The 72,089-nt window shown below is 32.3% G+C and overlaps 1 protein-coding gene and 2 long non-coding RNA genes across 4 annotated transcripts in view; 1 reads left to right on the top strand and 2 right to left on the bottom strand.

Moving 5' to 3' along the window:
* LOC146996928 (uncharacterized) overlaps nt 1-13,448 on the bottom strand; it is a 22,869-nt gene extending 9,421 nt beyond the window's left edge. Inside the window, exons 1-3 of one of the 2 annotated variants that reach the window (XR_015041795.1) lie at nt 13,303-13,448; nt 4,936-5,021; nt 2,296-2,635 (exon numbers count right to left, since the gene is read on the bottom strand). This is a non-coding gene — a long non-coding RNA (uncharacterized LOC146996928). Of the gene's footprint in view, nt 1-2,295; nt 2,636-4,935; nt 5,022-13,302 lie in introns of those variants that run through there. The other variant, XR_015041794.1, reaches the window with a different exon arrangement.
* Nucleotides 13,449-17,655: 4,207 nt separating this feature from the next.
* Nucleotides 17,656-30,695, bottom strand: LOC146996927 (uncharacterized). Its single transcript, XM_085819317.1, has 3 exons — nt 30,550-30,695; nt 29,918-30,003; nt 17,656-17,944 (listed from the first exon to the last, which is right to left on the bottom strand). The coding sequence occupies exons 1-3, from the start codon at nt 30,633-30,635 to the stop codon at nt 17,754-17,756; spliced, it is 363 nt and encodes a 120-aa protein (XP_085675443.1). The 5' UTR covers nt 30,636-30,695; the 3' UTR covers nt 17,656-17,753.
* LOC146996926 (uncharacterized) lies at nt 29,508-48,441 on the top strand. The gene is made up of 2 exons (XR_015041793.1): nt 29,508-29,668; nt 46,854-48,441. It is a non-coding gene; the product is annotated as an uncharacterized LOC146996926 (long non-coding RNA).
* Nucleotides 48,442-72,089: the final 23,648 nt, after the last annotated feature.

Below are 72,089 nucleotides of genomic sequence, written 5' to 3'. Positions count from 1 at the left end.
TTTGGGATGAAACTTGGAATGGTTGATTAAAAGAAAAGAAACGAAGTCCGAAACGGGTGTTTTCACGCTTCTGCAGAAATAGAAAACATGCTCAATCATTTGCAAGAATGATCTGATTTCAATTTTTTTATATGGATGAGCAGAGAGAGATGTGAGGGCAATGATAGAAGAGAAGTTTGCGAGAATTATTCGTATGAGTTCGGCTTTCGGATTTCATTAGCAGTGACGCCGAGCTCAACTATAAAAATTGGATGTTTCCGTCTAAAATGAGGAAAGAAATTGGAGGAAGTTATCTGTAGGCTTTTTACATTTATTATTTAACCACGTTTCAAAACACAAATTACTGAATTTACTGGAAAATAGGTCTCCCTTTTATTCGTAGATTTTTGTTCTAAAATTTTGTACGATGCTAAGTTCGGATATTTTAATGAATGCAATTTGAGAATGTGAGGAAGGAGTTCAACTTTCATCTTATCAAATATTTACACTAATTAAAAACTAAATAAGCTTAACAGGTAAGTTACCGTACACATAAAATGATTAACTGGGGCTATAAATAATAATCAGGTCAAGCTGAATGATTTCAGTTTAGCATTTCATCCATTCTTCTGGTTACTAGTGTGCCTGAAAATAAATAAATATAACGTAGCTCCAAATTTTTTTTTTTTGTAATTTTTCTTGTTGTTATGTTGTTTTTTTATTTTACCAATGTTATTTGTTTAACAAAGTCCAGCACAAACACAGAACATTTAACGTGTCAAGCAGACATTCGACGTGGCATTCATCTGCCGTTAGCAAGAGCGTTGACCACCATACAGGCGACAGCTCGATTTAATCTCAGTTCCGCTTCCAATTTTGAGAGAAAGCACCTCAAGGAGACCAGTCCGAGAATGTCCCACCTCTTTTCTAGTACCACAACTTCACGACAGGACTTTCGGCTCACTGCATATTTAGAGTGTCTCCATTCCGCACACACACAATACGTTTACAAGCATCCATCGGGAATCCCGTATTTGAACCCGGGCCCTTCGAGAGGAAAGCCACATTCACTAACCAATATCCCGTTTGGAAGATAATTTTCCTTTCTTTACCTCATAGTACTTTATAAATTAGATTTCCTTTTATCCCAATCAGAAAAAAATTCTTATCCTCCAAATTATGCTTGTTTAAAACTACCGAATCCTTTTTTTTTCTGAAATTAATCCTAAAGTATCTTACATGCAATAAATTCTCAGTTTTGAATAAATGTGATAACTTCTTTTTTTAATGCATTTACTACATTAATTTTTTTTTAAGTCCAAAGGGGCTTTGCTCGGAAGGACTATTGTTTTCGTTTTGCTATTTTGCGTTGAATCACTATAAATGTCCGTTTCAGTTTTCAAACTGTTGCCACCAAATGTTAGAGTCTTCCATCATATTTGAAGAAATTAAATAATGAAAAATCTGCATAAATTTGCATGTCTATTTCTCGCATTGTCATTAAAACAACGGTACATAGAGCCATCGAATTTTGAATAACGTCATTCTCCTACGAGTATGGACATGTGGAAGACCAAGTCTGAAATTTGGAATTTGTTTTATGATCTATTTCATAATTTGTAAAACTTTAACGAATTTTTGATTAACAAACTCAAGGATTTCAAAGCGAGCAATAGCAACACTCTACGGGGAAAGGGGGGGGGAAACCTTTTTATCTCCAGCGAGCGGAACTGTGTATCGGAAATTCTAGAGATAGGCTCATTTTAAAATTGTTTTGCGACATTGCTATTGAACTTAATTTTATTGTTTAAGTGTAAAGAACATGACATTTAATAAATAAATGTAACAAACAAAATGTTAAAAAAAAGCCCCTTTAGGCATAATTTAAAATCTAAAACCTTTCAGTTTTTTTTTTTTTTTTTTTTAATAGAAATATTGACGTTCATCCTTAAACTACGATTTTTTTCAATCCTTGCATATGTTTATTTCATTCGTATCTAAATGAACAGATGCTACCATCTGAGAATTATAGTATTTCTGTTTAACGAGATTTAGATACAAAAATATTAACATAAACACTAAATTTTAGAACAAAGAGTTAAGATTACTGAAAAAAGATTCTCCTTTCTGTAATCAATTATTTAAAATTTTCCTTTCAGTAATGTTCTCGAAGTTTAAAATTGACACCCTCAGTTTTCAATGGAATATTTTTTCGAATTTATTTTCGAAATCTTATATCATTTATGTGAAGAATACCTAAAATCAACATTCTGTGTAACACGGCTGATATATAAAAATTTTTAAGAATACAAGATGTATCACAAATTGGCAATTTATTACTTTATATAAACAGATGAATAATGCGCTGATGTAGTTTTTATTCATCAAATCGTTACTCCAGTTTTATTTTCTCTATAAGAAAAATTGCGATTCATAATTGTCTTGATTCTAATCATGTGTTTCTCTTTCTAGTCCACTTTTTTTAGAGGTGTTGCTTCAAAATCTTTTAGCTCATTCGATTTGTTTGGAGAATAACGGACACAAAGCTTAGTTCCAAGACATCTACTTCCCCAGGGACAACATGTTAGTCCACCTGCGCAACACATGCCATTGAAATAAGGGCAACATCTCCATTCACTCCCTGAAGAGCAATACCCTAGAAAAGGGAAATAGTGTCTATTATGCCTGGAAAACAAAAACATCACATAAGTCTGCTTTGTTTTTATATAAAATCTGCCTACTTTTAAATTAGAATGAAAGCAAATGATGAGTTTTATCAATTAAAAGTTTTATCTAGCGCTAGAAGAAACACGATACCTCGAAGAGGCACAATGAATCAAAACGTGGCTGTCATTTTTGGTAATGCTACCCAGAATTTCAAAAAATCGGTTTCGATTATGCTATGTCCAAATCGGTTCTCGGCGACAGCATTAAAAATAATAACTGTGGTTTCTAATTATAAGCTTACGCTATGACAAAGTCGTTTATATACCGATGTCGATTCTATGTCTGTGTCGATTCTACGTAGAGTCGTTCATATGCCTGTGACTACTCTACGGTTATTTTTTCAAATATGCTTTAACTTTTTTACTTATTATTGATTCTTCATAGTATCAGTCCTATGTTTGTGTCGATTCTGCAAAATGTTGGTCATACGCCTGTGAATTTTCTGAAGGGATTTTTGAAATGTGTTGTAATTCTTCTCCTCATTATTGAAATCTTATTGAGTTGATCAATGTCGATCCTACGCTTGAGTTGATTCTACACAGTGTCCATGATTATTCTGCCTAGGTAATTTTCCACATTTACTTTAACTCTTTAACTCATTATTGAATTTTTATAGAGTTGGTCATCTGCCAATGTAAGTCATATGCTTCTGTCGATTGTACGCAGTGTCGATAATATGACTCTAACGACACTTTGCTAGGGAGTTTTCAAATGTGCTTTAATTCTTCAAAATAAGTAGAGATTTCTTTTATAGTGAGGACCTACTGGTGTCGATATTAAGCTGCGTTTTGAATCGATGTCGATTCTACGCCCTGACAACACTATATCGATTTATTGTGTTGTGACTAAATATTTGAAAGCTTTGGTTCTTCTTTGTTACTGCGGCCATATTTGGCCAACCATATTTTGCGATTTGCGTCAAGATAGTGATGCGCAAATGTAAAAATAAACAACACAATATATAATAATAACAACAGTACTCACATATCGTTGCCTAAGAATATTTTTAAGAACACTTATTATTGTTTTATCACATGCATTGTTCCAGTCAACTGCAGAACTTTCACACGTAATAAACTTTTTGTAAAACTATTTCCTGACGCCAATTCCTCTATTTAAATGTAATAGCAGTGACCAATGATATTCTGGAACCGCTGAAACAATTTCAAACACGGGGCCCTTCTTTTTGCAATATTTAATATTGCACCTCCAAATGATTTCGTCATTTGTGGCCATTTTCGCATACTCGTTTGTCAGTCAGAAGACCTTCCTTGAAAATATGATATGGCATCCACTTCATTACTTGGTAAATAAAAGATTGTTAAGGTCATAATCACAAAAAAATTAATATATTTTTAAATAAGCAATACGAATTCAAAACCGTCATCAAAGCTGAATAATATAAGAAAACGCGGAGAGAGCACGGTGCTAATATACGATTACGTAGCGAGAAAAAAATGCAGCCATATTTTGGTAGACTAGCGATTCAGTCTCTGGAGCTGCTATAATAAGTACTAAAGCTTTTTACTTCATTTCATGAAGTACATACTTTTGTTTCCTTTACAATACTTAAAAAATTCATGTTTTAAAACTCATTGAATCATTGGTAATAAGGTTATTACCCGAGGGCAACTTATTTCGAATAGGTAAGATAAGTTGCATTTCAATTTATTGTCTGTATATTTATATTTTAATATGTTTGGTTTTATATTTGCCTATATATATATATGTATGTAATATACTCGTACTTTTCATTTTCTTTAAATTTGGATCAGTAATTGTAAGATTTTAAAATACCTTTTACTTGTTTGGTTTAGTTAATTGTGGCAAAGCTGGAGAGAGTTATTTGTCTATGAAGAGAGATGCCTTCGATCACGATGTTATGAAAACTGGCTTGAATCCACATTACGCATGGAAAAAAACTACCAAAACTCCTATGCAGACAGTCCGTTTGCTGAATTTGAACCCAAGTCGAACTCGACAGTTTTTAGTGACTTTATCACTGCGATCCTGCCAAATCGTGTATTATTGAGCAATTAATTTTTAAATAATCATTCTAACTGAACTGGTATCGGTTAAATTATTAGACGAATATATTGATGAAATCCAACTTAACTTATGAGAACAAACTTCAGTGAACTTAAAGGGATTCTTAATAACATTTAACATGAAAAGTATAAATTACCATGAAAATATTTCACATGACTAGGGTAAGTAGAAATGTCTTACTTCCAAAGCATATTTCACTGCCAGGCTCGGTTTGAGCTGATACCAGGGTAGCGCATAGAAGAAATGAGATGATAATCACAAGTTTCCTAAGTAGTAAATCACGAGAAGTTAAGATAATTCATTTAGTTTCAAGTACAGTAATGAAATCATATTAAAGACAAAAGATTAAATAATTATGCTATAATTTAAAACTATCCGTGTTATTTTCAATCTTATTATATTTAAAATAAGATTAATCAAACACTGGGAATTTTGAAATGAAATGTTTCGCCAGAATTTAACCTTATTATTAGAAAGTAAGAAATGATGTTCATAAACAAAAAATTACAATTTTTGGAAGGAAAAATTAAAATTACATTTTTGTAAAATCCTCCTTTAAATTAGTATAAAGCAAAAACATTTAGAACAAGAGAAAACATACGAAAAACATACTTTAAAAACATACGGAAATTCTGAATTTAACTTACAGGATAATAATATAATATATGACGGTCCTTACACATGGTTATCCAAAAAATCTTAAAATACGAAAAAGCAAAAGGTATAAATCGTCCTGACACTGAAATATTTATATATTATATTAGAAATGATTTAGCAGTTCACAAGGAACATATTTTATATTTACTCGACATGTAAAATACTTTCTGTGCCTGCAAAAAATATATGCTCGAAACTTCAGTCATTCTAGTATCTACCTGTAAGCATTTTGGCATATGTTTGACACATGATCAACGTGTCCATAAAAGCCCTTATGCAGCCTAATATTTTCTCAACCGTTAGCCGTTAAAATAAGATTAATTAAATACTTGCAATTTTGAAATGACACTTTTAGCAAGAATTAAACCTTATTATTAGAAAGTAAGAAATGAAGTTCATAAATAAGAAATTAGAAGATATAACTTTTGTAAGGAAACCTGAAGATCAGATTTTGCTTAAGAATTGCGAAAAATCATCTGTTAAGTAATAAAAAGCAAAAATCCATTTAAAACAAGAAGGTATGAAAAAAATACAAAAATTTTGAATTCAGTTTATACGATACTAATGACATTCGTTACATATGGTTATCGAAAAATCCTAAAATACGAAATCGAAAAAAGTATAAATTGGTCTGATACTTCAAATTTTAAATGATGGCCATTTTATTGGGGAGGCACATAAGAGTCAGACACTGTTACCTCCTATGAAAGGACAGACAGTTATAACCATGCTGCCTGCAAAAAGTGTATGCTCCAAACTTCAGTCATTCTTACCTACCTCGAAACATTTTGGAATATTTTTGACACATGATCAACGTTTCCATAAAAGTCCTTATGCAGCCTATACTTTCTCAACCGTTAGCCATATACTTATACTTCCAGTTATAAAAATGTTTTAAATAAGGAAAACACTAATGTTATCGCATTTAATAAAAATCGGATGTGGACACCACTTTACTTCCTTGTACGGAATATTAAATTATAAGCATTTTTCCCTGCATTTCATTTAAACTTATTTCCTCGAATTTCATTAGAGACATATTTCTCAAATTAATTCAGTTCTCACTTCGCAGCAAGGCAAAAATACATAAAAACGCAAACTATTTTCATTAAAAATTGAAAGATATAAAAAACATAAAACACTAAATACAGTTAAAACAATTAAAGAGACAATTTTTGCAATCAAAATTCCAGTTTCTATGCAAATACATGCAATTCGGCCAGCAGCCAAGAAGGCATATTTTTGGTGCACAAAACTAAACGTTTCCTTTGGATCCCAATCGACAAAAAGTCGCTAAAGTTGCAGAAAGACTTAATTCTTTATTGGGCTAAGTTTCAAATGTAAACAAATATGGCTGCTGTGGTAAAAAGATTATGTTTATTGTCCTTAAACAACATTTAATTGCTTTTAATTCTACAATTACTGCATGCAGATTAACTAAAAGCATAAAAACCTTAACGGGAATATAAGAATAACATAATTAATTTTAAACAATTTAAACAATTTTTAACGCAAAAAGATGTTAGGTTTACTGAAGTTTATAACCGTTATTTTAAGATTTTTACACTTTACTATCTCTTCTAATTTCAGCCTGCAATTCCTTACCAGAATGCGTTTTTAGAGTAGCGTTAAATACAAATGAGTAGTAGGTAGTATTTAAGTCGAAGTTCCACTGACTTCAAGAGAGATCCTCAGAGTTTCTGACTACCGCGGGTTTGCCTTTTGGCTACGTCTATGTAATCTGTTACTACGCTCGGCCGCATTACCTGCTCTTGATAGCTTCGACAGTTATTAGAGTCCAACTAGTTAGAAACTGTGTTAGCTTCGGCTAAATCTCTTTAGCTTAAGTTCTCATTTCTCACATTGAGTTTAATCCCAAGTGGAGGCTTTGTTGTACAAGTGGCAAGGGGAGGCCTGAGAAAGAGACCGTTTGCACACCTTTATTATGAGTAATAATAGTTCACTAAGTTCCTCCATGCTTAGATATTAGATAAAAGGGAGTAACCCTGCAAAATGCATAATTTACCAACATATAAGGATAGAAAAAGCTGAGCTCACTGAGCGGAATAACAGAGTACATATATATATATACTCTTTGTGCGGCCGATTGCAACTAAAGTAGAAGGTGCACAACTACATGTTATAGCAGTCCTATCTACAAAATTTCAACGTTCTGAGAATAATCGTTTATGAGTTATGCGAGATACATACATACGTGCGTACGTACAGACGCTCCGAAAAAGTCTCTTCTAAATCAATTTTAAATCCGTTCTAGAATTCGATTTTAAAAAATGAGTCCTTTATTCTGTCCTTATGTACAGATGTCAAGCAAAAACATCGTTAATTTGTATTCTTAGTGGTCAAAATGGATATTTTCGTTGAAATATGATAGTAAAAAATTTTGTGATTACAATACTTCCTTTACTTCGTACAAGGAAGTAAAAATGTGATAACATGAACTTAAAAACTAGTTTTATAAAAATTACGGAATTTAATTCCTATACGGTTTCTATAGTTATATTTAGTAAAAGATTTTGCACATTCTGAAAACTTAAATACAAAACACTTGATTTTCTACTACAGAAATTAAGCAACTTATATAATTTTAAAGTTAGATCTTATTCATTGGTCTTAGACAAATGGAAAGAAGAAATTCTTACATTTGTTTGGAATTGAAAATAAATATAGAAATATTTCCTAAGTAATAGTCCGGGTAACGGATTAAGCTAATACTCCGAAATATTTGAAACCGTACAAATCGGGAAACTAAAGATGAACAAAAGTTATTATTGGTTCCAAAACAAGTCTCTCTATTCTTCAATAAATGCAAACGCCTTTATTAGTAATGTTTTAAAAAAGCCCGTTTTCCATAATTCATCTTTTATTCTCTGAAGACTGCAATAAAAATGTCTCACTGCACAAGGTCTCTTTTTTCCTTTATGCATTTCTTTTTAGCAGTGAACTGCGTTGTCTATCATTCGGTAAATTTTAACACTATGTTTAATATGTTTAACATACGCTTTGAAAATATTTAACTATTCCAATAACTTTTGATGGTTGTTCAGCCGTTGACTTTTGTGCAGGCACTTCAACAGTCCTTTTTGTCTTAGTTGCCTTTTTGTTCTTCATAATTTCATTATTCATAAGTGTTGATAAATGTTTTATTATCTAGTGATCTCATGTGATGCATTCAGTTATGTTCATAAAATCTAAATGACTGGAACCGTGTTTCTATCCACTTTTTATTATGTTTTTAATGACTTCAAAACCAATGAGAGTATTTGCATAATATAATATGATATGTTTCCTTACTCCCCTTTACTTGACGCCATTTCTTTTTACCTACATTGTTTGTAAATTTCTGCAAATTTTGCAGCTCCTCCAAAAATGCACGCTGCCATTAAAGCGCATTTTCTTTTCTAGCATTAACTGACAAAACTTAAGAATGAAGGGTAGGAGGAAAAGTGTGTGTGTATATATATATACATAGATATATATAAAGTTAAAGCATATAAAGTTAAAATTAAATTCGAATCAAAGCAAGGCAATTCCTCAATAATATCGTTGAAAAGAGGTTTAACACAGTATCTAAACATATCAAAAGAATTCATCGATACAACAAACTCGGGAAAAAATGCGAAAAAGAAAAATATAGAAAATGATAAAAACATAAAAATTAATCTCCTTTTACTGAAACTCTCATGCTTATAATTAAATGTTCGGTACAAGGAAGTCATGTAGAGTACACATCAGATTTTTTCTTATTAGACGACTCCCAGCAAAAATTCCATTCCATTTCGGCAATGATCTTATTTTTTGAATCTTGGATATCAAAATTATCGGTCTCATGCCTAAGTGCCTATGTTTTATAAATACTTATAATACTTATAAATACTTATAATACTTTATAAATACTTATAAGTACTTATAAAACATGGAATTGTTAAGTTTTTATTAATCCAATTCAAAGCCTCTGTCAAGGCGTATAGTTCTGTTTGATAAACCGAATTCATTGGTTTAAGTTTTATTCTCACACTGACTGCCTCCACTCTGTGAAAACAAATTACCACAGCGCTACGCACTCCCCTATCCATTCCAGAACTATCTGTAAAAGCGTCTATTTCGCCACCAGGAGGAAACTCAAGATCATAAAATAATTCAAATTGTGACATTGTGTGAATAATAGCCTCATTCTTTTGTTGAAAGGCCTTACTCGTGAGTACGTTTTGTCCAATTTCAGTATCTATAATAAATTTATTAGCCAGTAGAAACATTTTGTAGTATAAGTTGTATAAAATCGAGAGAGGCGAATCTCCCGGAAGGACGCAGGCAACTTCAGTCGAAACGGTTCTGAAGGCTCTTTTAATGGCAAGCATCCAACCTTTCTGCAGGATGTTCAATTTCATTCTAATCCTAAATACCTCCTCTGCCCGGTAGCCCGAAGCTCCTACTCCGCATAGTATTTTAGAGATGACCACATTTCTAAATATATCTCTCAGGGTGGAACTCTTTCTATTCAAAGTATCAGCACTAAAATTATTCTTATAAAAATTTTTAATGTTATCTGTGATTCTATGTATGTGTTTAAAGTGTTTCGGAAAATTTAATTTGCTATCAATAATAATTCCTAGATATTTCATATTTTTACCATATTTGATACGATTACCCTTAAATTTCATCTGTGGGGATATAGTCTTTCTCCCACCTCAAAAAAAAAATGTCCATACGTTTTTCATTATTAAAATATATTTTCTCTCTGTCACTCCATTCTTTCAAATCATGTTCTAGTTTTTTTTTTTAAATACTTTCTCCATTTTTTTCAAGAGACTCTTCATCCACCATAACCAATATATCGTCGGTATATCATGTAATCTCACAATTCGAAATATTGACTTCTTGCAGTCAATCATTAACAATGAGTCCCCAGAACAGAGGAGCGCTGCAAGAGCCTTGTCGGCATCCTTTGTAAATGTCAGAAACCAAGCTCAGATTATCAGATGGACCCTTAAAAACCATCTTTCGCCTTTTAAACTAACTTTTTATAATTTCAGATATATTCTTAGCAATTCCAATATTCTTCAATTTTCGCATCAGGGAGTATTATCACCTTACACTATCGAAGGCACCCCTGGCGTCAAATGAAACCAGAGCCACATGCCTACTCTTTCTTTTCTCTCTAATGCCAGATATGACACTATAAAGAGCCAATTCGGTTGACTTTCCCTTTCTAAAACCAAATTGCTATTCAAAAATAATATTATTCTTATTTAAAATACATTGCAGTCAGTTAAGTAAAAGTTTATCATAAATTTTTGCAAATGTTTTCAGTGGGCAAATTGAACGAAATCCTCCTTTATCCTTTGGCATCAAGATTAATTTTCCAATTTTGCATACATCTGGAAATATCCCCAAATTCAAGCATCTATGACATAGAACTATTAAAAAGGAAGGAGAATCCTCAAACAAAATATTCAACAATGTGAAAACTTAATAAAAAACTTAATAAGAGACAAAAATTGAAAACAAATTTTTTAAACCCAGGACCGCTATAGCTGCAGGATTGAAGTAAAATAAACTATAGGTAAGATATATAAAATATGATGGAAACTTATTCCCCGCAATCTTCTACTGCGTAATCGATATTTCCGTGATTTTTTAACTTCAATCTTCTCGCGACAGCAAAATCATTGAATTTCCCCTGGCCAAGCACTCACCTAATATCAAAGTATCTGCAAGGAACTAAATTTTCATAGCATACATATACAGCAGACGACTCCACCAAAAAAAGGAAAATTTATCATATTGAATAATTGTGAAGCTGTATAAAATAAATAGAAAAGAGGTCTGACTGTATAAAAGAGGAAAACGATAACTCTTACATTAAAAATAATTTTCTAAAGTATTAGTCCAAAGAGGTAATTTGCTCAGAAGGACTATTAATTTCGTAATGGCACTTAAATCACTATAAACGGCGAATCCCTTTTTAAATTGTTGCCACTTAGTATTAGAGACTTGTATTTTATTTAGAGAAATTAAATAATGCAGGATCTGCATATGCATGTATGATTCTTGCATTGTGATAAAAGAACGGTACCTAGAGCCATCAAATTTTGAATAACGTACGTCTCCACCTGATTATGGGTATCTGGAAGCCCAAATTTGGAGTTTCAAATTTGTTTTAGATCTTATTTGATATTTTGTAAAGCATTTAGGAGTTTTTGATTAAGAAACTCAACGATTTCAAAACGATCAATGGCACACTACCGTACGGAAAACGAGCCTGCATTTTCATCTCCAGCTTGCGAGATTCTAAAGATATGCTCTTTTAATATTTTGTGATATTGCGGTTGAATTGAATTTTATGGTTTAAAAGTGCGAAGAACATGATATTTAAAAATTAAAGGTAACACACAAAATAATAATTTGGGCGCCCATTTGGGTGTAATATAAAATCTGAAAGCCTTCAGTTTTTGTGTGTGTGTGTGTGTGTGTGAAAGAGGTAAACTCTGAAAACACACAAAATAAATGTGGGACAATTTTATATCTTCCGTTCTACTGAGCCGATAGGCAAAATTAACGTCTCAAATCGCAACTCAGGATATGTATTAGATTTATACATAGCTTTTTTAATTTTTTTTTCTTGATTAAAATTTATTTTGTTTTGAAACATTTGAAATAGGGCTATAGTGAATCCGGACTGAGGTCGAAATATTCGATGTATTAATATGCCGAATTTATGAAAAAAGTTTCGAAATTTAGTATATTCATTTATGAGCTTTGATTCTATGTAGGCTATCGTGAAATAATCTATCAGCATAAATGTTTGGGGGAAAAGGTATATATTACTCACGAATCTTAAAGAATCTCTCTTCTGGAATACAATGATAGGCTTCGTACTGGCACAAAATAATAAAGAGCATTATTTGCATAAATTTAAACAGGAAGAAATTTTTAATCAATTGAATTATTTTTTGTGTGGCTATTAAGTTATGATCCTAAAGTCATAAAATAACAAAAAAAATATTTATGAAGCATTTTAAGGATTAAAATTAATAAACTAATTCTGCTGAAACGCTTTCAGCAAACCAAATATTACTAAATTAAAAATTAAAGAATATTATACACTAGTAAATCATAAAAGAATATCGTTTAATAACATTCAAGAAAAAGAATAACCTCGAATTATTTTAATTTCTCTTTTAACCACCCCCTCAAGGAAACGCATAACGCTGGAAAAAATCCTATAATTTTAAATTGATCTTCTGGTCAATTTTTGCCGAGTCAAACTTTTTGTGTTTCATAACTTTATAATGAATATTTTAAATTTTACTCTGTATAACTACAAAGCATGAGGCACCATATGAAAAGTTAGAATTCGAAGTTTTTCAAAATTCAATTTTGCTATTGAAATAGGCCACAATAATAATAGGCGCGTCATTTGAAATATTTTTGCAGTTGGAAGTGCATGTCTACGACTAAATGTTACGAAAATAAAGGCTAAACGAACGCTTCTATGAGCATCGTTTAAAAATGCCTCCAAACATGATTTACTGGACTTATAAACTTAGTACTTATTAGAAGACTTACAAACTGGCTTCAGTTATAATAAAAGAAATAAAATTATTTGCATTTTTAAAAATACTTTTAGCGGTGCATAAATTATAACATATGTCATTAAATCTCTGAAATGTTATGATACGCCTATGAGAGGGATACGCTTTTCTGAAATGTATTTTAATGACGAAGGGTTTTATAATAACTGGAAAAATAACATAAATATTTTTTAAGAGCTCAAACTTTAGTTATTGCTAATAAACACGACAAGAATCGTATACTAAAATCGGTGATCGATAAAAATCACCTAAATATTTCTAAAATATATTTACTTACATGGTTACTTAATAAACTTCAATGTGAGGATTTCAAAAGTATCTTCTGAATATGAAGTTATACATCGCCTTCCTTTTATATGCATGAATAACTGCTGAAAATCTGTAATATTTCTCTCAATCTACCAGATAACGTTTTGAAGTTTAAGCATTTTTGAAGTGTTAATCTTCATTTGGAATGCCATGCAAAATCAAAACCCTAGAGAAGGGAACCATATGGCATATTTCAAATGTGAAAGTGATAAGAAATCTCTGTCCTCAGTAAATCTGCTATAAAAGAGGAAAAAAAATGAAAAGTTTTTACTTTTTTACATGACACCGTAAAACCGTAAAAAATATTTCATATAAATGAATTAATTCTCCCTATTAAAGCCAAACTGAGCAAAATTTCCAATATCATTGCTAGAACCTAGGCATTCACTGTGAGAATCTTAACATATGTAGAGTCTCATCCTCTTTGGAAGCATAAACTAAAACGAGATTTCGAGCTGAACCTAAGCGTATTATCATCATGTCCAGTAAGAAAACAGAGAACGTAAGAAGCGTGTAAACGATCCTAGTAATTTAACAGAAAGCACTTCTTGAGCTTACAAAATCTGCCAGAGTTTATGGTGTAACTCAAAACGTAATGAGTTCGGTATAACTAAGTTAAGTTTTAAGTTACTCAAAGGCTACACAGAATAACTAACGCTCAAGTTGCCTCAACTTAAGCCAAACGTGACAAGCTGTAACGGCAAGAATAACACAATGCCCAAGGCGGACAGCTATTGAAGAGATTCAACTAGTAACGTAGCTTTCAGAGGCGGAACACGCTCTGATTCTACAATCTGAAACCTTCCTTTAAATACTATCTCTTTCTACTTCATTTGAATAGGCAGGAACTAAAATTTGCATTCTGGCTGGAAAAAGGAAGACGAGAATGACAGTAACGATATTGAAAATAAAATATTCTTATATCCACGAAGCTAATTTTGAAGTCTACATAGTAAACAATATAGTTTAGAATGTCCCAAAAACCGTTAGCTCAAACATTTAGAGCTCGAAGTCTTATGGATCAGAACCACGACGTCATTCAGCCTGTTTAGGACTGTGTACGGACCATTCCAACGTGACTGTATTTTCGGCAGAGTCCTTTTCGTCGAATCGGATTCCAGAACCACACCTTGTCTCCTTCCTTGAATCTGTATCCAGTAGCTCTCGTGTCGTATCTGGTCCTAACTTTCTCCGTCGCCAAGTTGACTCGCTTTCGTGCGGAACGGTGCATCTCTTCAAACCGGGCCTGGACATCTTGGATGTATTCGTCAGGCGATGAAGGCGCAATCGTACGGTGACCAAACAGGCGGTCTCAAAGCAGACGAAGGTCTCGACCGAATAGCGTCCAAATAAGTTTATCTTTAAACTGTTGAGCTAAATTTCCCCGAATGATGGTAACATTAGTTCCTGTGTCAATGATCCTATTGCAAGGAACTCCATCGATATGCCCATTGATGGACAGTCCATTACTGTTGCCATTCACTGTAGAAATCTTGAGCGCTTTAAAGCAAGGTTTTTCATTATCTGGCAACCTCCGTCTACATAGTAAACAATATAGTTTAGAATGTCCCAAAATCCGTTAGCTAAAAAATAGTCTCTCTTGTTTAGCAATGCAAAAATTCGAGAAGAACTGATCATTTTCCACTTCAAAGCCAAGCTACTCGCAATTCCTTCTAAAATAATGACATCATTTCTAACAATTTTGCAGATGCATAATGAGAATACTCATTATCTTCTCTTAAAAATTCCTAACGAATGTCTACTTCCTGTTACGCACTATATAATCTAGTGTAATCGCAAGATTCCAGAATTAGAAAAGCTGCCCCCAAATTCTTCCTTCTTGTTCTGTATAACATTTCTTTATTGCTTAACCGCTGCAGTTAGAAATGTGTAATATTTCTGCTAAAGGAGTAGTTAAGCTCTCTAATAATATATTAATACCCCGAAATATATATTTTATCATAAACTAAATCCACAGCCTGAAATTCAGAAAAAAAGTGTTATTCTAATATTACTCTCAAATGTTAAGAGAGATACATAATAACTGAAAATCGTCTAAATTTATTTGGTCCATACCGAAAGAAGGGACGGAGATCCTTTATTCGCTTTCAAACGGAATTGGGGAAACAGAAACCTATAGGTACCCATTCATTTTGCAGTATTATTCGTGCATATTTCCATACGTACTAAAACCTCCTTGCCTTCTATTTTCATTTATTACTTAAATTGTTAGCCATTAAATTTGGTTGAAGATTAAAAATAAATCAACCTCAGAATTTATAAAAATATATTTTGATGCAATAACAATTTATATCATTCTTAAGACAGAATTCATTGTCACTATGCATAAATTTGTTTATTAGATAGATTTTGAGACAAAATAACGAATTATTTTCAATACTGCAGCAATTAGAATTTACATGGGTACCTCAATTGATTCCTCAAAAGGAGTACTTCGCTTAAAACATTGTTCTAAGACTACCAGTTCATAATTATAAAAAAGCGGCAAGAGACTCTAGTTCACAAATATACGTTTACAGTACAAACTCCGAGGTCCGAGACCGAAATCGTCGGGACTTTGAAGATTTCGGGATTTCGGATAATGAATTTAAATTAAGTAAGATGGTATATATGAATCATAAAGAAAATATTCTTTATTAATATTTCTTTAAGAAAGAAGTATTTTACAAAAAAGAAAGTTTTTTTTCTGAATCACCACCATGTGTAATTAAAGTATGGCTCGAAATCGAAATGACGATGTTTTATGGATTTTAAACAGTATTACATATTTTTAGAATTCTTAGATGGTCTTACTTCAGCATATACTTTTAAAGGCTATTTTATACTTGCATTTTAGTTAATATTCCGATACACATTTGCTTATTGACAGATGGAAGTACTTAAAGGAAGGTTTTGGATGGTAAAATCAGAGCGTATTCTGCCTACTGAAACGCCACGTTGCTAACTTTGATTCTCTAGCGATCAGTATTCTGCGGTGTTGAGTTACTCTTCCCATTAGGCTCTTTTACTGCGACTGCGGTCAGAGACAGTTTGTGTACTAGTTATACTCTGAAGCCATTGCACTATACTACTTAAGTGTCATTAGTTTTAGTCCATACTTTATCTTTGATTTAAAGGCAAAGCTATTGTCTTTTGCAAGCACGAGTTGGTCCGTCTGTTAAATTTTATTTGGATTAGTAAAGGGTCACTTACACGCTTTCGCTGTCGCTGTGGTACTTAAAATGCATAGTGATAATTCGCTACTTGTCTTTTAGAGTTCTGGTTTTATTTTATGCTACCTAAAAGAGCCAAATGCTATAAGGTTACCATTTATCAGTACAATTTGACTTTTATACTTCACACTTCAGAATTAATTGAGTTGCATATTAATTTAACTTACATTACTTAAGTTACAAGAACTGAAATACTGTTTCTAGAAGGTAATATTTAAATTCTAATAATTAATAGATAGATACATATATAATTAATAACAAATGCGTACTATTGTGGAAGGTTTTAATTGGAATCTGTAACTACTAATTAAACTGGAATGGTTAAGTAAAATGCAAAACTAAAATATAAGCGGCAGTAAAGCAGGATTTTACTTTTTAACTCCTTTGTAAATACATTTTAAAACACATTAACTTTAAAGATTTTCTTCTTGTTTTTCTTTACAAATTATGTGTATGTGTATTATATGTTTCCGATAGCGAAAACGAAGTCATAATTTTGAGGTGTTTTGGTGTGTAAAACATAATTTTTTCAAACTTTACATGCTTTAGGTATCCTTTTCATGCTTTGTGAGTTTATATGTTTTAAGGTATTTCTCCCACTTTCCTAGCGTGCCTTCGTGGTGTAGTGGTTCTGCACGCTGGGCCGGTGTTCCAGAGGACCGTGGTTCTATTTCCGGCGAAGCCGTCTGCTAATTTTTCATCTCTTCAGCTTTTCCGATTAACCTGATGCCTGTACAATGTAAGTATATAGGTGCTAATGAACAATTGTAATACTTCTGTTTTGAGGGATTCAAATACAAAAATATTAACTTAAACTTGAAACTCATTCTGCCTAAAGAAGTAAAGTTATGAAAATCATTCTCCTTTTATTAACTAAATAATTTCTCTAATAATCCAAATATTTCAACTTAATACCCCTAGGCTTTGACAGTGTCTCTTTTCGAACGCGTATTGCAAATGAGATACCATTTTCTTCAACTCTATGTAAAATCAACAATCTTCGTAACACTGCTAAATATAAATATATTCATGTATTACATGATGTATCAAAATTGGAAAATTATGACCCTATATAAATAAACCAATGATACATTTGCGTCACTTTTATTTATTAAATAAATCTTTATTTTCTTGAAAAAAAATTACACTTCTTGATTGTCTTGATTCTACTCATGAGTTTCTCTTTCTATACACCAGTGGCTTTTACAGGTGTTGCTTCAAACTCGTTCTGCTCATACGATTTGTTTGGTGAAAAACGGACGCAATAGTCAGTTCCATAACATCTGGTTCCCTCAGGACAGCATGTTAATCCACTAGGGCAGCAGACTGCATTCGAAACTGGACAACATCCTAAACCTTTCGCAGAGACACAATATGCTGAAAAAGGAAAAAAAAAGAATTCATTATGTTTGCGAAAGTATCATGTGAATATTTTTAAATTTTTATTTTAAATCCAAACTTTTCCTAAACAGTCAAGGAAAAAAAATCGGAAAGCTTTCAGATTTTACATTACGCATAAAAGGGCCTTTTTTAACGCTTTTATAACTAAAAACCCCAGTCGCCCTTTAAGAGGGGGAGTATGTAAGGTATATCTCCCACCTTCTTGGCGTGCCTTCGTGGTGTAGTGGTTCTGCACACTGGGCCGGTATCCAGAGGTCCGCGGTTCGATTCCCGGCGAAGGCGTTGTTTATTTTTCTTCACTCCTGCTTAAAAAAGATACCTAATGTCTCTACACAGCGAACAGACACAATGAATCTAAAAAGCAGCATCGTTATCCTGATATGGTACAAAATCGACACGGCAGTCAAACTGTGCTTTCGATTCTATGCCCATGTCAATCGTACGTTGGTGTCTATCCCATTCAGTTGTCTTAAAAATAATAATTTAACTAAATTTTTACTCTCTTGATTGTACGCGGTTCCTAATAATAAAATTTGTCTGCGATGGGCAGTGCTATATACCGGGTCGATGCTATGCTTGAGTCGGTTCCACTCATTATGTGTCTGCGACAACACTGTGCAGTTGATAAATATTCCTTAATTTTTTCATTTATTATTGCATAATTATGAAATTTTTTGATAGTGTCTCTCGTTATGTTGGCAACTATAGTGTGCTAGTTGAGTCGATTCTACTCATTATATGCCTGTAACTCATAATATGGTATATTCTACTCATTATGTGCCTACTCATTATAGGCCTTGAGTCGATTGTAGTCATTATATGTTTTAGTCGATTCTACTCCTTATATGCCTGTGACTACAATGTACAGGTGATAAATGCTCCTTAATTTTTTTCATTTATTATTGCATCATTATGAAATTTTTTGACAGTGTCGCTCATGTTTTGCCAACTATAGTCTGTTAGTTTAAAATAGGAGCTTCAATTTTGTTTCTTGCGCTCCGATTTGTCTCGTTATCATAAAATTGCAGCTGTAACAAACGATTTGAGTCGCCTAATTGTGTTTCCCCACTTTATTTCCGTTTAACGCCTTTCGCTTCATGAAAAGCAGGTGAAGGAAGGCTGACTTGAAATACAGCCTCAAATGAGGTGGATTTAAAAAATGCTCTGCGATGATGACTACATGCGTTGCGATCGCAAATGAGTAGGGTTAGCAATGGCCTTGAAGGGCCTATTTTACAGTTATTATGCCGATTTTATAATTCTAAATTTTCCTTAACTATTGCTCCCAGGAAATTCGTGAACTTGGCTTAACACTAGAAATTTTTTTATTAAAAAAGAGAGAGATTGAGTGAAAGAGTAAGATAAGACAAAAAAAGAAAAAGGAAGGAAAAGAAATAACTAGCTGTTTGAATTCTAATCACAGTACTAAGAGTTAAGAATTTGTTAGATATTTTCCTAGCAGTCGTTCACCAAACGCTACGTACCTGTTGGCCCTAAATTTAGCGTGAAGTAATAGTGCTATCTCTAACGATAAATCAACAGAATAATTTACAATGGTGCGTAGATACTTTCAACATTGTACACGTAGAAATAAGCAGTGTTTGTAGAATATTTTCGAAATGCTAAAATGTGTTTAATTAATTTGAATTAACTGCATTAAATCCTAAATCCGATAAATTGTGTTTATTAATAGTTTTAGGAGAAAATATCAGAAATGAAATTTTTTGTTATCAATATCAATCCATATCTCCTCTAGCAAAGCATTTTCGTTAGTTTCATTTTTCAGTTATGTTTATTTCTATGCCATCTCAGTTTTTATGTATTTTAGTTCAGTTTCCTTCAGGTGTCGCCAAACGTAAACACATAAATATAGTATCTAATAATCAGTTGTAATAACAACATATGAATAAATAGCAACAGGAAACAAAAATTAGAACTTTTAAATATTAAAAAATTTAAGTTTTTTTATTATGTGGGAATATTTTATTCTTTACTTTGTAGGGATTTATAATTATTTTAAATACCAAATTTATTTAATTTTTTATAACCTTCATTCTCCTAATTGTCAGTGCCGGAATATTTAAATTTGGTAGCGTGCGTGAAGGAATGCAAATTTCACCTTGGAGATAGAGTTTAAAAACATACGTTCAGTAGGAAAGAAGGAGAGTTAGACTATTGCCGTCACTTCTGTTGCTTAAGAGTCTGTTTCCCAGAGTAATTGCTGGTTCGCGCGGCTTAATTGCGTTTACTTGCTGCCACTAGTTTTCGACGGGGGTGGGGGGTTAAAAAACAGTTTTGGTTTAGTTTAGCGACTTGTACATATCTCATTAGTTAGTTCTTTTGATTTCAATTATCGCCCAAGCAGAGGAGTAGTTTGTTAGCATCGAGCTCACGCACTATAAATTTTAAAGAGTTAATAAAGGGCACCCTTCTTCCATGCAGTTACTACTCTTAAAGCTTCCACACAGGAATTACTCTAGTGGACTCTACAACTTTATTAAAATATAAAACAATTTTTGAAAAATGTCATTAACTTTATAACTTGATTTATGTTAATTAACCAGTTATTATGATTTTGATCTTTACTATGACTTATTTCTTCCGCATATATTATTCCTTACTCCTTCCATCGGTGTCCGCGACATCGCGGACGAAAACGTCGCGGAGAAAACAATGCAAGGCGAAAACGTCGTGGTACAAAACATCGTGGGAGAAAAGAAAGCAAAGAGAAAACATCGCAGTTCTAAAACATCGAAGTAAGATTCATGGTACAAAATATCGTCATCGAAAATAAAGCGGTTAAAAACTTCGCAGTTTAAAAACATCGTCGTCGAAAATATCATGGTAAAAAATAAAGTACCCACAAAATATCTCATGACGATAACATTGCACAAATGAGTTTTTCAGCTGTAAATGCATTTTCGCATAATGATTTGGAAGCGCCAGAAAGAAAGAGGGATATTTTTACTTTTATATTATATATTTAAATCACATAATAAATTGTGGCTTCAAAAGTAAGAAGAAAACTTGGGAGCTTTAAAAATTAAAATGAGTAGAAAATTAATGCAACTTGATAGTACTTAACAGAATTTTAAAGTTAACTAACAATGCCATTAATAAACTAATCTTTTTGCATAAAGTTTTACTTATAATTTTTCATCAAAAATGCAACCTAAAATGTTTACAAAAAGGAAGATAAATAACTGCATGAGGTTACCTCTATAATAATATCTTTATTAATTATCAAATTACTTTCTTTCACCAACGTTAGTCTGATATTGTTTTGGTGAAAATTGTATCTTGTTTTGTTCCCGTTTATTCTTAAACTGTCGCTAACATTTCTTGTGCTTCCAAATCCTTTTGCGAATATGCATTTCAAACTTTTAAAACCTGAAAAACGCATGTGGGAGATGCTATCGTCATGCGATTATTTGTAAGTGCTTTTTTTTACCACGATATTTTCGACGACGATGTTTTTAAACTGCAAAGTTTTTGAACAGCTTTATTTTCGATGACGATATTTTCACTGCACCTTTAAATTCTTATCTCATATTAAATTGTTAGTAATAATTTCATGTTAATATCTTGCTTAACTTTATTACCTTTTTATTATAATTTAACGATTTACCTTAAAGTTATTTGTGACAAAATTTATTATGTAACTTATTACTTAAATTCCTTCATATAGCTCAAATGTTTTAAAATTTAGAAATTTTCTTTGTGTTAATGCGCACGTGCTTAGTAATTTTTAATTTTGTTCGATAAGGATAGGGCCTTCGGCTCAGGTACCCAGGTGTATACACCATTCCCCCGTGAAACAGAGACGATATTTTGTATCACGATGTTTTAGAACTGCGATGTTCCTCTTTCCTTTCTTTTCTCTCACGGTGTTTTGTACCACGACGTTCTCGCCTTGCGTTGTTTTCTCCGCGATGTTTACCAACATGTAAATTTATTTGACTCTTATTGCTTAATTTACATGGCCGTGAGTAGTAGCTGTCTGTAACACGAGTAGTGTTTTTCATGTTACAAGTTAAAATGTTAAATAAAATGGTCATTTAAAACCTTCGCAAGTTTTTTTCATACTATTTCAGACATAATAACAATAGCTAGCTAACCTGTTTATAAGGTTTTAGGACTTAACATACGTTCCCAGAGCAACTGCAACATTACAACTTTATTACAAAATTTTCTGTTTTATTAGTATTACTTTCAAGAAAATAAGTTTTAGCTGTTTAACACTAAAAAATCTGATGTGGACACCGCATTATTTTCTTATACTGCTTGTTAAATTATACACATTTTTTGCTGCACTTCATTTAAACTTACTTCCTCGAATTTCATTAGAGATATATTTCTCATTCAATCAGTTCAGTTCTCACATCGCGGAGCCTTCATTAAACGCTAAACACCTTCATTAAAAATGCTAAAATACAGGAAAACCTAAAACATCAAATACGGTAAAAACAATATAAAAATCAATTTCTTACAATTAAAGATTAAAATTTTTGGGGGTAAACAAGCAAGTTAGCCAATGGGCCGAAGACAAAATTTCTGGTGTACAAAATCGGAATTTACTCTTAACTGTCTGGACGATTGCGCGATAAGATTCTGAAGCTGGTGCACAAGCTTACTTAATTCACTGTTCTACTAAGAGTTTCAAACATAAACAAATGGCAGCCTCGTTAAGTATAGGGCCACCTAAACTTTCAAATTGTTGATAATTCTGCAATTCTATCCTCGACCCAAGCTTACGGGATCTGTAATAGCCGCAAATTTAGAGAATTATAAAATGTCCGTATTTACTTTTCTTATACCCAGCAATATATTTCTTTGGACTGATTTATAAATATGTTTATAGCGGATCAGGAACTGTGCTTGAGACTGGAAACATAACTAAAGACGTAAAAACCTTAACTAAAACATAAGAATAGCACAATTCAATCACATTTAAAGCACAAAAAAAAATGCAACCGGGTTATAGAGTGAGTGTATATATATGTAATAATTTTAAAATGCGTAGATGAAAACAGTGGAACTTTTAACAGCTTAGATATTGCGTAGATGATGAGAAAACCGTAGTGGCTTGAAGGTGGCAGAGTGTAAAACATGATGACGCAATTTAGCACAATGTATCTTGATAAATTACAATCTTTATTATTTTACTTATATCAAACCATCCTTTTGCAGATAATCCTAATTATATTTGAATACAGTAAGTTGCATTTTGAAGTACGATGTCATCTTAAGCAAGTAAGCTGCAGCATCATGGATGAAAAGCGTCTTGCCAGCAGCAGAGCGTATGCGAAAAAGGGGAGAGTGTCATAGAACTTCAGAGGAAGAAGGGTGGGAGTCGGAAAAGTTTCAGTTCAGAGTTTTGGTTTAGAATTAATTTGATTGGATAAGAAGCATCTGAATTAAAACGTTACGTAAGATAGAACCATCTGGAACCTGTGAGAAGAGATAAATTTAGGGGCAAATTAGCAAATTTAGAATGTTAATTTTGAGGTCGCCAATTATTTTTTTGAAACAGCTATCATATATTTTTATATCTTACATATATATTTTACCCAACTCATATACGTACACTCATATAAATATATAGATATGTACGTTTGGTGCAGCCGACTCTAAAAAAAGGGAGGTACACAACTACATGTTTTAACAGTCTCATATACAAAATTGCAACGTTCTACGGCTACTCGCTTTTCAGATATGCGAGATACATACGTACAGACGCCCCGAGAAAAGCTCTTCTGAATCCAATTTAAACTAATTTTATAATTCGTTTGGGAAAAAGGAGTCCTCTATTCTGTTCTTACGTACGTATGTCATGCAAAAACATCGTTAAATTGCATTCGATTGCGGTGAAAATGGATATATTTGTTGAAATATGATACTCAATATGATACCCAGAATTTTTTGTGATAGCAATACTTCGTTTACTTTGTACAAGGAAGTAAAAATGAATGTGTACAATATAATAATTAGTGTAAATAAAATTTACGTTTATTTACCTTTCACTGGAGCTTAGGCCAAGATTACTAAAGCGTTTTTATGATGTGAGCGCGGTTGAAGCGTAGCGTTTGAGATGAAAGTTGGAATGGTTGACGAAAAAAAAAAAAAAAAAAAGAAACAAAGTCCGAAACGGGTGTTTTCAAAAAAAAAAAAAAAAAAAAAAAAACCGCTTCTGCAGAAATAGAAAACATGCTCAATCATTAGCAGCAAGAATGATCTGATTTCAATATATATATATATATATAATTTGGTTTATATGGATGAACAAAGATAGAGATGTGAGAGCAATGAGATAAGAGAAGTTTGCGAGAATTACTCGTATGAGTTTGGCTTTCGGATTTCATTAGCAGTAAATTCAAGAAAAGAAAAATATGGCCGAGCTCAACTATAAAAATTGGATGTTGTCGTCTAAAATAAGGAAAGAAATTAGAGGAAGTCAGCTCTAGGCTTTTCACACTTACTATATAACCACGTTTCAAAACACAAATTACTGCATTTACTGGAATCTCCCTTTTGTTCGTAGATTTTTGTTCTAAAATTTTGTAAGATGCTAAATTCGGATATTTTAATGAATGCAATTTGAGAATGTGAGGAAGGAGTTCAACTATCATGCTTATCAAATATTTACACTGATTAAAAACTAAATAAGCCTCCCAGGTAAGTTACCGTACACATAAAATGATTAACTGGAACTATTAATAATAGTCAGGTCAAGTTGAGTGATTTCAGTTTAACATTTCATCCTTTCTGCTGTTACTAGTGTGCCTGAAAATAAATAAAAATAATGTAGCTTCAATTTTTTTTTTTCTAATTTTTCTTTTTTTTTATGTTGTTGTTGACTTTACCAATGTTATATGTTTAACAAAGGCCAGCACAAAACCACAGTATTCAACGTGGCAAGCAGACATTCAACGTAGCATTCACCTGTCGTTAGCAAGAGCGTTGAGCACCATACAAGCGACAGCCCGACTTAACCTCAGTTCCGCTTCCAATTTTGAGAGACAGCGCTCCAAGGAGACCAGTCCGAGGTTTTCCCACCTCTTTTCTAGTACCACCAACTTGACGACAGGACTTTCGGCTCTCTGCATATTTAGAGTGCCTCCATTCCGCACAGACACTATACGTTTACAAACATCCATCGGGAATCCCGTATTGGAACACGGGCCCTTCGGTACGGAAGTCACAGTCACTAATCAGCATCCCGATTGGGCGATAATTTTCCTTTCTTAACATTTTATTTAATAAATTAGCTTTCCTTTTATCCTAATCAGAAGAAAAAAATTCTTATTCAAATTGTACGTTTTTAAAACTACTGAACCTTCTTTTCCCAAAATTAATCCTAAAATATATATTACATGCAATAAATTCTTATTTTTGAGTAAATGTGGTAACTTCGTTTTTAGTGCAAAGAACCTTTGTCCCTGAAGGACTATTGTTTTCATTTTGCGTTGAATGACTATAAATGCCCCTTTTCACTTTTCAAACTGTTGCCATCCAATGTTAGAGTCCTGCATTATATTTGAAGAAATTAAATGATAAATAATATGCATAAATGTATGTCTATTTCTCGCATTGTGATAAAACAACGGTACATAGAGCCATCAAATTTTGAATGACGTAATCCTCCTACGAATATAGGCATGTGGAAGAACAAATTTGAAATTTAGAATTTGCTTTATTAACGGTTTCATATTTGTAAAACTTTAACGAATTTTTGAGTAACAAACTCAAGGATTTCAAAGCGAGAAATGGCAACACTCTACGGGGAACCCTTTTTATCTCCAGCGCGCGGAACTGTGTATCAGAAATTCTAAAGATAGGCTCATTTTAAAATTATTTTGCGACATTGCTATTGAACTGAATTTTATGGTTTAAGTGCTTAAAATTAACAAACCGCGGTTCCTAATTATGCGTCTAAGCTACGGCAATGTCGTTGGTATATCGATGTCGATTCTATGTTTGTGCCGATGCTACGCAGTATCGATCATATGTCTGTGACTGCTCCACGGTTGATTTTTCAAATACGAAATTGAAAGTAAACTTCTTTTACTCACTAATGATTCTTTATAGTATAGATGCTATGCTTGTGTCGTTTATACACAGTCTTGCTCATATGTCTGTTAATTTTTCTGCGCAGGTTATTCTTGAAATGTGTTTTAATTCTTCTCCTCGGTACTGAAATTTTATCGAGTTGATCATATTCATGTCGATAATATGACTCTAACGACACTTTGCTAGGGATTTTTTAATTGTGCTTTAATTTTTCAACTCATTAGGGATTATTGTCAATCTATTAATATCGGTACTACGCTGGGTTTTGAACCGATGTCGATTTTATGCCCTGACAGCACTATATCGATTTATTGTGTTGCGACTAAAAATTTGAAAGCTTTGGCTCTTTTTTGTTACAGCGGCGTCAACCATATTTGGCGATTTGCACCAAGATCGCAGGTATAATTTCGCCAAGCTTGTGAAGCTCGAATGCAAAATTAAATTGCACACTATATAATAATAATAATAGTACTCGCATGTCGTTTCCTATGAATATTTTTAAAAACCCTTATCCTTATTATTATTTTATTGCATGCATTGTTCCTGTCAACTGCAGGACTTCCATACATATTAAACATTTTGTCACACTATTTCAGCAACGCCAACTCCTCTGCCCAAGATACATAAATTAACAGCAGTGGCGAATGATATTCTGAAACCGGTGAAACAATTTCCAACACGGAGGCCTTTCTTCATTTCGCAGTTTTTAACATTGCACCTACAAATGGTTTCATCGTTAGCATTAAGTTTCATGTTGGGGCCATTTTCGCATACAAACGTTCAAGAGAACTTAATTCAAAACAGCTAAAGAAAGCTAATCCGCGAATTCACTACTGTCAACAACAGCAGTTTTCTAAACAAACTATTAAAACAACAACTAACTGAATTGCCAATGCCAATGAGGAAAAATTTCGGAGTCCCTATGGTAATCAAAGACTAACTGAATCGAGAGGTTTTCCTCCTTTTTATAAGATTTTAAATCGTGCGCGAGAATTTTCTGGAACTTTCTCGAAATCAAGAAGAGATTTTTTTTATTAAATGTTAAATGCACCTGCTCTTGTACTTTTAATTTTCCGGTTAAGCTTTCCTTTAATATTCGCCACGCGCTGCACTGCACGGGGAATAAAAAATTTAATTTATAATTTTACTAACATTAGCTAATTAAATACCAAATCCGTAACAATATATAAAAGCGGCTTGAGTGTTTGTCGCCAATAGTTTACTGGTTGCTTGCGTAAATGTGAATTGTTTTATTCCCCGTGCAGTGCAGCGCGAGACGAATATTATGAGAAAGCTAAGCCCGAAAAATTAAAAATAGAAGAGCACGTGCATTTAACATTTAATAAATAAATTTAACATCTAGATATAATAGAATTCGGAAATATGCAACCAACAAAAACGGCAACGATTAAAAAAAAAGAATAAAATGAAATAAATAAATATCTTTGTTATATGCGGCTTAAGTGTCTGTTTGTCGCCGATAGTTTACTGGTTGCTTCCGTAACTGTACTAGCCAATGGGGTGAAGTTGCCATGGCACAGGTTTGCCGTTTCAATTGAGACGTAGACAATTTCCTGTAAAACTTGCCTTTGCTATGACCATCCGTAAGTCTCAGGGCCAAACGCTTAGGCGTGTTGGCATTTTTTTACCTGAGCCTGCATTTGGACACGGTCAACTTTATGTTGCCTGTTCAAGAGTTCGGGAAAGAACGGACGTAATATTGAAAATAATAGATGGTCCTCTGCAAGGCGAGCTTAAAAATGATGGAAAGATCTACACAAGAATGTTGTGTATAAAAAGATCTTTGACATGTGAATTAACATTTTACTATTTAAATCACCTTTATTTATTAAGCTAGCGGTGGGCGCTTAAGAAATGTACCACCAGTGGTTTTCTTCATTGCATTCTACTTTAAGCAATTAAGCAAGTAGAAGGGGGGAGCCCCGTGGGGCAGTAAGCAAAGGGCGTCCTCGCTGCCTGCCCTGAGTAATTCAGTTTGAATTAGCAGACACTTTTGCACAAATCATTTTAATTACAATTTATAATATCCAAAACAGCGGTCATTTCGTATGACCACCGGGCTTTCTAGCATTAGAATACGCGGCGAGTGCGAAAATACAATATGACGCTAATATACGATTACATGGCGAGGTATAAGGAAATGCAGCCATAGTTTGGAGAGGTATAGCTTGGTTGATTGGAGATTCTGTCTCGGCGGCCGCTATAACAAAAATATATCAAAGCCTTTTACTTCATTTCATGAAATATATACTTTTGTTTACTTTACAAAATAAAGCGTTATATAACTCACTGAAACATTGGTAATAACTTTATACATGAGGGCAACTTAATTCGAATAGGTAAGATGAGTTGCATTGCAATTGATTGTCTGTATATTTGTAATTTAATATGTTTGTTTTTATTTGCCTATATATATGTATGTAATGAAACTGCTCCATTATATGAAATGAAACTGCTCCATTATATGTAATGAAACTGCGTTAATGTTGAAATAAGATTACTTGGTAGAAGTAAGTTGCACAGGATTTTTTTCATCATAATTTGAAGACAGCTTGATTGCGTAGTTAGAACGATGGATGCATAAACGAAAAATCCTGCAGACATAGCCTTAATTCCACAAATAATGTTATTTCTGGGTAATGCACATTATCATTGTGAGTGCGCTATGTACATTCCCAAATTTGTACAACTCGCATCTTAAACCATGGACGAATTTAGAAAAGTAAACTTTGCGTGGCTAGCAACACAGCGAAACAGACGAGCGAAGAGAAGAGAAGAGGGAGTTGCGATGTAATTAACTTTTTATACGAATTGCATTTCAGATCACATGGCATCGATAAGTGCTTCATCGATAAGTGCACAATACAGATTAGATGACGGATCTTTTTCTTTTAGTTAGACAATTTATTGCTCAGTTATTTTTAAAGTGTTATTTTTAGAGTGTATTAATTTATTATTTGAATGATATATCTTATATTTTACCTAAATTGAAAAAGAAAATGTAAAGTTAATTGGTAATTATACGTAAGACCTATCTGGTCTCAAAAACTTTTGCGCATAATGCTGCAAAAAGATTTGAAAGAATAGTAGTAGGTAGAAACATTGCAGCGAACTTGCTAAAAAGTTACCAGGAGCTGTAGCTCCACGAAATATTGTAACACAGTACTACATAAATAATAAGAAATTTGTCTGGAAAACCTGGAAAAAACTGTAAACACGCGATAAAACTGCCATATTTAGTGCTGGAAGACTTGCTAATGCACGAAAAAAATTAATTAATCTGACCGTTGTGAAATGTGAAAAGTTAACTCGCATAAAAAATAGATCGACGGGAAAAATATATAAAAAGGAAGGTACAAAAAACATAGATTATATATTATTTTATTTGAATTTGGATCAGTAATTGTAAGATTTTAAAATACCTTTTACTTGTTTGGTTTAGTTAATTGTGGAAAGGCTGGAGAGAGTTATTTGTCTATGGAGAGAGATGCCTTCGGGGAGAATTTTGTTATGGAAACCGGCTTGTATCCACATTACGCATTGGAAACACTACGAAACCTATTATACAGCCAGTCCGTTTGGGGCCGAATTTAAACGCAAGTCAAACTCGTAAGTGTTTAATGATTTTATCAGTGTGCTGCTGGTAAGCCGTTTATTACTAAGCAATTAATTTGTAAATAATCGTCCTAACTAAAATGGTATTGCTAAATTGTTACACGAAGTTATTGATGCGTTGCAACTTAATGCATGAGAACAATCTTCAGACTACTTGAAGATATTCTTAATAGCATTTAACATGAAAAGGATAAATTTCCAAGAAAATATTTCACATGAATAGGATAAGTAGAAATTTCTTACTCCCATAGCACATTTCTCTGTCAGGGTCGGTTTGAGCTGACGCCAGGTTAGCGCACAGAAGAATTGAGATGATAATCAGTAACTTCCTAAATAGTAAATAACGAAGAATTATAATAATTCATTTAGTCTCAAATACAGTTATGGATTCATATTAAAAACATTAAATAATTTTGCTATAATTTAAAAATATCCTTATTATTTTCAATCTTATTATGTTTAAAATACGATTAATCAAATACGGGAAATTTTGATATGACATTTTTCGCAAGAAGTAAACCTTGGTATTAGAAAGTAAGAAACGAAGTTCAATAAATAAGAAATTAGAACTTTTGGAAGGAAAAATGAAAATCACATTTTGCTTCAGATTTGCGGTAAATCCTCATTTTAGTTAGTATAATATATGTTAATAATTCTTTGAAATATTACACTACGCATGTGAGATGGATAAGCTTTTCTGAAATACATTTTAAAGAAGAAAGGATTTTATATTAACTGAAGAAATACTATAAATATTTTTAAGATTTGAAACTTAATTAAGAGTTGATTATTGCTACTAAACACGACATGAATTATATACTAAAAGCGGTGATCGATAAAAATCCCCGAAATATTTCTAAACAATATTTACTTACATGGTTACTTTCCTAAACTTCAATGTGAGGATTTCAAAAGTATCTTCTGAATATGAAGTTATACATTGCCTTCCTTTTATATACATGAATAACTGCTGAAAATCTGTAATATTTCTCTCAATCTACCAGATAACGTTTTGAAATTTAAGCATTTTTGAAGTGTTAATCTTCATTTGGAATGCCATGCAAAATCAAAACCCTAGAGAAGGGAACCATATGGCATATTTCAAATGTGAAAGTGATAAGAAATCTCCTCAGTAAATCGGCTATAAAACAGAAAAAAAAATTAAAAGCTTTTGCTTTTTTATATGCTACAGTAAATCTTTAAAATGTATTTAATATAAATGAATTAGTTCTCCATATTACAACAACTGGGAAAAATTTGTGATATAGTTCGAGAAACTAGGCATTTAGTGTGGGAATCCTAACATATGTAGAGTTTGATACTCTTTCGAAGCATAAACTAAAACGAGATTCCGAGCTGAACCTAAGCGAATTATCATTATGTCCAGTAAGAAGGCAGAGAACGTAAGAAGAGTGTAAAAGATTCTTTTTCTAAAATGAGTAATTTAACAGAAAGCACTTCTTGTGCTTCAAGACCAGCCAGAGTTTATGGCTTAACTGAAAAACGTAATAAATTCAGATTAGCATAAGGCCACTGGCGGACTGTTATTGAAGAGATTCAACTAGTAACGTGGCCTTTACAGGCGGAACACGGTCTGATGCAACAATCTAAAACCTTTCTGTAAATACGATCTCTTTCTGCCTCACTTGAACAGGCGCGAACTAAAATTTTTATTCTGGCAGGAAAACGGAAAACGAGAATGACAGTAAAGGTATTGAAAATAAAATATTCGTATATCCACGAAACTAATTTTGAAGTCTACATGCTAAACAGTATAATAGAGAATGTCCCCAAATTCGTTAACTCAAGAATAGTCTTTGTTGTTTAGCAATGCAAAAATTCAAGAACTGATCATTTTCCACTTCAAAGCCAAGCTACTCGAAATTACGTCTGAAATAATGTCATCATATTTAACTATTTCAGATTTTACAGATATATAATGTGAATAGGAACCAGCCTCTCTTAAAAACTCCTGTGCGAATGTCCCCTTCTTATTACGCAGTAAATAATCTAGTCTAATCACAAGATTCCAGAATTTGAAAAGATGCCCCCAAATTCTTGCTGCTGTTCTTTATAGTTTAACCGCTGTAGTTAGAAACGTGTAATATTTCTGCTAAAGGAGTGGTTAAGCCCCTCAATAATATATAATAATACCCAGAAATAGATTTAATGTCATAAAATAAATCCACAGTTTGAATTTCAGAAAAAAAAAAGTATTTTTCTAATATTACAATCAAATTTCTAATATACTATATGGGAAAACAGATGCATAATGAAGGAAAATACTCTCGAGACATTTCATCATACGGGAAGAAGCGCTGGATATCCTATATTCTTTTTCAAAATTGAAACTGAACTGGGCAAAGTCGTACAGTAACCTATAGGTACCCAAGTACCCTTATAAGGTATTTATCCCGCGTTCTTAGCGTGCCTTCGTGGTGTAATGGTCTGCACGCTGGGCGCGTATTGCAGAGGTTCGCGGTTGGATTCCCGTCGAAAGCGTTGCTCATTTTTCATCATTCATGCTTTCAAAAAATACCTAATGTCTCTACAGTGGCGCCGAACTGAAAGGGTGGTGGATAATGATTCTCCACACCCAGGATTTGGGCTGTGTGCCCTAAAACCCCAGTCGCCCTTTAAAAGGGGGAGTATATAAGGTATTAATTTATTAATGAAAATGCTAGCAGTTAAATTTGGCTTACGATTAAAAATAAATTAACATCAGAACTTGGAAATATATATATTCTGATCAAACAAAAATTTATATCGTTCTTAAGACAGAATTCTTTGTCAGTATGCATAGATTTGAGGCAAAATAACGAATTTAATGATTTGCGAATGCAAGGATTTCGATCTGGGAGCTATTTAAATTTGACCCAAGTAGCACGGCAACGTCGTAACGACGTTGCAAACTGGTCACGAGTCATGTTTGCAAAAATGTTGCAATATGTCGTCTTTAAAACACCCAGATGTCCGCGAAACTCCGCTGTTTTGCATCCGTTGCAAAGACGTCTTTATTACGTCTTTTTACGTCTTTGCAGTCTTTATTACGTCTTTGCAGATGAGGTTTTTGTCACATAGACGTCGTTATTGCGTCTTTCGAAGGTGATATTTTGGTTGTGAAAGCATCGTATCACGACGTCTTAACGACGCCTAAATGTTCTCAGAATTCCACCTTTTCGCAACAGTTGTGAAAACGTCGTTATTATGTCCTTGTGTTACATAATGATTTAGGCATAAAAATAAGTTTATAATTAATGTACCTAAGTAGCACAGCAAAGTCGTAGCGACGTTGCAAACTCGTCACGGATGTTGTCGCAAAAACGTTGCAATATGTCGTCTTTAAGATGCCCAGATGTCCGCGACCGTTGCAAAGACATCTTTATTACGTCTTTGCTGATGAGGTTTTTGTCGCATAGACGTCGTTATTGCGTCTTTCGCAGGTGATATTTTGGTTGTGAAAGCATCGTATCTCGACGTATTAACGACGCCTAAATGTTCGCAGAATTCAACATTTTTGCAACAGTTGTGAAAACGTCGTTATGATGTCTTTGTGTTACATATGGATTTATGCAGAAAAATAAGCTTAATAATTAATATATTTTTCTTCTTTTTTAAAAATTTTGTATTCCTGGTATTTTTTAAAAGTTTAAATATTTTATCATTTCCTGAATACCAGAAGATAATACAATTTTTTTCTCCTTAGACTAAATATGCATAATTAATAATAGCCTTAATTATTTTCATTACTTTAAACTATATTTTTTAAATAACTTAAATTCTAGGTTACGATAATTTAAGATTTCATCATTGTACTTCCTTAATCCTTTTTAGTATGTAAGTGAGAGTAATTGTGAAAGTGGTTATTATAAATATATAACATTAATAGTAGGTTTTAAGTAAATAAAATTCAATCAGACATATATATATATATATATATGGGTACAAAAAGAGCGTTTCTGATTATATTTAACAGCATTATCACATTTATTTCTTTTAAATCTCAGAGACATTGAAAATTGCCTCTGTCATGATAAATTAGGTAGCGGTTGTTAAGGTAACATAATCAGTATTTTACCTGAACTCAAATTTATTCGCGTTTCATAGTAAAAAATATAACCATTAACATCTATCTATATCTCCAAGATATGCAAATGAAAGACTGCAAAATAGTTAATAAATGTGATCAAAATTATTTTACACTAAAATATACCTAATCTAATAAATAATAAAACGCTTCCCATATTCATATTTAAAATGAAATAATAACCTAACAAACAACATACATGGCAGCACTATTTAAGAAAAAACATGAACTAGCAGTGTTTGAAAGTATAAATAGCAGAATGAAGGTAAAAGAACTAAAATTTCCAATTAATAAAAATGTTTTTTAATAGTAAGCAATTAAAAGTACAATAATTATGGACTGCAATATTTATTCGTAATGCTGATGTTTCTTGACACCATTTCTTTCGATTATATGTTAATGTATTTACTTATTTTTAGTTTCTACATTTTAGAATAGTGGTATATTACAGTAATTATTTCATGCATTTTTTATAATAAATAACTTTCCTTTTGTGACTGTACAGAAATAATTTAAATAATATAGTATACGATAGTAAGCTAAGTACGTTAAATAGCACACGATGAAACATTTTGTTTCTATTTATAATGAATTTCGTTGTTATCACAAGCACATAAAAAGTAAGCGATGAAAGTAGAATATGCTTAAATTTAATAAAAAAATAAAACCTAATTTTTAACATTCATTTATTGAGATAATCTAATAAACATACATCACAGCAATATTAAAAAAAACGCGAATTACACAGTGTTTGGCAGAATAGATACCAAACGAAAAGTAATAAAACTGCAATTTGCAATCAATAAAAAATATTTAGTGTTTTTTAATATTATACAATTAAATATCACATAATTATAGATTACAATATTTCATAGTAATGTTTCCTTAGCACTATTTTTTCGATCATACATTTCATACACTTTTTAAAATCATTAATTTTTTCTGCATACTATACAAAAGACAACATACTAAAGAATGTACATTATTATTAATTTTAATGAATTGCTTCTTGTTATTACATATATCTAATTCATCTTCAGAGTTAGATTAAGTACTGGTACCAGTCCAATAATTTCTCTGTATTTTGAAAATAATGAACATACCATAACAGCTTGAATTGTTGTTGCTTCTGCATTAATTGCATTTTCAGCAAAACCAGAAAGTGCCTTACCGTTGTATGTTGTTTTTGGTTGTATATGAATTGCCTTTGTATGTTATTTTTGATTGTATATTGAACACAAACCTTTCACTATGAACAAAATAATTAATTAATATGAATGATATACGATATAGCACTTAGGGCGTTATAAACGAAGCACAGCACTAATCAGGGTATCCAAATATTGCACCGCTGGAACCACAGAAGATTGGAGAACACCACCATATAACTTTTTAATCACCGGAAACACATTAAACACCAAAACAGAACACTATTTTACGAACACTATATTCACGATTAGTATTGTAGCAAGTTGCATCCGATATTTTCTAAATTATGTATCCAAACTTTTGGTGCCTTCTTGTAGAGCAGATATTCACAAACAAAATAAGCACAAATTCTGCATTCTTACGACGATTTCTCCTCAATTCAGAGGCTTCCAAACAGGAGCTCACAGCAATGCAACTTCACTCGCTGAGGGCAGTTGAAGTAAGTAGAATGGGAGAGAACAATGAGAAGATTCACAATGCGATCTTTGATTGACTGTGCATTACATTTTAATATAAACAATATTATTTCAGTCATTGCTTGATTCAGTTTCAAACATGAAGTCAGTCTTTTCAAATGCCTTACCGATGGCTAAAAGAACTGTTGGAATCTCAAGCAATTGCACAGTTAACAACTTCGAATTCGGCAGTTAGCCAAAGCACGTAAACCTCGAGATTTTTGTTTATATAAGCATCAAGTAAATAATGTACAATGAATGTCATCGGTTGAAGAGCAATGCAGTGATTTATACGATTGCATTAAACCTTTCAACGGTTCTTTTGATAATTTAATAGAATCTTTTTTAAATGGCTGAGAAGAGTTATTTCAACTGAATAGAATTACAAAAAATGTTCACAAGACTATATTTACAACAAAATATTTATCGGGCTCGCTAAAACATTTGTAGTGTCAATGTCGCCAAATTCCGAGTGCACCGCATAGGATTAAACCAAGCATTTTCGAATGCCTGGACAAACAGTTCATCAGAATTTTTATAGGTAATAAATTTCGTATCTTTGTTCACAGTTTCTCTCATTTTTATGTCAACATTTACTAGTAATTTATCAAATCCATTAATTTTGTCGTTTTCCATGAAAAGTGTTAATATTTTTTTTCTCTTTTTCCATTAATTTTTCCGTTCTGCTTCTCCTGACTGTCGGTGAGTTTTCCGTCATATATATTGGACAGCCGTTAAATATACATGGATATGCAACGTCTTTTAACATTGGACGTTTTCTTGGAATTCTTAAAATTGCCCCATTTATAACCGTGAATACATTTCATGCACATCTTCGCGAAAATTTTTTTTTTTTTTTTTTTTTTTTTTTTTTTTTTTTTTTTTTCGGTTTTGCAGCTGAGGATGATGGTTCGGTAAAACCATCGAAACTAGTCCTGTGAAAATTTTGTAAATATAACGCTGATTTTTGTTGTTTGACTTCTAAATTAGTACATCCTTTCAGTGTTGAACCATTTCAGATGGGGAAAGATAGGAGTTTAGCGGGTATCCGAAAGGTCTTCCTACATATAAGCTTACAAGAAAAATTACAAGAACTTTCTGAGGTTTTTGTGGTGCTAAGATAGAAATCCTGCGTCGGAAATTTATTGTAGGCATCGCTTTGTAGTTTCAGTAGCCCTTTATCCGAAAGAGCTTACAAATAGCTGCCAGGAAAAGGAGAGGAATTTTCTGAGGTTTAAATGGCGGCCAGATGGAAATCCTGCGTCTTAAATCTGTTATAAAAATTGTTGGGTAGTTTTTAGTCTTTTCTGTAGCCTTTTTCTTGTAGCTGCTATACTGACATACCATTTAGATCAAATATCTGATAAGAAAGAACTGACAAGAAAAATCAAGGATTCTATGTACGTCGATAATTACGTGACTAATGGGGATTCTTTTGAGGAGCTTAATCTTTTCCGTTCCGAATCTCAGAAATTGTTGAAGTCAGCTAAATTTCTCTACGGGAATGGGAGCACACTCGTTCATCTTCATGCACAGACAATTATTACGAAGGAAAAGGAGTTCATGTTTAAGGACTATCTTGCAGTTCTTATGATGACACATTATCTATTGACATAAAGACATTTACTGATGATGAAACGATTCCAATAACTAAAAGAAAATTTCTCTGGTAAGCTCATAAAAGTTTCTATCCTATAGGTTTTAGCTGTCCCTTTACATTAGTATTAAAGTTATTATTATAAGAATGCTGGAATTTTAAAAGTTTCGTGGTACACGGAGTTCCCATCAGATATCACACAAAAGTACCAGAAATGGAAAAATCAACTATCATAAATCAAGAAGATTAAGACTCCTCGAAGATTATCAGGTTTAGAATTTCGACCCGAAAATTTATCATTGCATGTATTTTGCGACATATGCCAGTTGCCATATGCAACATGTATGTTCTTGAGTGTGGAAGCAAAAATGCAGTGACTTATCAGCTGTGCAAGCAAGATCTAAGGTTTCTACTCTTAAAAAGTAAGTATAGCCCGATTAGAATAACTTGCTTTCGCTATCAGATAAACATACAACCTAACATATTTATTTGTTGTATATTAACAAACACCTTATTTTTGAGTGAAATCTGTCTTTTAGCTTCATCGTCATTAGAAGTGGCTACTTCACTGACCTCTTATGTAAGAAATGTTGGGCATCTTTCTCAGTATCAGTGACTTCTGATATGAAAAATAGGTACACATTCAATAACTGATATTCTAACCTATCCGAAATTCTGATTAATCGATATGAAGAAGATACTACCAGAGAATCGAACGAATATGGTACAATCATTATAGATGGAAGTATGTATCAAGCTAATTCAGAGACCCAAAGGAAAAAGAACTAAGGAAGAGAATAGAAAATGGAAATATTACCAGAGGAATAAGGCGAAAGAGCATGATCAATTTCTCTGGGTCTACGGAAGTAAACAGAAGAGAGCTTCATATGATTGAAAGCACGTCACAAAGCGTGGGTTTATTTTTTAGTCAGATGAAGGGCTAAAGGAGTATGAAGGAGATTACAGGATTACTTAAGTCTTAGCTATCGAAGCTTTTGAGAAATTAGGGTGATATAGAATGAAGCAAATTCATTTCTGGCTTGAGTGGTCATCAAGTTCTTATCTGGTCTAAGTGCGTGCTCTAACTTTACTATCTCCACTTTCCCTATTTTCTTTTATACATTGCTTAGTTCCCACCATTAAATGATTTCTTCGTTGACAATATTTTCTATGAATCTGAAGCAGAAGGAAAAAATTAGAGCAGTGGTTCTTAACCTTTTGACTAACGCGTACCATCTAAGCAAAAACTGAAATCCTTTAGTACCACCACTACAAAGTACTACTACCACCACCGCTCTTGAACAAAACTCAGATCGCATAAATTTACGAGTGTTAGAAAAAAACTCAATCAATTGGGGGTTTTAATTTTTGAATTTAATAGTTAAAAACATTTTGCTTTTTTCTGTATATTTATAGTTGTATATAAGCTACTCGCAAAATTTAAAAAAGATTTTTAATGTTCGCTTCTAAGACATTAAAAATTCGAATGTTCTAGCATGGCTCATAGAGCCGCCGAACAGCGATATATCTGATCTTGATATTATGATGCAATAAGATATGATTGCACTGATATTCAAGCATTAATCTTATTCAGGAGACATGGGTAAGCTATGTTTTGGAATTTAAAAAAATCATCCGACAAAAATATCCCCAAATAAAAGTTATTATCGAACCAATATTATTCACTTTTCCCTATTTTTACTTAGGGAAAACGAGATTTCAATCAGGTCAATAACTTTACTACCGAAAGACAAGAAACAGGATGAATATTTTTGAACGAGGTAATTTAAGAAACAAATTAAGCAGTTTTATGCTAAATATTCAAAAAATTACTTCTTTACATCAAGGTTAGCCATCACATTAATTAAAATTAAAATTAAATTTTTGTGCGATTAAGACCTGTGGTTTTGTTTCCGAAAACTTGTTAATATTTGTAAAATTAAAAAGTAAAAATAATAGGAAAAAACAAAAAGAAAACAAAAATTTAAAAGCTTTCAGATTTTATATACAACCAAATGGGCCTTTTTTTCATTTGCATGCACATACGTGTTTTGAAAACATTTGAGTTAATGTTCCTTTGGGCTAAAAATATTCAAAAACAGCCTATCTTTAGAATTTTCGGTAGCCAATTTCGCTTCGGTGGAGATAATTTTTTTTTCCCCCGTACATTGTTGCTACTGCTCTCGTTGCTCTCATTGAGTCTGTTAAGGAAAAATTCCGTAAAGATTTACAAAATAGGAAATAAACAGTAAAATAAATTCGAAATGCAAAATTCGGGTTTTTTAGATATCCGTATTCGGTTGGAGGACTACGTTTTTCAAAATTTGATGGTTCTAGGTACAGTTGTTTTTTACAGTGCGAAGAACAGGCATACATTCATGCAATTTCTTTATTATTTACGTTCTTTAAATATAATAATGGCGACGATATTTGGTGGCAACAATTTGAAATGTGATTCAGACTTTTATAGTGATTCAACGTAAATCCAGTTTTAAGACTAACAGCCCTTCTGGGATAACGCTGCTTTGGGCTGATAATAAACACAAATCTAATAAAGCGTTTTTACTCAAAACTTTTATTCATATTCTTAATCTAATTTACTCATTTATGTGCAGTTACTTGTATTATGATTGTGCTATATGCTCTGTATTTTAGAAAAAAATGTGACGGAGTCGATGAAGAAAACCATTGTTTTTGAAAGGGGGTCGATGCAAGAAATAGATTGGGAGTCCACGTTCTACACTAAGGCTATACAAAACAGGTTGATACGTTCAATTCTAAGAGAACGAGAATAAAATAACCATATCTTAGGATACCATATTCTGGGAGCATAGAATCAGTAAAATCTGAATGGATTCTCTGATTCCATTCAGATTCTTTGATTGAACTACTAGAAATCTGTTCAAGGCTATGATGGAAATCCAAGTTCAATTCTCCGAATAGGGATTTTGTATTTTTTAGATCTCTTGCAAGACAATGTATTCTTATTGAAAGTTTACTGAATCTTTATGCTGCAGCTATACATATCTTGGGAGAAATGACTGTGTTCTTTCTGGACAGAGAAGACACGTAGGTGACGAAATTATCTTCTTTTTTCAGATTTCCTAGAAAAGCAAAGCTGTAACATAATTTTTGACCACCATCTCTGCGCTCTGTTTCTCGGTCGAAATTGCATCCACATGGCCAGATGTAAACGTAAATCTTGTACATTAAAGATAAGGTTAACATTATTTAAAAAAATGACAAAATTTATGCGGCCAAATCGATATTTGCGAAGCTTACAATTTATCCAAGCCTACAGTTAATTCATTTGAAAAAAAAATATTAAAACTCTATAATTTCCACTACTGGAAAAAATTTTGGATATGAGAAAAACATTGAAAAACGTTCACAGAGGATGATGAGGAAGGCCCTGCCATTCAGAGAAGTCGTGATCTTACAGTATGGGAACAAATGCCAACGAATTTGCCAAATGTTTTCGAAAGTATTTAAAAGAAAGAAAAACAAATTTAATAACTGCAGGTAATATGAATTGCTATTAAATCTTAACATGATTTTCAATTCGATTTATTATTCATTTATGTTGATAGATCTAATAATGTTAATTAATTCTTCTTCTTTTCCTTCTCCTTATAATTATTTATTAAATTTTTACTTGTTTTTGTGAGATAATCCATTTTTCTTTTAGGACTGGATATAGCGAACCAAACTTCCGGTCTCTTAAAGTTCGTTATAGCGAGGTTCGATTTGATTTAAAAAATGTTCTCTAAATCAAATGCTCTCTTGCTTACTAATAATAAGTAATTACTAACTCATTAAATTCCTCAAAATTTAGAAGCGAGTCTTAACGACCAATCGTACTTTATTCACTCGCATTATTTTTATGTTATTATTCTATGCTTGCATATTCTAACAGAAGCTTTTCGAGTATTTTTAGACAGTTTTGCTTTGCTGTAAAAAACAACTTCTGTTTAAAATTTTATTTGAACTGCAACTATATTTTTGAAAGCATAAATTATCATCTTGTAGTTGACAGTTTTGTTTTAAACCAAAATGTCGCTTTCGAAGAAGCAATGGATGGAATGCTAGGTTTTTGTTCTTTCCGAAGAAAATTATTCATATCAAGTTATTAAAAAATGTTGTAAAAGCCATGGCGTTTCCATACCTAAAGCTTCGATATTTAATGTTGTCAGCAGCAAAGAAAAAAAAGAAAAAACGTCAAAATTTAGTTTGAAGTGAAAAATTGTTCCAAATACGTATTTAAGCAAAAACGGGCAAAAGTAAGATTTTGAATGTTAAAAGAAAATCCGCTAAGTCAAAGAACAGTTGTAAAATCATTAAAATGCTCAGTATCAACTACAAACAAAGTGGTTAATGCTGATTTGAATCTTAAAAAGGCGAAAAATAATGGGCCCCATCTTTCTCTGTGACATATCGCCGAACGTAGAGCTCGCTGCAGAATTTTTTATGAGAAACATTTAAACGGACAAAAATAGAAAAATGTTGTCACAATAAACGAAACTTAGATGTACTTAAGTGACTACAATGAACAGACATCCATCTATTAATATATTAATATTAAAGAGTAGAAAAATCTTAAATCATGGTTCAAAGAATCTAAAGAAAGTTTTTCTATGGGATTTATGATTGTTGATGGTTTTACATATAACGGCAAAATAAAAATAAAGAGAGTAGAGAAAAATATTAAGATCAACTCTACATGTTATTAAAAACGTGTTTTATATCCAATTTTCAAATATGAAATAGCTTCCCTGTACACACAGTGTGATCAACCAGTAGATATGCATCAAGACAAAGCAAGTAGGGACACGTCAAAATCTGCTGTTAATTTCCTGGAAAGAATGGAATAAGAAGCGGGTATCAAGGTCATAACCCTTCACTCATATCCCTACTAAATCTTCTGATCTGTCAGCAATGTATTTTTACGCTTTTGGACTTTTAAAAAGCGGATTGTCCAAACGTAACGTCGACCTACAACCTCCCTAGACTTTGGAAAGCTGTTCCAGAGCAATGAGATAAAATACCTCTTCCGATGGAATTACGGTGTATAAAGGTAAGGAAGAATAAGGGTTATTAAATCTAACATTTAAAACACAAAAATGTTAGGTAAAATATTTATGTAATTACAATGAAAGTCGTCTAAAAAATGTGCGAACAGCTTATGTAATAAAAGGCTACGATATATGTTTTCAACTTCGTTACTTCAAATTAACATACACAGTTACTTTCAAACTATATTTAATTGGCGATTGCGTGTTACGTACAATTTCCTAAGTCACCCTTTAATTTTCTACATGAGCGTATGATCATGTACCGCTTTTATTTTCCTCCAAATTCCCTTTTAATATATAATTAAAGGATCATAAAATCATTTACACACACGTGACATGATTTCAATTGCTCCAGGACAAATCGACATTTCCGCAATTATTGTAATTTTTGTCAAGTTATTATTTTTAGTATTTCTGATGCCTGCCCATAAACAGCTATAAAACATAGATAGAGATATAATAGCATCTTTTGCCTTTTGTTGAGATACATTAATTATATAACAAATGTTCTCAAGGATGTCCAAAGCGCTTAATTCCACGTCGAAGTTAATGCAGCTAATAAAATGGCTTTCTGTGTTTTTACAACACTCATTGGTAATATTTCCATAATTATATTTATTAAGTTGGGAGTACCAGAAGGGAGGAGCTGTCGGCTGAAGATGATTAGGGACCGTAGAATCCGTACTTCTGTCGCAATTGTAATTCTTTCGGTAATTTAGAAAGCTTAGAAGGAGGGGCAGAAATAGGAATCGTGTATGTTTTGAGTAGCTGATAGTACATTAAAATCTAAAGTCGTAACTTTAAATACATTTATGTATAAAAATCTGAAAATCATAGTATTTTAGGTTCAGTTTTATTAACTTTTCTTTTAGTAATCCTGGTGTCTTCTGGCAGTTATACACGTAAAATAACGCTATACTGTGCTTACGGATCTTGAAGAAAGTCATGTTTTGTAGCAGATGCCTGGTCAAGACGAAGCATTTAATGTTGATAATTCATGAAAATGCCGGAAATAAACTGAGCTTATTTAACTAGAGTTCTTATCACTTTATTATACAGACGGGCGCTGATTATAATCATTATAGCACCTACTGCCATACTGTATTAAAAGAAAATAATGTGAAAATTCAAGGAAATGACATTTTCCTGTCTTATAACAACAGAGATGTCGATTGGTTACAGATTTTTACAGTTCTTTTTGACCGATGTAGTAGGTTAATTTAAAATTCTAAGGCTGGATATTTTCATAATTGAACATCCAAACATCTACTATCTCTTCACGAGTTAAACCTTCAAGCAAAATTCATTGGCTAGATAAAAAAAAGCCTAAATTGATTTAATATTTCAAAAAAATATGATTTGTTGTAAGCTAAGTAGGGTTTTATAAGCATAAAATGTAACATATAAAATATCAGAAAGGTTTCAGATTTTAATAGTTGCTCAAAAGAATTTGTTAAGGTTTTTTACGGCCTCGCTGAGCTTGTAGTCTACCAGTCTGCTATTAAATTCGATTCTGATAACCTAATTTTTTTGCTCTTTACCTTTTGTTTAATAAATAAGCTTTACAAATAAGTCAAATTTGTTTTGCTTCTAACTCTTCCTTTGCCTGATTTTGCATTATCCTTAATTTATGGATATAAGTGTATTTGGCCACATCTTAAAACGGAGAAAAAATAATCAGCTCCTAAAATCAAATCAATTTCTTTGGGTTGAGCAAAATTCGATCCGCTAACGGAATAGATTTAATGTATTCTATATGCTTTACATTAATCATTTGTTCCGGCAATGGCAAAGTTAACCTATCCAAAATGTATGCGTTAACATCAATTACTTGGTTATTTAACTTTGATCGAACTTTAAAATCAACAGAACCACGAGTTTTGGAAGGTGGCACTCCGCCAATTCCACGCAAAAGTAACCTTCGATTCGTTCTTTTTAATCCTAATCTTCGAACAGCTCGTTCAGAAATAAACGAACTTTCACTTCCGGAATCCAGTAATAATTTAACTTCAATAGTTTTGCCACTGGACGAATATGCGAGTGCGAGAACCGTAGGCAAAATCGCCGAGTTGCAATTTTGAATCGTATTACTGATAACTACCTGACCTTGACCCTCGCATGATTCATTCGAAATTCTCTCTAAAGTGCTTTCGTTTTCATTTGGCGCTGTTAAAAGCTGTACGTTGTTAGCTTTAGTATATTCATGCAGCAAACTATTATGCGTTTTTGAATTACACAAATTACACTTTAACTGTGAATTACAGTTTTTGATTATATGTGAATTTAAACATAAAAAACACAATCCTCGTTTTCTCACAAAGTTTTTTCTAGCAGTAACATCCAAATTCTTAAATTTAACTCATTTATATAACGCATGAAGTCCGTTTCATTTCGAACATTTAATATTACTAAATTTAGAATTCTAATTCTAGAAATTTAGAACTAACATTACTATTTTTATGAACGACTTTAGCTTCTGCTTCTTTATTTATGATAATTTCGAGAGAAGAACACCTTGAATTTAAAAATTCAAAAAATGATTCCAGTGTAGGAAAATCACCAAGAGCTTTTAAACCTCTGATAAGTTCATCTGAAGTATCAGCTAATTGCCGCAAATTAACATTATCAATCTGTGAAATATATTTTTGATCCAGAAATGTTTTAGTTCACGATTGTACCATTTTTGTTTCTTTTATCGTACCTAGCGAGCAATTTTGGCCATGCTTCTTCATAAGAATTATTTGATAACGAAATATGTTTAATTATAGAAGCTGGTTCATCAGCAAGTGATCCGATTAAATACTGAAATTTCTGTATATTCGATAAAGAAGTATTATGCAGTGTTGCAACAAACAAATCTTTAAAATTCATCCAGTCATTAAAGTTACCCGAAAAAATAGGAATATTCAACTTCGGTAACTTAAAGTTACTAATATTAGAATTTCCTGAAACATTTGGCACATTAGCCACATTCAATACATCTAATAAATTTTGATACTGAAGTTTCAAACTAAAATACTTCGATTCAAAATCTTCAATTTCTGACTGCTCTTCTGGTAATTGGGCATCAAATTTATCAAAATTTAAATAAATCTTTTCCAAGCGCTCCAGATTCAAAATTAGTTCATTTTTAGATAAATCGGAAAAAATAGTATTCTGAAGCCTTGTGAAGGCCGCTTTTGCCCTACCACGCAATCTAATGACAGTAGCTTGATCCATAATAAATAATCTAAGTATTCAAGTTCAAAATGAAAATCAATACAAAATAGATATAAAACTTCAAGAATCAAATTCAGATGTAAGTCGAAATAAAAAGCACTTATCTGTATTTGAAGTGCTGACGAATTCCCAATCTCGCCGCCGTGCTTCCAAAAATTTGTTTACGTGCCTCGTATTAGAATGGCGCCGAAATGGATGAAACAGTTTCGACTTTAAATACACTTAATAAATTCAACGACTCTTGGTCTATTTAAACCAAACTGAATACATTTAATAATAAAACATTATACGTAAACATTTAGTAATAATTCAACGGTACAGATAAGCTTTAAAATCAGAATACTTTCTCTATGACATTAAGAATCCATTCTTATAAAATACAGAAGCTGATTTGAATTTCCGGAATTTTTTAACAAATACGAGTTGCTATGTGCAAAAGCTGGCAGCATAAACGATTTTATATTGTAATAATCTGCATAAGTCGTTCACGTACATTATTACGTAGTGAATAAAAAGGAATTAATGCAACATATGAATGTTTCGTTACATTTTTATGTTAGCATTTAAAACTAAAGGTAAAAATATTGCATCCAGCATTACTGAATAATTAGCGCTACCTAAAAGTTAACTTTAAACTAGATTTCATCATACATTGATATCTCCAATCCGGGAACACGTGGAGGGCCAATCATATCTGTAGTTATACTTCGCATTCATTTCTCAGGCTAGAATCATGCAAACAACAAGGAGCCTTGGCAGGCTCTTTGTTGTTTGCATGATTTACCGTCGTTTGTCGTATGGATAGTTTGGCTAGAGAGGAATGCGCACGCAGCCGGCGTATAAAAATATATAAGTCAATCTATTTCTTCAAACATGCGGAGAGAAGAAATAGATGAAGAACAAAAAAAAATCTGCTCGGAAAGGAACTACTGTAGTAGTACGCATTAGCAGTTAAAAAAAATGCCAAAGACAATACAACTACCTGAAAATGACCTTTCGTATCGACAAATTATTCAAGATGAGGGTTAAGCGATAATGCAATCAGACGATATTATTACGTTCTAAAAAATCCACATAATCATTCAGAGGGCAAGGAAACTTTTCTTACAACACCATAAATATATCGGCAGCTTCGTTATCATCCACATTCAAAATCCCGTACGGACATCCATTGGACAATTGTGTCACAAAATAACATTAATAAAAAACTTTTTTTCTTTGGCACAAATAAACCTTTTTTCGGCCTCTGCTACGAAGTCCGTTATTAACTCATAGGCATTGATAATAAGTCTCATTCTGGCGTTTCGGCTATAAAATTTCGACTTTATTGGACAAAAACATATCGATTTAAGAGTGTGTCAAAATTTTCGTTTGGTACGAATGATCGAAAAACTAAAGTTCTTAACTTTTCTAACCGAAAACTGATAGTTTTTAGCTTTTCTAACCTATTATAACTGAGTAACGACACAAGTGTACTACACTTTACCTTTTAGACAGTTATTGTCTGCGACATCTGAATACTTATAACGATTCTTTACAGGAATTAGAAGGCCCGATGACCACCTGACGTCATCCTGTAGCTTGTACTTTCAGTGGTGTCACCCCGTGGCTTGTACTTTCAGTGATGTCATAGCTATTAAGTGAAGAAAAGATTTTTCAGCAAAAAAAGGAACTATAACACAAACAAATATCTCTATGTAAAGTCTGAATGTTGTCAAAATCATTTCTTTGTCTTCCAGAACTCTGTACGTTTTCAGATTCAAACATACACTGAAGAGCCAAAACATTATGACCACCTAGTTAATAAAGTGTTGCATGACCTTTGGCCTACAAAACAGCTGCAACTCGTCTTGGCATGGAAGCAACAAGTTCTTGATAGATGGCTGAAGACAAGTTTTACCAAACATCTAAGAAGAGGTCAAGCGTCTAAGAAGAGGTCACGCGTCTAAGAAGAGGTCAATCGACTACCAAGTCGACATATTCCGACATGGTAGTGTTTGAGTTCTGAGTTGCCACTCCATTACGTCTGAAATGTGCTCTATCGGGCTGCGATCCGGCAAATTAGGTGGCCAGGACATTAACTGGAATTCATTTTATGCTCCTCGAGCCACTCAAACACAATTCTTGCCTGTGGCATGGGGCGTTTCCTGTTGGAAGATTCCATTTCCAGTTGGGAAGACAGGCGCTATGTAAAATGATGCAACTGATTTGTAGTTATGTTCAGAAAGTCCGCAGCTTTCATGGTCTGTTCTACCACAACAAAGGGTCCCAGAGCCGGCCATAAGAATGTCCCCAAAGCATTATACCGCCACCACTAGCCTGTGTATGACCTGCTATACAGGGTGGAGCAACTGTTCGCCTGGAAGACGGCGTGCCCTGACATGACCATAGATGTAATGAATGAGAAATCGTGATTCATCCGACCAGGTAACTGTCTTCCACTTAACCATTGTCTCGTCTAGATGTTCCCGGGCCCACTGTAGGTATAGTTGACAATGACGCTTAAATAACAGGCACACGAGTGGAACATCTGCTGCCCTGTCCCATATCCAACAGTGCCCACTCAACTGTGTGTTGAAACATTTGCACTTGTACGACGTTCTTTTTCTTTGATGAAAAATGGATGCCCAAAACTTTGCCACCTACTGATGGTTTCACCATTACTTATCCACTTTGCATAAATACCAACAACGGCAGATCGTGAACAACCTACCAGTCGTGCAGTTTTGGAGATACGCGTTCCCAGTCTTCAGCTTATTACAATCTGCTTTCTATCAAATTTGCTTAGATAAGCAGCCTTTCCCCTCACTCGCAAAAGCAAGTGTAATAATGATTCCTTACTTCCTTTAGCAGCAGTTAAGTACCATTCCCACTTAATCGAGTCCTCTCCACTTCATCCAGACGAGTGCGTTGAAACATGTGGGAATGATCATAATACCTTGGCTCGTTAGTACAATGTAGAACGCGTAAAACGCTGGATACGGCCGACTCGTATTGCGCATGAATTTGTTGAACAGTTACAAATATCTGGCATGAAATTCTATAGAACAATACTCGATGTTTTTTATGTGAAATAGAATGCCTTCGCACATTCCGAATACCTTCATACAAGTGGCTATGTATCACACTAACATGAAAGAAATCCGAGCATTATTTATAAAATAAATTGAATGATAATGCATAGTTTGAGTTCTTGTTATTCCTGTATCACTTCCTCGTCATTCTTCAAGACATGTTTCATTACAATCGAGAAATATTTCTAGCTGAGCGGATATTTTTGGATGTACTGTGAATATAAATACTGGTTATCAGACAATGTGGCAAAACATTAAAGTACCTGTCTGTGGCTGTTGGTTGTCAGACAATGTGACAAAATATTTTAACACTTTTCTGTGACTCTATTACTTATAGGAGGGTATTCTTAAAGAATTTTTCTTTTTTTCTGAAAAGGAGTAAAATATTGCAACCATTTGAACATATGATACAAAATACAGAAATTAAGCATATCGTTATGTATTCAAACAGCTATGAGCTATTTATTAAGGAAGTTCCAACGTAACATTTATTAAACTATAGTTTAATGCTTAACCCTTTCCCGCACGCTACCTTTTAAAGTCGGAGTTTTGGTTAAAAAAATCTGATGTGTACACCAGATGACTTGCTTGTACGGAATATTAAATTATACGCATTTTTCTTGCATTTTATTTAAACTTATTAGATTGAATTAAACCTACTTCGCCGACAGCGCATAAACCACAATAGAATAAATGCATTCTTTAAAATTCATTTCTTGTTTACCATAGCGACACTCTGGCGCTAGGTTTACTTAACAGTATTATGTTTCATTCATATTATAGCTCAGAATGCACAAAATGTATATCATTTAAAGAATTATCTAATCGTTGACACGTGTTCTATTCAAATACTATAATAATGCTAGAACTATGTATAAAAGAAATTAAGCAAACAAAACAAAAAAGAAACAGTTTTTCACAGACGATTGAATATTTCTCATTTAATTAATTCAGTTCTCACTTCGCGACAAGGCAAAAATAGATAAAAACTGAAAATATCTATATTAAAAATTACGAAGTAAATCCTAAACACTTATTTCCTCAAAAAATTCCGGAAAGGATTAAGCATGATTTAATTCGCAATAATAAATGAAGACGTTATCTTTGTTGTTGCGAAGCTTAGTCTCTCTAGATTGGCAACAAATCTACTATTCTGCTATTTCAAATGTAATCAAACATGTCCTCCATGTTATTTACAAATTAGGCTTAACCGCACTTAAACAGCTTTTAAATTGCTGATAATTCTAAAAATATTGCACACAGATTTAGTAAAAGCATAAAATCCTTAACCGAAAGATAAAAACAACATAATTCAATCATTTTAAAGCAAATAATGTACAATTTACAAACATATAAGAGTAAAGAAACTGAGATCACTGAGCCGGGTAATAGAGTGGATATATATATAAATATATTTATATACGTTTGGTGCGGCCGATTGCAACGAAAATACGAGGTGCACATCTACATGTTATAGCAGTCCTATATACAAAATATCAACGTTCTAAGGCTACTCGTTTTTGAGTTATGCGAGATACGTACGTACGCACGTACATACGTTCGTACAGACGCCACGAAAATTTCTCTTCAGAATTAATTTTAAAGCAGTTTTATAATTTTTTTGAAGGAAAAGAGTATTTTATTCTGTCCTTACGTACAGATATCACGCAAAAACATCGTTAAATTGCATTCGATAGCGGTCAAAATTGATATTTTGTTGAAATATGCAGCCTGAAACTATTCGCGATTACAATACTTCCTTTTTACTTCGTACAAGGAAGTAAAAAAGGTAGGCAGTCTAATTTTTAATTCTGTGGGTGTGCCCAAAGTGGCACACTGATTGAATATAGCTTTGAAAAGAGTGCTGAAACGAGCATTGTTGTCAATGAAATGACTGATGAGATGCGGAGAAAAAAAGAATACAGACCCTCGGTTGCCATAGATTATCAGTGATCCCGGTTTGGGCACACCTAGGGTTCGCCGTTTGATTTTAGGCAAGATTCCAAGGTAAAAATTTAAAACTAATATAGAATAAGGAGATTAGCATACAGTCGAAAAAATAACACAGAACTTTCTTTTTAAACGATTCCTTTTATACCCTAAAAAAAATCTGGAAGATTTCTTTGAAAATGAGGGTCTTAAAAAACTAAATATGGCTAAAATATATGGACTGGTTTCTGTTGAGCTGCCATCTGCTATAAATAAAGAAGTTTCAGAGTAATGTATAGTAACTTATATATTCTTTTTCATTCAATTTTTCTGTGCGTACAGACGGAAATTCTTAGGTGTGTCCACACCGGACACACTGTGCAGCAAAGGGTTAAAAATAATATTTTATACACTATTCAGATGTATCATTGATTTTAAAAATTTTACATTGTGTATTAATTTATAATTTAGGTAAACACTTATAATCTACATACATCAGAACTGCCAGTAGATGTTTAAACTCTTAATATTTGACTTCCCAAACACCCGTAATGAGAACATGAACATTGAGCATTTATTTTAATTTTTTATCATATAGTATTAATATGTTATTACACATCGTTATTTGTTATTACATATCGTCAGTTCATATAGATGAGCTTTAACGACCCGTAATTATTCACTTGCATATTACATACATGATTAGTATTCTTACGTATCTTCCCCTTCGTTAACATTATTTTCTTGTCCATTTTATTGTATTTGCCTACCTTTGCGTCTAGATCAAGGCTTGTGGATAAGTCTTTAATTAATTCATGTGCAATCTCAGTTATCTGGTTTTTCAAACACACTTTGGCTTTTCTAATCTTATTAATTCTTTTCTCTTTTTCATTACAATTTGAACCTTTCTCGTGGTCTTCAAGTCCAAACTTTTTCGAGAAATCAATACAATTCATAATAACTTCTCCGTTTTCCTTGAAAATCAGCTTAATCTTAGAGACGATATGCATAACTGTGTCCATAAGAACATAAATACAATGCTGCATTATTTCTTTCATGGTTTTACCAAAGAAAGCGTCAATTTATAACTGATATTTCTTTATAGATGACTCCAGGTAAGTTTCGTAGAAGAATTTACTGCTGTTATTATAAGCAGAAGCTATACAGAAACAGTACAACTAATTCGTCGGAGAAAAGAAACTATGTACATATAAAAATATCTGTAAATCCTCGGATTTCAGTAGAGAGCATAAAAACGATCCAATACAAAAGCCATTTTCTGGAATCTCTTTCATTAACGGAAATCAAGGCTTTATTAGAGTAATAGCTGGAAGGGCAGGGTATGAAGATTAAAAATTAAGAAGTCTATGAGAAATTTGGAATCCGCCTTTCACTTGCTGCAAAATAATAGAATGGGTTTCAAAAATGGATAAATAACTTTGAAGAGTTTAAAAAAATTTTATGATATACGACTACGTGCTTTTACACAACGAGCGTCATCATACGCGCGTGATAATAATAATAATCAAATTATATTTAAATTTTGCCAAATACGTTCTGATGATCTCAGAGATTAGATGACTTTTGCATAGCTAATGAAAACAAAAAAGATCATTCTTCTTCTTTTCCTGTTTCGGAATGTATCTCATTTGAAACTGTCCTCCGTTGGTAACATTTACCTCCAAATTGATATGTATTGTGGGGTTCAACTCTTTTATTTAACAGCTAAATGTGGAGGAACCTAATGAACAGCTAAGCAAATAATCGCTTCAGTTCAGTAACAGAAACGTAAACTCGAGAAGAGTTAATTACCATTTATTTCTCAAAATAAGTGTGAACAGTTGGCCCCTTTCTCAGGACGTACAGCAAAGCCTCCACTTGGGCTTGAACTCAAAATAATGAGAAATAAGACTTAATTAATGCTTAACTAAGGAGATATAGCCGAAGCTATCAAAATTCTAAGTAGTTTGCCCCTAAATATCTAATAAACAAGCGAAGCTATCAAGGGCCTGTAATATAGTCGAGCGTAGTAACAGCTCATAGACACGTAGCTAAAAGGCAAACGCGCGCTAGTCAGAAACTCTGAGACTCTCTCTTGAAGTCGGTGGAACTTCGACTTAAATACTTTTCTTACCTATTTGCATTAAACGCGATTCCAAAAACACATTCTGGTAGGAAATTGTAAGCTAAAATTAGGTTAGACAGGAAAGTAGCTTAAAATAACTGTTAAAAACTTAGGATAAACCTTACAGTACAATAAAAAAAACGCGGTAAGGATGTGTTTCATCGATCATCTGTAAAGCTTTGAGTTGCCCCCTTGCAAAGCGTAAGATATTTATGTTTGAAATTTCATCAGGAAACTACGCGGTATAAAAGAATTGTGTAGCCACTAGCAATATATTTGTTTTTAGAATTTAATAAACAATCTTAGCGGTTTAAAAGAAATACTTTCCTACTCCCCATATTAAAATATTTTTATCTCCCAAGCGGTAAAGTTTTGCTCTTCAGCAAGGGGTTAAAATACTTGCTTTTTATTTCAAATTTATTCTCTTATTAATTAACAAGCAAAACAGTTTAAAAGCAACAAACACAAATTCATTTCAATTATTATTAATTACTTGTTGGAATCATAAAATTGCACTAGTTGGATTCATTAAAATCGCCTCTCTATATGTGTAAAGAAGAATGTTCGTCTCTCTGTGTGTAATTCATACAAATCTACAATTTTGTTCAAATCTTGATGAAATTTTACGCACCTGACCTTCAAAACAAGAAGAAGGTCACTACAACTTAAGATTTCGAAAACCATCCCACGGAGTTCCACTCAGGGATTTTTAATTAGAACGTGTCACTCACCTCATCGGTAGCAATGCGCTGAGCTAGACGGGATATTGCAGAGGAACGAGATTCTTGTAGTATATTCTTGTATTAAACCACGGAAGGGCTCCGAGAAAAACCAACTATGGAAGCGATGTCTCGACTACGCGGGACATTTCAGAACTTTGTTGAAAATGTTTCGTTTGCAGCTGTGTTCCACGTAGATGTCAACCAACAGACGAAAGTTCTACTTCTGAAGGAACACGGGAAATTTTCAGTATGACGATGGCTGTACTTTGAGGTCGTGGAATATAGAAAAAAAAAAAAAAAAAAAAGCCGATTTTATCGGAGAAATAAAAAAATAACCACATTTGTGTGCTGCGTTTTTATAATAAAACTGTCTAAGTCATTTAAAATTAATTTTATATACTGGTCAAATTTATAATCTTGGAAATTTTAGACTATACAGCCTTTTATAACAGTCTTGTACTTTTGGGGATTTGTTAATTAATTTTTCGTCCCAAAAAATTCATCATGTTTGATAATATTTCGTACTGACCGATTGCGTACCGCTTAGAAATATTTTTATTTTTGTACAATAGAATATTTTTTCATTAATTTGAAAAACAATCTGTTAAAATTAATTAATAATAATTAAATCTGTAAAAAATCTGTTAAATCTGTTTGTATATGCGCGGGTAGTTTTCCGTTTCGCCGGCGCAAATCTCGCCAAGCAGACTTTGTTGGCAACAGCGTACAGTGTACACATAAAAAATGTTAACAAATGTTAGGTCTAAGAATTTTTTATTTTGAAGGTATAAACATTTAAATATCGTTTAAAATTTTGTAAAAAGCCAATAAATAAACACAAAAAATAAATATGTAAAAAGACATTAATTTAAAAATTTACTATGCTTTCATGGTTCGCCAGTTCACATGACCCCAAGTGATCTTATCTCACGTAAAGTACTCTACAAAAATCTAATTCTCTCAATAATTATCTACATTAATTTCAAGTTAAATCTTAATTTGGAATACAAGTTTAAATGCAAGAATTATTTCAATTCGTACGAAAAATTTGTACGTAAAGTTTACTCAGAAATTATGTAAAACCGCAGTGCTTTACTTCGCTAGTGCATTCTCATTAGATTTGATGAATTTACCCTTGATTTTACCTTTTCTATATTTTCGCCTTCGAGTGAGTGGTGTGATTGCATCCTAATTAACTACCGCGAATGGTTTTAGGGCATAAAATTTAACTAGTAAAAATTCTATGTAATTGTATGCCAGTATTGAAAGAAACAAACAATCTGATAAATGGCTGCGACTTGTTTTGAAAATGAAGGGTACAAGGTTACCAGCGAAGATATTCCGTTTGGCATCAGTTGTACCATTATTGGCGACTTTATCGTTTGCGCCGGCAAAACGGAAAAGTACCTATGCGCGAATTAACTTTTCTACTAATTAATTATCTTTTAAATTGTGTTGCTGTTGTTGTGACTTTTCCCACTCGATCGACAGTAACATCAGATCAGATCTCTGAAATCAGATCAAGCCCACGAAATTCATTGTGGCAAATGATTGTTAGAAATTCATTGTGGCAATTTTTAACAAGATTGCGCTTGTCGTTGGCAAGAACTTTGAGCACCACATAAATAACAGTACGATTTTTGATGGAGAGCACTCCGGGGGGAACGGGTCTCAGGGTCTGCCAACCATCTTCCCCTATCACCAAACTCTCGAAAGGACATTCAAATCGCCGAAATTTAGAGCGCCCCCATGCCGCACAGACACTATGCATTTACAATCATCCATGTCTTCTCTGAAACTCGAACTCGAGCCCTTCGGTACAGCAGTCAGCGTCTCTAGCCACTATCTGGTTTGGGCGGCTTTAAATTGCTTATTGCATAATCAGCGACGTACTGTAAACAATATCACGGGTGCATAAAAAAAGGAAAGCATTGCTTATATTATAATGAGAATACTCATTAAATTTGTATGGTGTTAATTTTATTTAAATAATGAAATACTTTTTAGATTATAAATACGTTAGAAACTACATTTTTATTATAAGTGCTACATACTGATACAGTGCAAAGTTATGGATTTATTGTTATGCATGATGAAAAAAAAAAACATTTGGAAATGCATTCATTAAGATATATCTTATTCGTTATACTGATACCAATAAACATACATCAACAACTTCTAAATCATCGCATGTATACATATCTCTGTCTATGTATATGTAAATATATGACTTAGATGTTAATTTATATGTATGCATGAACATAAAAATGAGCATTGTTAGAAAGTTTGTTTGAAGTCACTTCTAATTCATATAATGATCATGTAATTGACAGCAATTGTAGTCATCAGTTCTTTGCATCTTTATCTGTCTTATTCTGTCTATGTTCTTTCGATGACAATCATTTGTAAGCTTTAGTCTATGTTGAGTTGTTACTTATAAGCTTTAATTAATTTTTTATTAAATAGAAATGTTTTCTTAGAAATACTTGTATATTTATAAAGCTTCCCTGATGTTCTGATAATGAGATAAGACTTCTAAAAAAATTCTTATTATTATCGCTGTAATTAATTAATATTTTTAAGGTCGTGTATACTTTAAATGTAATATCCTTACTTTATTTAGTGTTCTTATATGTATTATTAGATTTTCCAGTATGGTTATTAAAATTTTAATATGTGAAAATATGTTCATAATTTTTTTTTTCACTTTCACTGTTTTAATACTTAATTGTATTTCTCAGTTAGGTAGTTTTTTAACAAAGCAGTGTAATTTTAATTTAATTTATGAGTTCGTTTTAAGTTATAAGCTACGTTGCTGTCATATTGTTTATATTTATTTTCCTGTTGACTATTTATTATCTCCCTATAAATATAAGATGAACTCCATAAATTTACCAAATGAAATTTGCTAGCTATTTGTTAGCTACTGTGCGAGTTAACTGTTAACCGCATTTAAAATGATGTAACGGTGGAATTTGGAATTTGAGTACCTAAAGAGAATATTACATGTTACAAAATGTGATTTTTAATTTTTATATGGCCTTTAACTACTCAAATACACAAAATTTCTCTATAGTACCACACTCCTAACTAAAGGTTTTTCGGCTACTCTTCCTCTCTCAATTTAAGGTTCGAATCCCGCGAACGGGCTGGCTGCATGGGCGTTTTCGTGGTTTTCCCCATGTGCAACGTGTATACGAGCTAGTTTCCCTTAGAAAGTCCTCCACGAAGGCATCCCTTATCTTAGGCAGATAGCCCTCGAGGCTTTGCCATAATCACACACACACCCTCTCTCAATTTAAATTTTAGGTCCTCATTTTTTAACTACTTTTAATATGCGCATTTCATTTTTATTTATTTTTATCCCATTTTTTTACTTGAGCGTTCAAATTGTTTAAAAATGTGCACTTTCCTTTCTTTCTCTTAAATACTAAATTTCCTACTGTCTACATACTTTTCCTTCGCACCAAAATTTGATTTCCCTTCCTTTGGGCAAAAATGCTTAATAGGTGAAAAAAAATACTTCTGTCTACTTTTTCTATTTGTCTGCCCATGTTTTGTCAGCATTGTGACTTCATGATCCTTAGAAAAGACCATTCTCAAAATTATAAATATAATACACACTGATATACAATATACTTTCTTTTGCATAATTTTCATGATCTGAAATGGTGTTGATCTATTTATTTCATTACACCAACGGCGTTGAGATTTTAGGCCACATATCTGAAAATATTTGCCCAATATTTAAAATATATTCATTTTTAACAAAACATATTATTTTACCAAGTGGAATCTAGAAATTCTAATTTTTCGATAATCTTTAGCTAATCTCAACATCAGCTTTCAAATATCCTCAATAAAAATTTAACTCACGCCTGGAAATTATACTAAGTATCAAATCTTTTCTCAGTATATTATGGTTACTGACCTCTAGTAGCAAAATTCTGCCCCAGGTCTGTAACACTTTTACTTTATATCTAACATATATTCTATTAAAAAATGTTTTTGCCTCGTTATTTGGGTCTTTTTCTTTTCTTTCATGGGTAATAATTAAAAAAACACGTAAATCATGCAAAGATAATTTGAAATTTCTTATGTTCTTACCTCCCATCATTTCCATAATAAAAAAAAAGTACTATTATAATTGAATTCAAGTACAACCAGGCTAGACACACCTACATGCAGTTCTTTATCTCAATCGATTATCGAGATATTTAGAAGGCGATCATTATATAGAAGCTTAAATTTATAACCAAGGTGAAAGGAAAGGGCAAGCAGTGATCGAATTTCGGTAACGGAAACTTTTGAAAACGAAACTAAAAATGAAAATTTGGGGAGGGAGGGAATGTTCTTCACGAACCATTAATAATGCTCCTGAAAGGTTTATTTCAAGAAAAATTATATCATTATAATATCCGGGAAGGTTTCAGAAGAAAAATTACTCATAAAAGATATAGAGTTATAACTTCTTCATAATGAAGGCATACTTTGTAAAGTTTAATTTCTGATTTTGAAGTTAAACTGTAGTGTATTAGTGATATGCAAGCAGATAAAATTTGAAATGTAAATAAGATTCCCTGAGAAAAATCTCTTCCGAGTTCCTTATCTACGTAATGCGCGCGGGTGCAAAGGTATGTATTTTATGGCTTTGATTAATATTTAATTAGCTTTGAAACGTAAGAACAAATTCTCTGAAAATCTGTTCTCAATTTTCTGTGTAATATGCCCATAAATTCAAACATCTTAATATTGATAGTAATTATTCGTTAACACTATTACCTGAAAATTCTCTGTGCATCAACGTCCACGAGTAGCTGAGAAATAAAATCGCTGAATGCTGATACTTGGACTCGGGATCAAAGCTCAGCGAACGGATTGGTTGTAGGGAAATTTTCGCGGTTTTTGCCATGGATAAAGTAAATACGACTTAGTTTCTCTTAAAAAAATCTTCACGAAGGCTGTGTCTTCCTCCCTTAAGCTCGTCCCCTCGAGTGCTTTGCCATAATCTTATCCGTTTAAGTTATAAGTCAAAATCAACTTCGATCGAAGAGCGGAATAAAAAATTAGCAGCTAAAGAGATTTTTAGCTTTTCGTTTTATATTAGACTACAAAAAAATTAGAAAATAAAAAAGTAATTTCTTTGTAGGGTTTCCCTTCGTTCAAATAACCAATTATTTACATTTTTTTATCGTTTCTGAACTCCTCCACTTCCCCTCTCATTTCCTTGTCAGGATGCTAATTCAAAGTTAAGTGAAGTGAGTATTTAAACGGGTGACTCCTGGAATTTATTCAGAGCGCGTTTTTGCTAGCTAGCATACAATCCGTTTTTGACCTTGTTGTTACGCGGAATTGCTGATATGCCTTTTGGCCATTTGAAAAATTATTAGGCCTGGTAGGTTGTCAAGTCAACCTAGTTAATCGTAACTTAAAGTGCTAGTCCAGCATCAGTCTTTTTAGGCTTGATTTGTGTAACAACGCTTAAGTTCCACCGCAAGTTGTCGGTGTTATTGTAAAGCACGAAATACTGTTCATAGTTGAAATTAATAAAGGATTATTTTCACCCTTCTTCTGCGCTGGTATTATTTCACGCCTGTGCGAGAAGTCGCCAAGTTCATTAGCAAGATCTACATTACTTCATATGGCCAAAGAGAGTTAGATCCTATACTTTTAAAAATTAAATTTAAAATATCCCACATCAGAGGAATTCGATAAACACAATTGTAAAAGAAACATTTATACTATGAAATAAAACAATAAAATTAATATGACGAGAAGAAATTTAAAATATTACTTAAAAGCGGATAAAAAATCTAGTGGTTTCATAAAAGAAATAAAGCTTACAATTATTGACAAAATAATACTAAAATAGTTGAAATTTTTTGCATCATAAAATGATTTTGCAAAAACTCTTAGAAGAAGCAACTTATAACTCTATCAAGAAGTAACTTAGGATTAATTAAATAAAACTATACGGACTATCATTTGTGAAATATCGATGAATTAACATTTACTATGAGTTTCTTTAAAGCAAACATGAATAATATGTTCGAGCCTATTAACTTTTTTTAACTTAAGATTTTCTGGAAAGTGAAATCTTTTGCATAAAATGATTTAAGAACAAGGCTTTAGAAGTCACTTGCAATTAAGTGTTCAGTTTTATCAGTATTCAAATTAGAAAAACTTAAAAAGAAATAACAGGAAGTGAAAAACGATCCAAGTGAATGGCATTTGTATATAAGATAGGGAAGATATTTGAAATCTAGCGCTAATTAAAAAAAAAAAAGATAATAAACAGTGTAATCCGTATATATGTATCTGTAATATATCAAATAATTTCGACTACCCAAATTTCTTGTCACACATTGCAGATGCTATTATATGATAACATATATCCAGTCGATTTTAATCCACAAGTTAAAACAGTCGGATGGGATTGACATGATGGCATAGATAATGAAGATTTTGAGTTCAAAATGGTTGGATGGCAGAGGCAGCTTATAGGTAAAGTGAGTGGGGTACCGGAATTTGCCAGAAAAATCGGACAAGTGTTGTTCCAGAACACTAGCCGTCTATAACAGAGGCTCTCAACAGGGGCGGTACTGAAACGTTTGGCTGTCGATGAAATTTTAAAGGGGATCAATGATGATTAAGAGTCGATGCCGAATATGCAGCGGCATTTGATCAGTATTGTGGTGTAGAGGCCGAAACCGATACGCAAACCCTGGTTGTGACATAGGGTTGGAAGGAACTTTAATCTCAAGTTTTAACAATAACAGGAATTTTAATAAGATGAAAACCTTAATAGTTGCATATCTTGACAATATGGGACTTGAAAATATTTAGTTCCGTAATTTCAGAATTTTGTTACAGGAAAAATTCTCTAACGCATTATACGCGAGGAATGATCGCTCTTAGCAGGCCAACATCCCCATAGCTCTAAACAGGAAAGATTGTCCTCTCTTCTCAGGAAACCACCTTATATATCTCCTTGTGTTTACTTGCGCTGAACTCCCAGGGGTGAAAATTCTTTCACTCATTCAAAGTGTCCATCTCCTGACCCTGATGAAAAGACTCCGTGTCTCTTTATCCACACTGGTGCGACCTTCGAGGCTGCAACCGGAATCATTAACAAAGGCACAGGATTGCATCCCGGATATAAAACTATTGCACTCTGAAAACTCATTTTATACAAAGGACCTTTATGCCACCTTATTACAGTATAATCAAGATCCTATTGATTACAAAATAATTTATGAATAAATTTTGTAGTGTTCCTCCCTAATAGTCTACTAAACTAACTGTTGAGGAAACTAGTGATCTACTAAACGAATAATCGCTTAAGTCCAAGAACAGAAACGTAAACTCAACATGGGTTAATTACGCTTTATTTTCCCCAAATCAAGATGTACAGACGGCCCCTTTCTCAGGGCATACAACAAAGCTTCCACTTGGGCTTCACTTATAAGAAATAAGAACTAATTAATGACTAACTAACTAAAGAGATTTAGCCGAAACTAACACAAATTCTAACCTAGTTGCCTCGTAATATTAAACTAACTAGCGAAGCTATCAAAAGGCACGTAATACGGCCGAGCGTAGTCACAGTTAGAGAGAGGTAGCCAAAAGGCAAAGGCGTGCTATTCAGGAATCCTAACTCTCTCTCTCTCGAAGTCGGTGGAACATTGACTTAAATACTTTCTAATTCTCATCTGCATTTAACGCGATTCTAAAAACTCATTCTTGTAAGAAATTGTAAGCTGAAGCTAGAAGAGATAGGAAAGGTTTATAAACTTAAAGTAACTGTTATAAAATTAGGATATATTTTACAATTTAATAATTAATTGTTCATTGAAATAAAGCTGTATTAGTGCTTCTGGAACAGTTAAGTCTAATTCCTCAGTAATGAATTTTAATTCGGTTTTTTTCTTTTAAGTTAGCAGTTACAGATATGCTTTAAACTTTAAATTAAACTAAACAATCAAAAATTGATTTCACATCAAATTACTGGGATTATTGATTTATATTCTTTATCGAGTTACTCGCAATCGAAACAGATATTGAATTCATTGATTAGTGTTACGTAATGACATAGTAACCTTGAAAACGCTTTTAACGCGAAAGGAAGAATCGAGAATTCCACTTCTGCTTCATAGCAGGTTTAAAAAAAAAATCTAGGAAAACGTTAAAAAAAAATTGCACAATTATTTTTTTTATCACTCTTGTTTTAAAAGCCTTGCTTGTTGTTTACTTTACAATCTTCGAAAATTTTAAAACTTTGCAACTGATGCATTTTCTGATGTTGACATCATAAAGGAATAGACGTGAAATATTTGAAATAATCAAACATTTGTGGAAAATTGGTAAGAAAAATCGAGAATTTCATAAATTTCATTTAAAAGATTTTTTTTCATCCCATGATATAAACAATAAAGTTCTATGATTTTTGCTTTTTCGTTAAACGCTGATGTGTTAAAAATCGTTTTACCATTAAATTTTTGAAAAAAAATCTAAATCTAATAATTTCGAAGAGACCTCTTCAGCACCTTTAATAGTGTACTATGTACAATATTTTAATTCGATAGCTTATTAGGATGCTATAAAATAGCTATAAAAATAGATGAAAAATTTTTTACCACAGCGACGGTAAATTAAATAAAAAATCTGAATGTTTTCAGATTTTATATTACGCCCAAAGGTACATTTTTTAACGTTTCATATGTTACCTTTATTTATTAAATATCATGTTCTTCGCACTTAAACTATAAAATTCAATTCAACAGCAATATCACAGAATAATTTTAAAATGAGCATATCTTTAGATTTAGAATTTCCGATACGCAGTCCCTCGCGCTGGTGATAAAAATGTTTTTTTTTTTTTTTTTTTTTTTTTTTTTTTTTTTTTTCGCAATAACGGAATTGCTCACTTTGAGGTCGTTGATTTTGTTAATCAAAAACAAAATATGAAATCGATAATAAGACAAATTCCTAATTCGGGCTTCCAGATGCCCATATTCGGTGGAAGATTACGTTATTCAAAATTTGGAGGCTCTAGGTACCGTTGTTTTATCATAATGCGAGAAACATACATACATTTATGCAGATTTTTCATTATTTAATTATTGAATATTACACAAGCCGATAATATTTGGTGGCAACAATTCAAAAAGTGAATTGATATTTATAGTGAACCAAAGCAAAATGCCAAATATTTGAAATAATCAAACATTTGTGGAAAATTGGTAAGAAAAATCGAGAATTTCATAAATTTCATTTAAAAGATTTTTTTTCATCCCATGATATAAACAATAAAGTTCTATGATTTTTGCTTTTTCGTTAAACGCTGATGTGTTAAAAATCGTTTTACCATTAAATTTTTGAAAAAAAATCTAAATCTAATAATTTCGAAGAGACCAAATAGCCCTTCTGGAACTCCAAACTTCTAAAAATAGAATGGTTGGAAATAAATACCATTAAGAAACACAACAAAGAAATATGCTGCATTACGTTTATGTGTGTAAGCTATAAGATATTTCCATAGCATAGGACAAACACAAGTTAAATATTTAAATAATAGCTGATAAAAACAAGAATCAGCATAAATAATTTCTTGCTATATGGCGCTACATCACTATATACCTCTTGGACAACCATGAAAATTAAATTTACATCTCAGTTAATTTAAATAATAGCTGATAAAAACAAGAATGAGTATAAATAATTTCTTGCTATACGATGCTACATCACTATGTGACTTTTGAACAACCGTGAAAATTAAATTTACATCTCAGTTAATTCGAAACTGTTTACTGCTGCTTTTCAGTTATTCATAGCCCTTTTGAACTAGCATTTAATTCATTGGAGTCTATCAACTTTAATTGTTGCACTTTAGAATTTATCAGCAAACACGATCTGCAGCGTTGTGCAAGTTAAGTTGCATTTTAACCTGTAATTCATCTTGTAACTAGAGCTTTGACGTAGGATAATATCATGTTTATACCGATCTAAGGGATGTATTTGATGTTTTTTCTTGTATGTCGCGCCTACCTCACCAAGCCCTACAATTTCCAAGTGTCCCTGGGTGATTAATGATTGTTTATAATGTAATGACAGCGGCAACTTCTTTTATTACATGACAGTTAAAAAACCGAAGATGGAAAGGTAATTAATAAACCGATTCATAGCTTTTAGTTCCTGCCGATGGCAATGGATGACATTCCTATAAGCTCTATGCGATAAAATGCGCACCTGAGAATGAACTTAAAACCACGTTTTTAATAATATCAAGCAATAAATAATAAACAGAACTTCTGAACTTCGCCATTCAAAAAAATATAGAATTTCTGACCGTATTTCATATAACAGAAATCTGATATATCAGCTAATATTTTAGTAAATTTAAATTCCAAAATAAATTGCAAGATTAATAGAAACTATATTAGAACATTCCCTTATATTCTTATTCAAACGATTCACACACTACAATATCTATTATTTGTTACTTATTTGAAGTTGATTACAAAATCTTATAAAATTGACATTATTGTTATATATTATTGTCACTCGTTAAATATTTAAGTAGAGCTAAACGAGATCCATTGCCATTTAGCTCTTTAAAATGTTAATGAAAGTCATTTGAAGCGTTCTGAAAGTACTAACATATTAGTACATTTTGAAAATTAAGCTGTATTCCTTGAATATTGTAAGGGCATCTGATAAAACACAACAACATAACTTAAACAAAATTACTTTTGCATTATTTCTTACGTATCTTTACATAAAACGTAGTCCAAAATTTCCTTTTATATAAGTTCAAAAAAAAAAAAACTGAACGAAATCTCGGTAGTGTTGCATAAAAGATACTGGAATAAGACAAAGCGCGTTAGTTTTATCTGCCTAAAGTAAGTAATGTCTCCGTAGAGGAATCTCTAAGGAAAACCTGCTGATTTTAAACATTAAGCTATCTAAGCTATCCGACTATGTTCTGGCCGTCAATTTTGAAGAAATTTTTCAAAATGTTTTTATTACTTTAAAGCTTATACTTTTGTATAATGTAATGCAACTGGGTACCAAATTTCTTGTAATGCAACTGGTTGTAAACAACTTTGTTGTAATGCAACTGGGTTCCAAATTTCGTCCCACTTTCTATCTTAATAAAAACTTTTGCTGTGGGCAAGTTTCTACCAACGCTAAAATTCTATTTAAAAAAATTTACTGCCTTACATAAAAGACTCAAAATCCGATCCAACAAATTGAATAAGTTTGCTAATCTCTATACACTTCCTAAATTTCATAAAACTTCAGTCAATTTAGATATATCGCTAATAGTACTAAAAGATTTCTGAAAGAAATTGATTATCTCTTTTCCCAGAAACTTAAACTAATTCTGGATATTGTTAATAATTTCAATTTTCAAGATTAACATTGCAATTGGATGATAAGTAACAACGAAAAAATTCTCGAGACTTTAATATGCTTCAATTAGAACATATTCCATGTTACGACTTCGATAACCTTTATATCACTTTACCTTTAGAAGAAATTCATAGTAGCCTACTTACTCTCCCCAACTTCTTTCCGCAGATTCTTTTACAATAGTTACTCTAGAAGAATGGAAATTTTTCTTCAATAGTGTACTTTTTAACAATTATTTGCAATTTGATAACACTATCTTTAAGCCAGTACAGGGAATTCCTATTGTCCGCCCTCTAGCGCGAAGAATTACGACTTTTCACTAACAAATTGCTGATTTTTTTCCAATTTTAACTGCTTTTGGCCAGATAAGCACTTACTTAGTTTTTCGCCATTTTGTTTTCGCCTTCACAATGTTTTTCACGACTCAGTTTTGAACAAGACGCCATTTTGTAAGAATAGCATCTGTCTTCCACCTTCAAAAATCCCCCCATTTATGGATACAAGGTTTTTCCATAGACCTGTTATATACTAGACGGAGCATCGCCATTCAAAACCGGGTGAAAAAGTGGCACAGGAATGAGCTGCAGGAGTTTGGGCATGAAATGAAACTGAATCCAGACTTTGGCGTACTATCGCCATGGCTGGCGATTTTTTCCTCTCTTTTCTCTCAGTTCGAAATGCGAACTTGGAAAGACGTCATTTCGCAGAAGCTGCCGTTGAATTTGCAGAAGAGGTTAGATCGATAAACACCAGCCAAAATTAATAATTTCCCTAAAATTGGACACTTTATTTTAAAATTTAACTTTATTTTAAATTTTAATTAAAATTTAAATAATTTTAATGCTGTAGAATAATATTTTGCAATATGTCCATCGGCGTCTACAATATTTAAAATAAAATTAAAAAAAACTGGAGAGAACAAACTAAATAATAAACTAATAACTAAATAATAAACTAAATAATAAATAATAAACTAATAGCAAACTAAAAAATAAATAAGTAAAATAAATAAATAAAAAAGAAGGCTTTTTAGTACTTAGGACAGAATAAAAAATAAAAAAATAGATAACATAAGAAGAATGAGTGAAAACAGAAAATAGTACAAAAAGGAAATTTAATATTAATACGAAAAGGAAATTTAATGTTAATACGAAAAGGAAATTTAATTTTAATACGGTGTATTACAGAGAACTACAGAGTAGGCAAATCAAAGTGAGAAAGATATTAAATAAAATGAACTAAAAATGAATGTCAATATAGCAGATATAAGTTAAAAGGAAGAGAGAGAGAGTGGTAAATAATTAAATTATGAAACAAAAAGGTGGTAAATTAAGACTTCCTTTTACTAGCAAATATATATATATATATATATTATGCACGTTGCACAATGTAGTCGTACTTATTTTAAATAATTTTAGAAGGTAAAATTTAAATAATGTTCATTATTTTTAAAAAGAAACTTCAAACTATTAAAGTTTTGAAATTTAACTGCTAGATAATTGCTATTTTCTTAATACTTAACAAATTCTTAATATTTGAATAAATGCCAGAAACATGATATAAGAAAGAAAATACGTGATTGAAGGTAAACAAATTTGTTATATTTGGATGCAAGAAAAGGGGATAAAATAAAGTCATTCATGTCCACCCCAAAAAAAAACATAATTTTATGCAGTTCTTACACAGTGTTGCATCAACATTACCAAGTATTAAATACATACATTACTACTTCGCACATGTCCGCATGAGCAAACGCATACAAAGAATATATAAACAAACGTATTCAAAGCAGTCTGTTGGCGTATAAAAAATGTCGCCAAAGCAGAATACTAGACTAATTAAAATTATATTGTATTACTAAAATTTTAACATTTTTTTTCAGAAAACAGTTTCTAAAAATAGAAACATTCATATATATTAAGATACTTTTATTTAAATGTTATTTCAAGTATGCATACATTATATAAAATTAGAAAATCTATTTTTTATTAGAAAAAGGCAAGTAGAGTGGATAAAAAAACCTCTACATTTTATAAAATTAGGTTTTAAAACATTAGAAATAGCTCAGTTGTGAAATGTTACTCCTCCATCTTTCACGTATCTGGAATTACATCCATATGCGGAGCATGAAAGTATCATTTTGGAAGTCCGAAACAATGCGCTTACACGCAAAACACTTGCTTCTCACAAATTCTCCATAGAACTGTAATGGTAACGAAGATCCGCGGGAAATACGATTTGGGAAATGTTCCAAATGTCACGTGGTTCGCATTCCTGTTCCCCTTCAGGGTTGCCGTTTCTCTCTCTAGTACATTACAGCTCTATGGGTTTTTCCCACTGGCCGTTACGTACCATTGGCTACTGCTTGACTACGTTTGTTTCCCCCTTCAACGTCGTCTCACCTAATTGGAGAATACTGACTACTTTTCTTTTCTGGTAGTACTCCTTTGGAATTCTTCTAATTCAGGTAACCTTTTTCAGCAGTTTTTGCTCACTTAACTTTGGCCAGGCCAATGCTATGGACGCAGGTATGTTTCTCTTATTCTTCTATTTTTCTTTGGTTTTAGAAGGACCCATTTTGAGACGTTATTATTATGTTTCTTTTAATTCTTCTCTTTAACAAATCTTATATTTTTCATGCTCATTGGGATTTCCCTTAAAATTGTGTAATTTTTTACTAATAGTTTTTTAGCTATTTATTTTAATTTGTACATTTGCCTAACTAGGCTTTCTTGTATAGTTTGTTCTTGCTTAAATAGTAAGTTTTACATTTACAATTTTAAATTGCAGGCGCATCGGGAAAAGAAACAAAACCATCGAGACTTACCATATTAAGATAATTCAGTCTCAATTGTTTTCGTTTGACGAAACGTGCTAATGGTATTAGCTGGATTTGAGTTTTGAGACGCTTTTCCCTTGATAAGTCCGTCTTAAACCTCGAATTGGGCTAATTTATCATTTATTGCAATTCATTGAACATATTTCCTGTGTATTTGTAATGTTTTTAATTAATTGAGTGCATCATTTAAAAAATTTTAATTTTTGATTTAAAATTTATTAGTTTTTTCTCATTCCTGTTTGATTTTGAAGTTATCTCGTTTTGCAATTTTTACATTAAGTTTTTACGCGATAGCTATACTTCTTTAGTATTGTATTGTTGGTTTTACATGGTGTAACTCTTTTCTCAGGAACTACAGTATCAAATGTACTTTTAAGCAATCGCTTCTGAACTTTCCTCTTCTTTGCAAACATTTTAAAATTTTGCAGCTCAATGCGCAAAATTCTTGACCGCATAGGTCTCTTTTGTTCGTGTTAATTTTCTACTTTTGTATATATATATATATACATATAAGATTTAAAGGAAAAGGATAGTTAAAAATAGCTAAAGCTTTAAATTTCATTTGATGCAGCTAATTCCGAAGTTTACAAGTAACACCATGTAAAAAGAATTACTCTAAATGAAAGCAGTTAAATTTTACGCGAAAAAAAACCTATATAAAATACAACAAAATTTAAGAAAACTTAAAAAACAAAATGCACACTGGCGCATAGAAAATACTAAACAAATTTTGTAAAAACCTATACTACAAAATTAAATTTGGTACTCTTAAAAAACCGAAACTTATTAATTACAAAGAAATAATACACAAAAACATTGAAAAAATGGTCAATTCACTTAGCCTGAGACTTCAGATAGAGCTTATCAAGGGAAAAGTACCCGAAATCTCTAACTAAGCTAATGACAAAAGCACGTTTTGTCGAACTCAATCATTGAGACGGACAACGGTAACCCACTTACAAAATTATTAAATTAATTTATTTACTAATTTTATCTTTTTCTAGCTAGGTCTCAATAGTGGTCCCTTTTCCCGACGTACACGTCGGGAAAAGGTTATTAGTTAAAAATAGAACAGTTAAAAATAGAACATTTAATAATAGAACTATTAGTTAAATATTATTATATTATTAGAAAATAGAACTATTAGTTAAAAATAGAACAAAAAGATAAAGCTAATAAATGAAAAAAAAAATTTATGCAATCAAAAATAATTTTAAAATTATTAAATAGATGTAAGAAAAACCTGTACAACGAAGCCTGGGACGGCAAATGTAAATCTAAATTAAACAATATAAAAACTGCAAGTATTAAATTTAAGTATCATTTTAAGGCTGAGCCTTATGAATGTAAAGAATAAAACCTTTATTCAAATGAAAAATAAAGACAAAAAAAGGGGTCTTGCTAAGACCAGAGGGCAAAGAATTAGTGTAGAAAAGGGAAAACATATTTGCGTCCTCTACACCAGCCTTCTAAAATTAAAATGAGCTGAAAACTTGAAAAAGGTTGTCAGAAAAAGACGAAGACCTAAAGAGCGTTACCAGAATATAAAAACAGCTAAATTCACCAATTGGGTGAAGTGAACATGACGTAGAAGAAGGCAGGCAAAATTATGCAGGAGCCAATAGTTACTACCCGGTCAGTGGGGAAAAAGTGCTGGGGGTTAAGAGGGATAGAGGAAGGTTGAAGGAGACAATCCTTTCAAAATAGCGTCGTGTTAAAGACATCGTCGTTTCTAAAAGTAAATACTTAAACAAAAAGGCTAAATGCAAAGAAAATTGCTAATCTGGCCCAAAGCAAGTTGAAATGGAAATAATCAGAAATTTGTTTATTAAAATCTTAATTCTTCACGCTAAAGGGCTTTTAAGCGTCTGTGAAATGAAAGGGCGCTTAAAATTAATAACAGCGCTAGGGTTGGCCAGAAAAAAAGCGATATTAAATAATAAATTTACTTAATTCAGGCCATTTCAAGAGAGAAAAAGGCGAGGGAGATATAAGAAAATATGTTACATTTTTACATTAGACTACTTATTTTAGCCATCCATCATCTACCTTCCTTTCGGATTTGGGTAAAAAATTTCATATCTCCAAAACAAATAATCTAAAATAAAAGGTAAATGCCAGCTTTTTTAAGGAATAACGGGTTTTGGAGTAAGATGCTAATGAAGTAATGTACTTCTTTTTGTAGAAGGTCTGTGTTATTACAGATCCTTTTAATTATTAGAAGTTGCGAATTGATAGCATTAACTATGACCTTTTTTGAAATGTTAGAATTCCAGCTAGTGAGCTTCAGCGTGTGAAATTTGAAATCTCTGCGTTTGTCATAAATTTTAATAAGATTGTAATTAAAAATTTGCAGATCAAGGTAAACTATATCATCTTGTTGTGCATTACTAGCGTTAAGGCAAAGTTGGATAACTATTTACATTTTCAAGTTTGTTGAAGTTCTTAAAGGCTATTACGTCATCTATATATCGAAAAACGTACTGGTACTTGTGCTTTTCATAATTAACCTTTTGAGGCCGGGGCTTTGGTAGCAGTAAGCTACCAAAGGACGGGGAATCTTGAACCGAATGCTTTTCCCCCTTTAAAAAATCACCTCCTATTTGCAACAAAGATTCTTGTGTGTAGTTTAATGGATTCTCAGAGGGGTGCATCTATGTCGCAAAAGGAAGACCTTTGAAAGAGAAAAGTGGTTAAATCCCCCAGGGACGTAAAATTTGACATTTCCCCCACTTTTCATTTTCATTCACATTTCAGCCTGGAAAATGGGGGGAAAAGACATGGCCACTAAAGTGGACAACCCCATCTTTTCAAAGAGAGGACTCTATGGCCACTATAATGGGCATCCCGTCTTCAAAAGTTTAAGTGAGAGTATAAATTTTAATTCTTGAGTGATAAGGAAGAGTCCACAGATTTCAGTTGAGCAATCTCCTCCCATAGGAATTCCTTGCACTTGTTTAAATATTATGTTATCAAATTGCAGATAATTGTTAAATAGTAGGAAAAGTTTCCAAACGTCTTTAGTAACTATTGTAAGGATCTCTGGAAAATAATCAGGTAGTGTGAGTAGGCTGTTGTGAATTTCTTCTAAAGGTAAAGTAGTGTAAAGGTTTTCGAAGTCGTAACATTGAATTTGGTCTATTTTCATGATATTTAATGTCTCGATTATTGTTTCGTTGTTACTAATAATCTAGTTACAATGCTGATCATGAAAATCGAAATTATTAACAATTTTAAGAACTTGCTTAAGTTTCTGTGCGAAGAGATAATCGAGTTCTTTTAAAAACTTTTTGTACTATTAATGTATCTGAATTTAAGAGGAGTCTTATGAAATTTTGGAAGTGCATGAAGATTAGCGAACTTATTATTATATTTGTTGGAACGAATTTTGAGCCTTTTATGAAATGCAGTAATTTTGTGAAGTATTTTATTGTTGGTGAAAACTTGTTGATAAGTGCTGGTGCTAAGTAACTCCTTATGAATTAGATCATAGTAGAATTGTCTTCAAATGATACCGAATGTATTACTTGCTTTGTCGATTTTAGTGATGATGAAGCGTTCTTGTATAAGCTTGATTTGATTTGCCAAATGTTTCTTATCGTGCATTTGATTAAAGTTGGGTAATCTGAAGATCATTTGTTCAAAGTCTTTAAAAATAGCTACTTTGCATTCTAGAAAGGTAGTAGTAGGCAGGTTTGCTCGATCATATAACAACTAGGTAAAAATTACGAAAACTCTACATAGCCAATTCATTCGCTGAAATTAGAACACAAAGGAAAATCACGAAATTACCCATGTGGCCAACTTGTTCTTCGAAATTGAAAAAATGCACGTGTTCTAAACATAAACGTTTTCTGAATTGTGTATGCTCAGAACCGTGCTATTTAAAGCCACGTGAGATCCGAAACCCCTGTTTCTACAAATACAAATAAAGTACACTTAAAATAAAATAACTTTGACTCACATAAGAAAGAGATCTTTTATTACACTAATATCACATGTTTGAGTTTGAAGGTGGCAGAATTTTTATTAGCATCATATGCACTTCATATTGTATAAAACATTTCCAGTTACGAAAAGAATTCAATTAAAATTTTCTCTTTTTTATATGCATTAAAAAATTAAAAATTAGCTGTTCATAGTAAGCGATTCATTGAAAAAGTATTTATATATAAGAGATTTGTAAGTGTCAACATTTATTTATTTGAAAAATGTAAATACATTTTGCAGATATAAATAAAACTTATTATTTTCTAATAAGAGAAACAAAAACAACACGTACATTTGGATAACAAGCGCAGAAACGAAAGTAATGTATCAGCTGATATGGAAACAAAAGTATAGAATCAGCTGAATATTTAAACCAAAGTACAAAATCTTCTGATTACAGAAACGAAAGTAGAATATGCTGAAATGGACACTTTCTGTATTTTGCTGACCATGCCCATAAAGAACAAAAATAAGCGCTTCCTTTATCATAGTCGAAAGTATGTTTGAAAATGGTTCAAGCATTGATGGCAATTAGTAACAAAGTGTTGTCATTCAAAGAGATATTATAAATGGGATTGCTTTTACACACACGAACAAAAAAACGAGTGTAATTCAAGTGAGTTCAAATATTCATATCATTTAAACTTTTCACTTTTTATACATAACATTGTATGCTTCAAAA

Source organism: Stegodyphus dumicola, chromosome 6 (genome assembly GCF_044657685.1).
Source record: "Stegodyphus dumicola isolate Sdum_Otavi_A_Nest chromosome 6, ASM4465768v1".
Lineage (NCBI taxonomy): Eukaryota > Metazoa > Arthropoda > Arachnida > Araneae > Eresidae > Stegodyphus > Stegodyphus dumicola.
Note: the sequence above shows the minus strand (reverse complement) of the source record. Positions and strands in the feature narration are given on the sequence as shown.

Bases quoted from the DNA above. Each gene is read 5' to 3' on its own strand.
- LOC146996927 (XM_085819317.1), bottom strand. From the start codon at position 30,635: ATGTATATAAAAGGAAGGCAATGTATAACTTCATATTCAGAAGATACT. The intron at 30,004-30,549 runs GTAAGTAAATAT...TTTACTATTTAG, and splicing joins AAGTTTAGGAAAGTAACCAT to GAAGTTACTGATTATCATCT. The intron at 17,945-29,917 runs GTAAGAAATTTC...TTCCTTTTTCAG, and splicing joins CAGAGAAATGTGCTATGGGA to CATATTGTGTCTCTGCGAAA.